We start from the raw sequence: 58,539 nt of genomic DNA, 5'->3' as shown, positions 1-58,539 counted from the left end.
AACGGGTGGGAGAGAGCCCAGGACCCTCGACACCCCCAGCACTGGGGGGCCTGCCCCCAGCCCAGCCCTCCCTTCCAAGACCCTCCCTCCTGCATCTCTTCAGGCGCTTGCCACGCACCCGAGCTGCTCCTGGCAGGGCAGCTGAAGGCAGCAAGGTGCAGTGGTTAGCAGCAGGGCTCTGGGGACCTGTCATAGGGGGTCTCTTGACTTACCACCTTGGGCAGGTTTTCTCTCTCAAAACGGAGGTGGCTCCCGCCTGTAATCCCAGCACTTTGGGAGGGCGAGGCGGGAGGATCACTTGATCCTAGGAGTTTGAGACCAGCCTGGGCAACATAGGGAGGCCCCATCTAAATTTTTAAAACTTAGCCAGGCTTGGTGGCACATGCCTGTAGTTCCAGCTATTGGGGAGGCTGAGGTGGGAGGGTCGCTTGAGTCCGGGAGGTCGAGGCTGCGATGAGCCATGATCGCGTCACTGTACTTCAGCAGTGGTGAAAGAGCAAGACCCTGTCTCAAAAACAAAACAAAACGGAGGTGAAAATTCCCAACTCACTGTTATAAAACCCATGTCACAGAGCATGCCTCAAAAAATGTGCATTTCCAGACCCTTGGGGACACCCCAATCTTCAAACCGTTGGGTGGGAGTGGGAGCCTCACCCAGCATTTTCCTCTCAGCTTTAGACCAATGTAACACTCTTTGAAGAGCTTCCCTTTGCATTTTGGTGGAGTCAGTAGTTGTGGCAGAGGTTTGTTTTCCTTTTTCTGGCTTTGTAATAAAAATAAACTGGGAGGCACAGATACCAGCTCCTCTTCAGGATAGAAAGCTGCTGAGACTTCCTGATGTTACTTCATCCTTTGCAAGCAGGAACTGTCTCTCCAGGATCTGTCCAGTGGTCATCCTCCAATAACAACAGCTACCCTTTGTCAAACACTCCATGCAGGGCACTGTGTAGACACTTGACAGCCATGACCTCATTTAACACAACCTAAGGAGGTGGCGATCTATTCCCATTTTAATCCAAGAGGGAACTGAGGCTCAGAGAGGTTGAGTGACTTATCCAAAGTCACACAGCTAGTAAATGGCAGACTTGGGATGAACTCCCTTGTCTCTCTGACTTCTTATAGCAACAGAACATCCAAGCGTAGGATTTTAGGCAACCCGCCTATAACTGCAGGCACCTGGGCAGACAGGTAGTCTCGCTCTTGAATTGCTATTGCACTTGAGTTGTTTTCTTGAGATCTGTCCCCAAGGGTGAGATACGTGTGCACCCAGGGCACAGGAATACATCATCTTGTCAGGTTTCCTCCGGACTACTGAGCTGATTCTTATGCCCAGAGTTGTTCCTACAGATCAGCCTTGGGCCTCATCATTTTAACTGATTTTTGCTAAATTCGTTGATAAGAGTTAGGGTCTTCTTGGCTGTGACACAATATTTGCATATCATTAAGGACTATAGTCCCTCTCCCTCTCCCTCTCCCTCTCCCTCTCCCTCTCCCTCTCCCCACGGTCTCCCTCTCCTGCTCTTTCCACGGTCTCCCTCTGATGCCGAACCGAAGCTGGACGGTACTGCTGCCATCTCAGCTCACTACAACCTCCCTGCCTGATTCTCCTGCCTCAGCCTGCCGAGTGCCTGCGATTGCAGGCGCGCGCCGCCACGCCTGACTGGTTTTCGTATTTTTTTGGTGGAGACGGGGTTTCGCTGTGTTGGCCGGGCTGGTCTCCAGGTCCTAACCGCGAGTGATTGGCCAGCCTCGGCCTCCCGAGGTGCCGGGATTGCAGACGGAGTCTCGTTCACTCGGTGCTCAATGGTGCCCAGGCTGGAGTGCAGTGGCGTGATCTCGGCCTGCTACAACCACCTCCCAGCCGCCTGCCTTGGCCTCCCAAAGTGCCGAGATTGCAGCCTCTGCCCGGCTGCCGCCCCGTCTGGGAAGTGAGGAGCGTCTCCGCCTGGCCGCCCATCGTCCGGGATGTGAGGAGCCCCTCTGCCTGGCTGCCCATCGTCCGGGATGTGAGGAGCCCCTCTGCCTGGCTGCCCAGTCTGGAAAGTGAGGAGCGTCTCTGCCCGGCCGCCATCCCATCTAGGAAACGAGGAGCGTCTCTGCCCGGCCGCCCATCGTCTGAGATGTGGGGAGCACCTCTGCCCTGCCGCCCCGTCCGGGATGTGAGGAGCGTCTCTGCCCGGCCGCCCAGTCTGAGAAGTGAGGAGACCCTCTGCCTGGCAACCGCCCCATCTGAGAAGTGAGGAGCCCCTCCGCCCGGCAGCCGCCCCGCCCGAGAAGTGAGGAGCCCCTCCGCCCAGCAGCCACCCCGTCTGGGAAGTGATGAGCGTCTCCGCCCGGCAGCCACCTCGTCCGGGAGGGAGTTGGGGGGGTCAGCCCCCCGCCTGGCCAGCCGCCCCGTCCGGGAGGGAGGTGGGGGGGCCAGCCCCCCGCCCGGCCAGCCGCCCCGTCCGGAAGGGAGGTGGGGGGGGTCAGCCCCCCGCCTGGCCGGCCACCCGGTCCGAGAGGTGAGGGGCGCCTCTGCCCGGCCGCCCCTACTGGGAAGTGAGGAGCCCCTCAGCCCAGCTAGCCGCCCCGTCCGGGAGGGAGGTGGGGGGGTCAGCCCACCGCCCAGCCTGCCGCCCTGTCCGGGAGGGAGGTGGGGGGTCAGCCCCCCACCTGGCCAGCCGCCCCGTCCGGGAGGGAGGTGGGGGGGTCAGCCCCCCGCCGGCCAGCCGCCCCGTCCGGGAGGGAGGTGGGGGTTCAGCCCCCCACCTGGCCAGCCGCCCCATCCCGGAGGTGAGGGGCGCCTCTGCCCGGCCGCCCCTACTGGGAAGTGAGGAGCCCCTCTGCCCGGCCACCACCCCGTCTGGGAGGTGTACCCAACAGCTCATTGAGAACGGGCCATGATGACAATGGCGGTTTTGTGGAATGGAAAGGGGGGAAAGGTGGGGAAAAGACTGAGAAATCGGATGGTTGCCGTGTCTGTGTAGAAAGAGGTAGACATGGGAGACTTTTCATTTTGTTCTGTACTAAGAAAAAATTCTTCTGCCTTGGGATCCTGTTGATCTGTGACCCTACCCCCAACCCTGTGCTCTCTGAAACATGTGCTGTATCCACCCAGGGTTGAATGGATTAAGGGCGGTGCAAGATGTGCTTTGTTAAACAGATGCTTGAAGGCAGCATGCTCGTTAAGAGCCATCACCACTCCCTAATCTCAAGTACCCAGGGACACAAACACTGCGGAAGGCCGCAGGGTCCTCTGCCTAGGAAAACCAGAGAACTTTGTTCACTTGTTTATCTGCTGACCTTCCCTCCGCTATTGTCCTGTAACCCTGCCAAATCCCCCTCTGCGAGAAACACCCAAGAATGATCAATAAAAAATAAAAAAATAATAAAAATAAAAAAAATTGCTGAACAAAAACAAACAAAAAAAAAGGACTATAAAGACTAAAATAGTTCCTGAGTTTTTGACCCTCCTCTGCCAAGTGTCTCAAATTTGTTGGCCATCTGTCTGTCCATTGGATGCTGGGTATTTCCCTCATAGTTTATATTTACTCTCCCACCTAACTGGGTCACCAAACTCATCATTTATATATTTTTCCAGCCCCTTGCTTTTTTTGTTCTTGTTGTTTAGCTGATTGTCATGGTCTCTACTAATTTTAGTTAAAAAACTGTCACTCCTCCACAGTTGAGGTGCATATGTGTTTCTGTTTTCCCATAATCTTTGTGGCAGTTTTAAATGATTTAACTCGTTAGCCCCCTTGAAATCAAGAAGTCTAGGGAGTGATGTACAAGTCTCATTTTAATTTATTCCACAGTTACCCATTTTCCCCAGCAGCATTTATGAAATGATCCAATTCACATTTTGTTGAAGTTTGGGGTTGCCCTTCAATCCACAGTTAAGAAGGAGTTTTCTGGCCAGGTGGGGTGGCTCATGCCGGTAATCCCAAACACTTTGGGAGGTTGAGACAGGAGGATCACTTGAGTCGAGGAGTTTGAGACCAGCCTGGGCCATATAGTGAAACCTCACCTCTACAAAAAAGAAGAAAAAAAAAAAAGCTGAGTGTGGTGCCACGTGCCTGTGGTCTCGGCTACTTGGGAGGCTGAGGTGGAGGATCGCGTGAGCCCTGGAGGTCAAGGCTGCAGTGAGCCGTGATCACCACACTGCACTCCCGCCTGGGCATCAGTGTAAGACCCTCTCTTAAAAAAAAAAAAAAAGTTGCGGGGCTTCCCATCGTGGGGGTCAGCCTATGTGAAGGTGATGGCTGATAGCTTACCAATACTTGTGTTCTGCCTTTTCTTCTTCCACAGTACATGGCTAAAACACATCTCCAGCCTCCTCGCCATGTCATGTGTTAATTGAGGTAGCCTGTGAAGTGCTTGGCATGTGTGAGTCTGCCGTAAAAGTTAATTCCCTTCCCATTCTTTCCTCTTCTCCCCCTCCTTGGACAGATACGGCCAGAATCTCTGCTTCTCATTGATTCCAGATTCCTGAGCACTTGGAGAGCCAAGATAGCCAGGTTATAACTGGTCTCAGCTTCTCCTTCTGGCCTCCACAAGGGACCCTTTCTGCCAGAAGTCCGGCTGCAGGACTTGGCTCTGGTCCACCTGGCAATCCTCAGAGTTTGGCAAAACCTGTTGACCGTTGGCATCTGTTAGTCTTTATACACACACATAACTCATGTGTCTCCCTTAAACAAAATATGTGAATTATTTGGGGTTTCCTCATTCTTCCTCCTCTAACGAGGACCCACTAGTGTGTCCCTTCCACATGCCTCACTACCTGAACAGTACCGTCGAAGGGGGAGCCTGTCTCTCCAAACAGTCCCAAGATGTCCACTGACTTCCAGATCATTCCAGTAGGTCAGGGTTCCTTCTACCTGGCTGCCTCTGCAGAGGAGGGTGAACATTCCTCATGGGTCAGGGAGAGCACTTCCTTGGAGAACCCTCAGACACTCACTGCCTTTGCAATGGGGACCAGGTAGTTGGTTTACCCCTTGGAGCTTCTCTTCTTCACCTGTTAGATGATGGTGAGGCTGAGGGGTGTGATCTGAAGAGCTTCTTTTCCGTGATCAAGACCGGGCAGTAGAGAATCCTGTGGCTAAGCAATGAGGCAAATCCAGGTCTAAACCCCAGCTCAGCCACACAAGACCTCTGTGACCTGAGATGGGGCAAGACATTTGACCCTACTGAGCCTTGGCCTCCTTGTCTGTATAGCAACGGGGATGGTACCTACCTCAGTGGGCAAATAAGATAATAATTTAATGTTTTCAGAATGGCATACTCAATAAATATTTTTGATCAGCAAGAAAGCAAGGGAAGGCCAGGTGCAGTGGCTCACGCCTGCAATCCCAGCACTTTGGGAGGCTGAGGTGGGAGGATTGCTTGAGCACAAGAGCTCAAGACCAGCCTGGGCAACATGGCAAGACCCCTTCTCTACAAAAATTAGGCATCGTGGTGTGTGCCTACAGTCTTAGCTACTCTGGGATGCTGAGATGGGAGGTGGGAAGATCACCTGAGCCTGGGAGATTGAGGCTACAGTAAGCTCTGATGGCACCACCGCATTCCAGCTTGGGCGACAGAGTAAGACCCTGTCTCAAAAAAAAAAAAAAAAAAAAAGAAAGGAAGAAAGGAAAGGAAAAAGGAAAGGAGGAAGGGAAGGAAGGAAAGGGAGGAAAGAAAGGGAGAAAGGATGGTCTCAAGAGCCGCCACCCATTTCCATGAGGCCACTCCTCACTTCCTGCAGAGATGACTTGCTCTCTACTCTCCGCCTGCCTCCCCTGTTCAGCTTCCATGCAGGTCCTGCCTCTCTCTGACCTGAGCCCTGCTGACACCCGCTGGGCCCAGGTGCTGCCTCTGGAGTTCTTCCCCTCTGTAATTTTCTTCTTGGTCTGTGCCCTCCTGGTTTCCTGCTGGTTCTCCAGCACTTTTAACTGACTCTCCTGGCACTCTGCACTTCTTTGTAGTAATCACAATAGCAATTAATTACCTGTATAATTATGTGTTTAATAGCTGTGTCTCCTACCACTAGCCTGTAAACTCCATGAGGATGAGAACTTGTCTGACTTCTTCCCTGCTATTTCTTCAGTGCTTGATACTTAATAAATATTTTTTGGATTAACAGAAAATGAGAGGCTACCTGTTTTTCTTCTAAGTCTATATTCCCTGAGGGCAAGGACTGCTTTATTGTTCCATTTTCCCTGTACCTTACAGAGAACCTGGTGCTGAATGGGCAACAATGTTTGCTGAATTGTGAATGAATGAAGAGACTGAAGCCCCATTTCTCTTCCCCTTTTACCTGTGTCATGCCTTAAGACTGGTTCTCCCCTCACTGTAAGTGCTTTCTTGGTCCTAACCAGCCCCTACCTGGAAGCTTCCCTTGACCCATAAGGATAACAGGTGAGAAGAGAGAGAAATGCCTTCCACATTTGTAGGGAATCCTCATTAGAAAAATAGGATTTTCAGGCCGGGTGCAGTGGCTCACGCCTGTAATCCCAGCACTTTGGGAAGCCAAGAGGGGCGGATCACGAGGTCAGGAGATCGAGACCATCCGGCTAACACGGTGAAACTCCGTGTCTACTAAAAATACAAAAATTAGCCAGGTGTGGTGGCATGTGCCTGTAGTTCCAGCTACTCAGGAGGCTGAGGCAGGAGAATCGTTTGAACCCGGGAGATGGAGGTTGCAGTTAGCCAAGATGGTGCCATTGCACTCCAACCTGGGTGACAGAGTGAGACTCCGTCTCAAAAAAAAAAAAAAAAAATAAGATTTTCAAGAAATCTGCACGGACCTCTCCACCCCAGTTCCTGCAGAGGAAACACCTACCTGGTCAAAAAGCGTGCCTTCAACAGGACGCACTTTTTCAACACAGTGCAATTGCCTCTCAGTTTTCATCAGAGCCATCAATTGCAAAGTTTCATAACCACACTCACAGTACTGTGGTAGGCAGTGTTGTGTGCTGGTTAACAGAATGGAGGGGCCTTTAAAGTTGCCTTGAGTGCATCACTTAATCTTTTTTACTTTTTCTTACTCATCTGAGAACAGGGACTAATGTCACTGAATTTCTGTTCTGGAATCAGAGGACAACTTACAATCAATGCATATATTTAATATGGTTGTGTGTTTTTTGCCCCAAAGGCAGTCATTACATCCAGAGTATAGCTCAGAATCAATGGCATTCTTGAAAGCTATGTCTCAGGGTGGACTGATGTAACTCACATTGCATTTTCTCACAGGCAGTCAGAAAAGTGAAGACATCTTCAAAGATCTAGCCTGGTTTAAAGAGGTGACTTTGTGCTATAAGTGTTAGAAACCAGGCAGAAACCTGCTGAGCACACCCTGGATTTCAGTGAAGGGAGCCAACCGCACGTGAAGAGCATTCACGCCGCCACATGTGTTTAATCTAAAGCCAACATCCTGTCCATCAAACATGAGACCAGAAACATTGCTCGCCTTCGCTCAGAAGTCAGAGGGCTTTGCAGGATGACTTTGATGACCAAGGCTTTTTAAATAGATACCTGGGAAGATGGAACCTTTTCCCTCTAAGTAAATTTCCCTAGAGCAAATAGTTCCACTGACCTTAGACATGACTTCAGGGCTTTCTTCAGAGTTGAGAGCTATTTAAAAATAAAAGTTATGGAATCTGATTGCTCGAAGACCTCACTAAAGATTTCAAATGTGAGGATCTGGAGAGTAGGAGGGGAGGGAGTCTCTCTTTAATCTCTTTCCTTTTTTTTTTTTTTTTTCTTCTGCTAGTCCTTTATTCCCTTCCTCCTTACAAGAGAATCAGAATGGAGAGGAGCCCTTTGGGGATAAAAATCCCAGGGGGCTATGAGATCATTGTCCCAAGCACTGTGGAGGAGGGAGAGTCTGTCTTTGCTTTTTTTCTTTTAATAAACTTTAATGAGGTATGATGAGTCTTGACCAATGTACACATTTGTTCACTGTCACCATGACCTTGCTTTTTTTTTTTTTCTTTTTTTTTTTTGAGACAGAGTCTCACTCTGTTGCCCAGGCTGGAGTGCAGTGGTGCGATCTCGGTTCACTGCAACCTCCGCCTCCCAGATTCAAGCGATTCTCATGCCTCAGCCTCCTGAATAGCTGGGATTACAGGCATGCGCTACCATGCCTGGTAAATTTTTGTATTTTTAGTAGAGACGGGATTTTATCATGTTGGCCAGGATGGTCTCGAACTCCTGACCTCAGGTGATCTCCTCGCCTTGGCCTCCCAAAGTGCTGGGATTGCAGGTGTGAGCCACCACACCTGGCTGACCTTGCTTTTTTGACTTTTGTCTTTCTTCCTGGCTGAGCATGAACAGAGTGCTCAGCATCTGTTTTAACTCTGCTTCCTAGAGTCCCCATGCATCCTTGCCTTGCTTGTTCAGGCTGTGAAATAGTCAATGAAGGAGTCCCAATCAGGTGAGATCACCATGATGCGCGCAGACCCAGCTGCACAAGGGAGGCCCACGGTGCCAGGGAGAGCCTGTCATGAAAACTACTGTTGCATACTTATTCATTCAACAAATATGTATTGAACTCTTACTAAGTGCCAAGCATTGCTCTAGAAGGAATGTGAATATAGAAGTAGACACGGGAGGCCGGTGCGGTGGCTCACGCCTGTAAATCCTAGCACTTTGGGAGGCCAAGGCAGGCGGATCACCTGAGGTCAGGAGTTGGAGACCAGCCTAGCCAACATGGTGAAACCCCGTCTCTACTAAAAATGCAAAAATTACCCAGACATGGTAGTGCACGCCTGTAATCTCAGCAACTCGGGAGGCTGAGGCAGGAGAATTGCTTGAACATGAGAGGCGGAGGTTGCAGTGAGCAGAGATTGTGCCATTGCACTCCAGACTGGGCAACAGAGCAAGACTCCGTCTCACCTAAAAAAAGAAAATAAAAAAAGAACTAGATAGGGGAAAAAGTCCATACTCTTAAGCTTACATGCTATCTCATGCTTTCATGGGAAGGAGAGGCATAGAGTAACCATGTGTAATATGCTAGATGGTGAGAAGGGGTGTGGGAAAAATAAACTGGGAAAGGGGAACAGGAGAAGAAATACATTACCAACGAGGGTGTTTTAATACTAGTTGGAATTCTTACTTTTCTTCTAGTCTTGCCTTACTCTATGAAACAAGAGGAGGCTCACGGATGTCAGGGGAGCAGGGACCCCTGGTACCATTACCTGCCTTCCTGACCATCTTCCTCTCTGCTGATGTTGACCCGGGGTTTACTTGAGCCCTGTTTACTTGTCCTGCTCTGATCAGTCCTCTTCTGCTGGCTCCTCTGGGATCTGCTCCTCCTCAGCTCCTGGGTCCCCTTTGTCTCCTGGTTCCAGCTCTGTAGTCCTGCTCCCCATCCCTGGCCCAGAGCTTCACTGGCCTTGTTTTCACATTCAGTGCTTCCGCTGTTACTGGGCAGTTGACTTCTTTCACTGCATTTCCAAGATTGGGCACACATGGTAAAAACCATGAGCCTTTGGGCAAGTTAATCAGACTCTCTGAACCTCAGGTTTCTCCTCTGTAAAATGGGCATCGTCACAGTACCTGTCCTAGCTCGTTGTTAGAAGAATCCCAGGAGATAGCAGAGGTAAAGTGGTCTGCAGAACATTGCACTTAGTTGGTGGTGGGTCAATAGGAGCTGTTGGCATGTGAGGGGCAGAGCAGATGGTAGCAATGCAGGGGGCAGTGAGGGAGCAGCACGGTGTGGAGGTGCACCCTGGCTTTGTTTCCCCCTGCCCTCCTTCAAGCCTCCCCCTCCCTCACTCCACCCCTGACTTGCTGTCATTCTGGGCTCCCCTTTCATCATGGAGCTTAGCTCTGTGGAATCTTTGCCTCTGGCCACTTAAAGAGAAAACTCTTCAACCGATCTGCTCCCTCCCTCCCTTCCACCTCATAGCCTGAAGAGCTGTCTCTGTTCAAAGGGGAGGATGTCTTCCTTGTCAATCAAGACTCCGGAAGACTGAGGTGTCTTGGCTGTTCCTTTATTTCTAATTCCCTGGCTTGCAAGATACCGTTTTTCTCCCTGAGAGTAAGTAGCTTTTAGAACTTCCAGAAACCTTGGTGTTCACTGCCAAACTAGTCAGTAGGTTAAATTCATCCAGATGACTTTTCTTTGCACAGAGAGAATCTCAGTATCTCTGCTTCAATCCCTCCTCCTGGCTGGAACCAAAGCAGGTTTTTAATTTCCAAGCCCAGAAGCCTGGCTTAGCTGACAAAAATATACTAAAAGACTTTCCCTATAACCTGCCTCCAGTACTCATAGGACATTCAGATAAGTGGGTAACCTGCACCCATTCTGTTCAACAGAACTTTCAGACCTGAAGTCTAGTTAGGGGTGGCTCAACTTCTGGTCAAGCAATAAATTAAGGACACAGTTTCCATTGTTAAAACTCACTGAACAAAGAAGATGCTTTTCTGAGCTTCTGTTTCCTCATCTATAGAATGGAGATACTTGTTTGATCCCACAGGGTTGTTGGGAGCAGTCCTAGGAGATAATGATTGTATAGTGCTTTACAAAGTGCCTAGTATGTGATAGACATGCAATAGATAGTAGTTCTTACATCCAGGTTGGGGTTTGTTGAGATGAGGTCTTATTTTCCTGCAGCTTCTCTATCACGCCCAACTTACCTGGGAACTATCACACTGAGCCTGGACATCTGCTGACTGTCAGGCATAAGCAGCTTAACAACAGGGACCTTGTCTTGCTCTCTTGTGGTTCTTAGAAGTTACCAGCATCTCCTATTGTCACGGGCATCCTGCGATTGGAGGACAGGGACTGTCTTATTTCCCACTGTGGTCCCTGAGCATAGCACCAAGCTGGGCACAGGCAAGTGCTCAATAAATGTTTTAAAATAAGGAACAAAGGAAGGACAAAAAGAGGTCAGGCTCCTGCTAGAATGAGATGGCTTGGAACCAGGGAACACAGATTCGTAGCACCCTCCGGATTAGGCAGCATTCCAGCCACCCTGCCTGTAGGCAGACCATCTCCCACCATGCCAGCCTTCCTGGGTCCTTATGCCAACATCCTCTCAAAACTGCTGCTCACCCTGCCTTTCCATACAGTTGACAAACAGGCAGAGTCCACTTGTAAGAGATGACCAACAGCGAAGCCCCAGGAGAGCTGGGTGTAACTGACCTCGTTCCCTCTCTCAGTGGGAGAATCACCTGCAACAACCTCTCCTCCATCATCGCTCTTGTACCAACAATATGTTCCAGAAACCCACTTGTGGGACAGCGATTCTTTTTATTATTTATTTATTTATTTATTTATTTATTTATTTATTTATTTATTTATTTATTTATTGAGACAGAGTCTCGCTCTGTCGCCCAGGCTGGAGTGCAGTGGCGCGAACTCAGCTCACTGCAAGCTCCGCCTCCGGGGTTCACACCATTCTCCTGCCTCAGCCTCCTGAGTAGCTGGGACTACAGGCGCCCGCCACCACGCCTGGCTAATTTTTTGTAGTTTTAGTAGAGACCCAGTTTCACCAGGAAGGTCTTGATCTCCTGACCTCGTGATTCACCCGCCTCGGCCTCCCAAAGTGCTGGGATTACAGGCGTGAGCCACTGCGCCCGGCCTGGACAGCGATTCTTTTCAGTGAAACGGATGCAGCATTTCTTCATGTTTGCTGATATCTTAGCTTTTGGATTCCTCTTCCCATTAAACTTCTTCAGCAGAGGCCGGACGCAGTGGCTCACGCCTGTAATCCCAGCAGTTTGGGAGGACGAGGCGGGCAGATCATGAGGTCAGGAGATTGAGACCATCCTGGCTAATACGGTGAAACCCTGTCTCTACTAAAAATACAAAAAAAAAAAAAAAAAAAAAAAAATTAGCCGGGTGTTGTGGCAGGTGCCTGTAGTCCCAGCTACTCTCCGCCCTCCTTGGCCTCCCAAAGTGCTGGGATTACGGGCGTAAACCACCACATCTGGCCACAAAAAAATTTTTTATGTTATTTTGTAGAGACTGGGTCTCCCTATGTTGTTCAGGTTGGTCTCAAACTCTTGGGCTCAAGCAATCCTCCCACCTCAGCCTGCCCAAATGCTGGGATTACAGACGTGACCCACCGCACCCGGCCACTACGATCCCATTTATACTGAGTTCAAAGACAGGTGAAACTACTCTATAGTGCTACTAGTCAGGACAGGTTACCCTTGGAAAGAAGAATGAGGGAAATTTTGAGCTCCATGTTTTTTGATCTAGATACTTGGTGACATGGGCACATTCATTTTGTGAAAATTCATTGAGTTGTACATTTATGATTTGTGCTTTTATGCTTGATCATACTTCAGTTACTAAAAAAAAAAGTGCATGTGGCCAGCAGGAAATCCTGAGGTCCATGACTGAATCACACAATGATAATGCAAGCTTTTGTGTAAATTTCTTTAAGTTTAAACTAATAGCGCGATGGAAAGAATGGTGCATTCAGCCCAGTTCTCCTGTGTCCATAGGGGTCATTAAACTCTACCAAGAGAAAACCTTCCTTTTCTAGTGAATAAAGGTGGGGGGCGGGGGGGCGGTGGGAATGCTTATCCAGGGTCTCTCCCTTGGATCACTGTCTGTGCAAGTTCCGTATCATTACCCCCGATGGAGGCCAGGGGTCAGTAGCTGCTGGAAAGTGCAGCTGTTACAGGCGAAAATCTGTAAGAGCATGTAACAATTTTGCCTGGAGCAGATAAGGGTCATATTTGGGGAGGGGCTGCCAACCACAAAGGAGGCTGCCCTTCCACCCGGCAGAATCCCCCCACCCCCCAACTCTGATCACAGGACAAGCTGCCTCCCAGGCATTCGGTAGAATAACAAGTTGACTTTCATCCTGCCCAAGGTAGAGGGAGGCAATTTGGGGTCCAGACTTCTGAAAGGGAGGTTTGTGACCCTGATAAGATGACTGAAAGAACAAGAGACTGTGTTTTTAAAGTCAGCCAAGCTAGTCATTTTTCTAAGTTCCAAAAGAAAATCCAGCCTGAATGACCATGGGCCTCCATTTGCAGAGAGGGTGCAGAGACCAGGAGGTGCAGAAACAGCTCAGCTAGGGGTAGAGTAGAGGGTGGCTGACGTACGGCCCGGTCAGACCACTCTGGCTTGTGAACAGTGACCAGTTCCTGATCCCAGGCACCACACGCCAGCTGTGACAGATGCTCGCAGGCCAGGCTGGTGGAGGAGCTGCAGGAGCTTCTTTGTGGCTCAGCACATTTCAGTCCCGAAGAGGGGAGAAACTTGAATGTGACCAAGCTGACCTGTGACACTCAGTAATTTCTTTTCTTTTCTTTTCTTTTTTTTTTTTTTTTGAGACAGAGTCTCGCTCTTTCACCCAGGCTGGAGTGCAGTGGCGCGATCTCGGCTCACTGCAAGCTCTGCCTCCTGGGTTCACGCCATTCTCCTGCCTCAGCCTCCCTAGAAGCTGGGACTACAGGCGCCTGCCACCACACCCATCTAATTTTTTTCTATTTTTAGTAGAGACGGGGTTTCACCGTGTTAGCCAGGATGGTCTCGATCTCCTGACCTCATGATCCGCCCACCTGGGCCTCCCAAAGTGCTAAGATTACAGGTGTGAGCCACCGCGCCCAGCCAACACCCAGTAATTTCTGAAGCAGGTCCTGCCTGGCTTGGTAGTGGCTGGTAATGAAACATCTGTATTTACTGGATGATTGAATTTACAAGAGGCAACATAACCAGTAAGGGTGCAGTTTCGTACATTTGTAGCCCTCACCAGAACAGGAATTGGGTATCTCTGGATCTCAGGGAGTATTTTGGTCTCCCCAGTCTCTCACCCTGCTAGTGCCACTCCCAAGCCTGTCTCAAGACTGTAGGAGACCGTTGTGACCTCAACTGAACAATCACCTGTTGGGGGCCAGGCCCTAGGCTGTAAGGAACACAGAAGCAAGCTGATCTCACAGCCCTCTGGTCCTCACAGAACTAGAAATGTGCTCTAAATGATGCCTGTGTGCAGTACACGACCTAAACTTTATGGGGTTCTAAGGAAAGACAGATGATGCTGGGCTAGAAAAGTGGAAGTTTCTTAGAGAAGTTGGCATTAGAAATAGCCTTGCCTAGGCTGAGCACAGTGGCTCATGCCTGTAATCCCAGCACTTTGGGAGGCCAAGGCAGGTGGCATGCTAGAGGCCAGGAGTTCAAGACCAGCCTGGCCAACATGGCAAAACCCCATCTGTACTAAAACTACAAAAAAATTAGCCGGGTGTGGTGGCACATGCCTGTAGTTCCAGTTACTCAGGAGGAGACACAAGAATCACTTGAACCTAGGAGGTGGAGGTTGCAGTGAGCAGAGATGGTGCCACTGCACTCCAGCCTGGGAGACAGAGCAAGACCCTGTCAAAAAATAAAAAATAGGCCGGGCGCGGTGGCTCACACCTGTAATCCCAACACTCTGGGAGGCCGAGGTGGCTGGATCACCTGAGGTCAGGAGTTCAAGAACAGCCTGGCCAACATGGTGAAATCCTGTCTCTACTAAAAATACGAAAAATTAACCAGGTGTTGTGGCACATGCCTGTAGTCCCAGCTACTCGGGAGGCTGAGGCAGGAGAATCTTGTGAATCTGGATGGCGGAGGTTGCAGTGAGCTGAGATCATGCCACTGCACTCCAGCCTGGGTGACAGAGCAAGACTCCATCTCAAAAAAAAAAAAAAAAAAGCTTTGCTTAATAGGTAGGATTCTAGCAGGAGGAGAGAGGACAAAGGGGGCATCCCAAAGGGTACAGCATTAGCAACGCCCACATCCGGATACAGGGGAATGTTCAAGGAATACGAGATTTAGCTGGAGAGTAGAGTAAGTAGGATGCAGAAGTGGGGAAGGAAACAAACCAGAAAGAAAGTCCAAGCCTACGGTCTGGACTAGGCATAGGTCTACAGTAGGTATGCTTTGGCAGGAACTGGGAAATCCATGGAGGTTTCTGAGCAGCCTGGCAGCATGAGGTTTTCGAAAAGTGAGGCAGATAGGAATATGTAGGATGACGTGCAACGGGGAGGCCAAGCTGGAGCAATCATCCAGGTGAGAGACAATGAGGATGGGCGGGGACAGCCACCTTCCCGGTATGAAGGACTGGACCTCTGAAGCATGTGTGTGGGATGGGGTTCTTGACATTCCCTGCCAGCTGCCGTTCCCTGCGTGAGCCTCATGGAAAGGAGGGCACGAGCATGGCTCATCCTGAGGACACCGGTGGAGCAATGCTTGATTATATGAAAGGAATTGCTCATTGGAGTCTGGCTGGCACACATGACTGGAAGGTTGCGTGACCACTGCCAGAGGCAAGTCCCATGGAAGAAAACCAGGTTTAGGAGCCTCTGCAATCCTTGTTCTCAGATGGCCCTACTTAGGCTAACAACAGCCCCCCATTAGGCTACTAGGAGTTGGGTTTGCCTCATTTCATCACTGACTTTGAACTTGACCTACCTGGGCTCCTGGTGGCTCCTCCCTCCAGGCACCTGTTCCACACCCAGGAGACCATATTGGTAAGCCTATTATTAGTCACTCAGCCCACGTAGGGAATGCAGCACACACACCACGTCCTAGATCCTATCATTCAGGCTAATCTTCCTGGCAGCTCTGATGAGCTCCTATGAAATCAAGTCCACCAGTCCTCAGCCTGGAATCTGTAGCCCTTCGTGACCTTGTGCAGCAATGCGGTGTCATCATTGTGAGCTGGGGTGCTAGCGTCAGACGACCTAGTTCAGAATTCCAGCTCCATCACTTAACCTGCCTCAGCCTCAGTTTCCCCTGTCAAGCTGGGTTGTAGTATGGACCTAATGAGATTACACATCTGGAAGGTAGCACACAGCCTGGCATAAGTGAATGCTCGGAAGTTGATATCCATTACTATGGTAACAATATGGCCCTCAACCTACCTTTCCTACTGTATTTCCACAGCTACCTCCACACTTTCCCACCTCTGTACCTTTCTTCATACTTTGGTGTTGGCAGTGGATGGCCTCTTCTTCACTCCAATCCACATTTCCCAAGGTCAGAATTCCAGCCATTCTTCCTGCATCTTTCCTAGGTATTCTGTTCCTACATGAGAGTCCGTGGTACTTCTCATTAGCATTGGAGAAGGACCACTCTTATCTGTCTTTAGAATGTGAACTCCAGGATAGCAGGGATTTAAAAAATCTATTTTATTTACTGCTGTATCTCCAGTGCTTAGAACAGCACACAGCATTAGGCTCTTATGGTTTTTTGAAAGCATGACTCTGCCTACTAGATGGATACTGCTGTTTGAGGGTCTGATTTATTCTACAGCTTCCATGCTGCCCTTGTGAAGTCGACGTGCTGAACTATGGCAGGAAACATAAGAAAAAGGTTCTGCTCAAATAGGGGAATGGGAAAAGCCTAGAAGGCAGAAATAGAAATCTTTGATGGAGAAGTTTTGCCCCTTTTCAAAGTCAGGTGATAAGTTATGAGTTAACTGAAAGCACCCAGCAAAGGAGATGTGATTGAAGATAGCTACACAGCTATTACAAGAAGTGGCCTTAACTTTGGTCTTGTCCTACAGATCAATTAAGTTCAGTAGCTTGGACCATATTCACAGTTAAGAGTGTCCCAGTTAGGCCGGGCACGGTGGCTCATGCCTGTAATCCCAGCACTTTGGGAGGCCGAGGTGGGTGGATCACGAGGTCAGGGTTTCGAGAACAGCCTGGCCAACATGGTAAAACCCTGTCTATACTAAAAATACAAAAATTAGCCAGGGATGTTGGCACATGCCTGTAATCCCAGCTGCTAGGGAGGCTGAGGCAGAAGAATTGCTCGAACCCGGGAGGCAGAGGTTGCACTGAGCTGAGATCGTGCCACTGCACTCCAGCCTGGGCAACAGAGCGAGACTCCGTCTCAAAAAAAAAAAAAAAAAAAGTGTCCTAGTTACCAAGCACAGTTAGCTTTGTTTGAGAATTGTTCTCTGTAAGTTGATGGTTAAATTTTATTTATAGGTCTGGATTCATAAGGTTTAGCCAATTATGAGACACAGACAGCAAGGGACCTATCTACTTTGTGTACTGGAGTGATTTTCACAACCCATGAAGACAGGGAAATCACCATTGTAGACCCAGCCCAGAGTCAAAGCTGATGGTCAATAAATATTTGGTAAATAAAGGAGTGAATGACTAAGCCAAAGAACAGACTCTGGAAGGATATAAAGCTACTTTTGAGGTCCCCCATATATTTGCACTACTACTTATCAATTTTCTTTTTTTTTTTTTTTGAGATGGAGTTTCACTCTCATTGCCCAGGCTGGAGTGCAATGGCGCCATCTCGGCTCACTGCAGTCTCCGCCTCCTGGGTTCAAGCGATTCTCCTGCCTCAGCCTCCCAAGTAGCTGGGATTACAGGCATGTGCCACCATGCCCAGCTAATTTTTTGTATTTTTAGTAGAGACGGAGTTTCTCCAAGTTGGTCAGGCTGGTCTCGAACTCCCGACCTCAGGTGATCCGCCCGCCTCGGCCTCCCAAAGTGCTGGGATTAAGGCATCAATTGTATATTTTTTTGAAGAATAAATGTAAATGCATTAAGCATTACTGAATTCATAATAGTTTTGTGATTTTGAATTTTTCTTGATCAACTATTATGTGGTGGAGGGGATGCTCTGCAAAATTTTCTAATGTCCAAAACAGGCCGGGCACAGTGGCTCAAGCCCGTAATCCCAGCACTTTGGGAGGCTGAGGCGGGTGGATTTCCTGAGCTGAGGAGTTTGAAACCAGCCTGGGCAACATGGCGAAACCCATCTCTACTGAAAATACAAAAAAAAAAAACCCAAAAAACCAGTTATGGTGATGCGCACCTGTAATCCCAGCTACTCGGGAGGCTGAGACACGAGAATTGCTTGAACCCAGGAGGCAGAGGTTGCAGTGAGCCGAGATCATGCCACTGCACTCCAGCCCGGGCGACACAGTGAGACTCTGTCTTGTTCATTCATTCATTAATAAATAAATAAATATCCATCCTTCCACAGTACTTGAAAAGATTGGAAACAGTTGTCCTAAGATGCTTCTGAAGCCCCTGCCAGCAGAACTGCATGGCACCTCCTTGGCAGAGCTCCCTGTGTGAGTCACAGACTTCATTCCTGCCCTTTCTAACTTTGGGTGGTCTGAACAGGCTCACACCATACTCTTCAGAGCTGACTCACACGAAACAGTTTTTTATTACATATAACCTCCTAAGTTATCTAGCCCACATTCTGTGTTTCCTGACTGCAACGTGCTACTGTTACTTGGAGCTCAGATTGGTGAAATCACAATTTGAAAGTTGTCCAAAAGCAACTTTCGGTCCTTAATCAATTGCCACAAATTTCAGTATTAGATGAAGCACCCAATAACATGTAACCATCTGCTTTAGATTGTGCCAAAACCTCACTGAAAATATGCCCTTCTAGAACAAGCTTCCCAGCAGAAATTAACAACAAAATTAGTCACTTTTTATAACTATAGTTCTGGTATATTTAATCGAGAATGTGTCAATTCCATTTATTCTACCTCCAAAGCTAGTTGCCAACTGTCATTCTCTTGACACACACTGACTCTACCAGAAACCCTTTTCTGATCAATCCCACTGCCACCTTCTGCCTGACTTACATAAACCAGTGTCCAGTATTTCAGCTAAGTGTCTGCTGAGATATAAAATCTTTCATTTGGGTTAGAAAAGAAGACCCATACTTATCTCAAAATTCTCAGGTAACAGGCAATTTTGGCAACACTTAGGTGACATTCAGTTGGAAGAGGGCACTTCGTAACATTGTTGTGTGCCTGTACTTCCTAAGATCTTGGAAGCAAAAAGTTCATGGCTGTAACTGGTAAAGACTCAACAGTGAATCTGCATTCATTAAAAAAAAAAAAACCAGCAGTATTGATTGAGTGTGGAACAGGACTGTGCCAGGAACGGGCAGACAATGAAGTCATAGTTCCTGTTTCGGAGGAGCCTGCTGTCTAGCAGGGGACATGTGGGTGTGTGTGGCGGGGAGGGGAGTGAAGATGGATGGTATATACAAAATTACCAAGTGACAAGTGCCACAGCAGAGCCAAGTTCAAAATGAAATGGGGCCAGGCGTGCTGGTTCACCCCTGTAATCCCAGCACTTTGGGAGGTCGAGGTGGGTGGATCACTTGAGGTCAGGACTTCTAAGACCAGCCTGGCCAACATGGTGAGACCCTGTCTCCACTAAAAATACAAAAATTAACCAGGCGTAGTGGGAGGCATCTGTAGTCCCAGCTACTCGGGAGGCTGAGGTAGCAGAATCGCTGGAATGCAGGTGGTGGAGGTAGCAGTGAGTCAAGATCATGCCACTGCACTCCAGCCTGGGGGGACAGAGGGAGACTCTCCATCTCAAAAAAATTTGAAATGGGATCACTGAGTGCTAAGCAGCTGGGTGGGATGCTCAGGGAAGGTGTCTTGGCAATGATTTTTGCAGAGCCTAGAACAATAGAAAGGAGCTCACCCAGGAGGGGAAAAGTCAGAGGGGAGTGAATAGAAAAGAGGAGGAGGGAATATTCAAGGCAGAATCATCATGGAAGAGCCAAGAGAAGCCTTAGGAGAGTAGCCAGGTCCCAAGTGGGGAGCAGAGGAACAGAACCAACAAGAGGGCTGGTGTCAGATCTGGATGGGCCTTGGAGGCCAAGCTGAGGAGCTGAGATCCTGTCAGGCGGACCTCACGTGGGAGATGATGGCATCAGATCTGCTTAGGAGGAGGCCTTGGAGCAGTCAAGGGCAGAAGACTACGTGTGGAGTTGAGGCTGCTGTGAGGGAGTGGCTGTCCCAGAGCAAATGGGAACAGGGTAGGCCAGCTTGGGGCCCAAAAACGTGGAGATAAGCAGGTTCTGCTGGTGTTGAGACCCACAGTCTCTTGGAGATAAACACTAGGGCAATGGTCAGGGGCCCAGATAAACCCCTGGCCTTTAGAACCCCTCTCTAGGGCGCCAGCAGGCAGAGTGGGGTTTCCTCTGACATTCTGGGCCCTTGGGCCGGCAGTCACAAGATAGCAACAGGGCACGCGTAGCTAGCTCAGTGGGGCCCAGGACACCGGCTGCCTGGGTTTCTTACATCTGTGAAAGTTAGTGTTCTCCTGTTAGATAGGGACTGCAATGTCACCTACCTGGCAGGGTTGGTGTCAGGGTGAAGGCTTAATCCATGGAAAGCGTTTAGAACGCCGCAGAACACGGTGGGCCCCGGGGAAATGTAAATGCCAGCAAGGAGTGAGCCCTTTGGTCACTGTGGCACGTGAACTTAAAACTGCTGTGGTCGGGAGAGGATGGGGAGGGGTCAATGCTCCTTTTACCCTCCCATTCCGTGGAGTAGGCCTTGGTGATAGCTTTTCTACTAGTTTGAAAATCACTGGACTTTGTATTCCTGGGGTTAATTTCTACATGTATTTCCTAAACCTGAGGGTTCAAGTAGGGTTAGCTGCTGGTACCAGTCCTAGAGCACAGTCTGGGGGTGGAGTCTCTATTTCTCCTCAGAGACCCCAGTGCAAGAGCCTGAGGGGGATCCGGCGAGTCACCCACCACCTAAAGGCATCAGTAGGACAGCCTGGCCTACTTAGGTCCTTGCTCCGCAGCATCAGAAGCTGGCCTTGGTGCCCTGAGAGGGACAACTGTCTGCATCTCACTCCAGACATAGACATCTCTGCTGGCCCAGGAGGAAGGCCTTACAGAGGGGTTTCCCTGAAGAAGAAAAACATCTCACCAACAGAATAGGAAGCTGTCATCCTTTTCCGCTACATGAGGCCTGGAAGGAAATTCTCCTTCATGGTTCTGTTATAAAGGAGTTAATCCAAGTTGCGTTCTTAACACATGTTAAGCATGTAGTGGATCTTCACTTAGAGCTGTTATTTTTACTCCATAATCCCAATTTTTCTTATATCTATTAAAGTCGGCATAGTGTTTAGTGAGTTGAGTGGGTGTTCAGAGTCCAATAAATATATAGAACTGCAGTAAAAAAAAAATTCTCTCCAAGAAAAATTCGCTTATATTCTTCATATTATGAATAGACAAAAGAGATTCACACAATATGACACGCTCTATGTGAAGCAAAAATGAGTCCTTTCTAGTTTGGCTGAAGGTCACTTTGCTGTCATGTTTAAGCCTAGAATTTCTAGCTAAGCCAGATCCTGAAGGAATTCCAGCAGCATTTACAGCGTTGTCATCCCTCTATCCTGAGTGGAACGCTGTGCAGTTGAGGATCTTTCCCGAGAATCCTAATAAGTGAGATTTTATCACAGCATTGCTAACCCCAAATTAACACACCCCCAGACTGTGCTCTAGGACTGGTACCAGCAGCTAACCCTACTTGAACCCTCAGGTTTAGGAAATACATGTAGAAATTAACCCCAGGAATACAAAGTCCAGTGATTTTCAAACTAGTAGAAAAGCTATCATCAAGGCCTACTCCAAGGAATGGGAGGGTAAAAGGAGCATTGACCCCTCCCCATCCGCTCCCGACTACAGCAGTTTTAAGTTCACGTGCCACAGTGACCAAAGGGCTCACTCCTTGCTGGCATTTACATTTCCCCGGGGCCACTGTGTTCTGCGGCGTTCTAAACGCTTTCCATGGATTAAGCCTTCACCCTGACACCAACCCTGCCAGGTAGGTGACATTGCCGTCCCTATCTAATTAACGGTGGCAGTTCTAGAGGCAAGCCTTTAGCTTCCATTAACAAAGGTTAGCTGTTGCACTAAGCAGACCAGAATACTCTGGGGAGCAACATAGTATCTTATTAAGTTATAAATACATTTAATGGCTTTTGTATTGGTTTCTTATTTTGGAATGAGGGAAAAAAACAGATCTCATAATCACTGTAGTCTAAGTGAAAAGCCACTTTTAAAAAATAATATGTATTTACCTACAATATTGCTTATGAATTATCCTTTTTTATAGAGCCCACAAAGTCCCTCAAAGGACAATGGTAACTCTTCCTGTAATTGCATCAAGCTACTTGCAATGCTAAACTTTGGCTTATTTGGAAGAAATTAAAAGTGGTACAATATTTTAAAATCAAAAAAAAAAATTTTTTTTTTTGAGACGGAGTATCTGTCGCCCAGGCTGGAGTGCAGTGGTGCAATCTCAGCTCACTGCAACCCCTACCTCCTGGGTGAAGTGATTCTCCTGCCTCAGCCTCCCGAGTAGCTGGGATTACAGGCATGTGCCAACACACTCGGCTAATTTTGTATTTTTAGTAGAGATGGGGTTTCACCATGTTGGCCAGGCTGGTCTCGAACTCCTGACCTCAGGTGATCTGCCCACCTCAGCCTCCCAAAGTGCTGGGATTATAAGCGTGAGCCAATGCACCCAGCAAATTGTTTGGTTTTGATTCAAACAAGTCAAACCAGTACAGAAAAAGTCCCCAAGACTCCTCTCCCCACCACTACTTCACTTTGTTTCCCTGTTAAAGGAAAAAAATGTTATTCGCACCCATCTTCACTCACTGAACTTTAAACATAGAACATTTTCTTAAAAAGAACCTAAGAGTTGGAACCAAGGGTACAGCGTTCTTATCCTTTACTTATCTGCACTGAGAAAGTACATATTTTACAGCATTTACGGAATAACAGACTGTTACAGCAAGTTCAAGCTTACCTCATTTCCAATGACCTGCTAACTGGTCCACTGACTGGGCCAATTCTAGAGCCCTGCACCCTCCAAGATGCCCAGGGATGGGGACTGTCTCAAGGAACGCTTCGGTGGTTTGGTGGGAAGTAGCAGTCCCTGAGCTGAGTGTGACGGAATCAAAATAACCGCACAGGTGTTAAATGCTCCATGTGGGTGACACCCCTCACATCCCACCCCCTTCTGTTCCCAAACACAAAGGAACCACTCCATCTTCTTTCTCCTCACAAGAACTGCAGCGCTGCTCTCCTTCAACCCCACCGGCCTCCACCCCGGGGAGAAGCATGTGCAGTGGGGACACCTACTTCCCAGGTGTGCAAGGCTGGTTAACCAGGGCCTCGGTGGGGTCCTCTGCAGGGCTGAAAGTGGGGGTCAGAGAGGTCACCATGCTGCAGGGGCTGAGCTACTTGTCCTTGGTCAGGATGGACAAGCCCTGCCTCAAATAAAGGCTAGAAGTGTTTTTTCTGGATGACTTCTTCCCCATACAGAGAATGGTTAAGCTAGCTGAGGCAATCTGTAGTTGGCTTCAAAATCAGCAATGGGGAGGGGGAAGAACCTCACAACAAACAGTGGTAACAGAAGGTTTGTGTGGGAAGGTGGTTGAGTTTGGTCTAAAACAAGCAGTGTCTCTGGTAATGAGCTGTTGTTAGGAAATACCCGGCGCTTGCAGCCTTTGAAAGAACACCGCTGCTGCTTCTCGAGGGCAGGGTTGTAGGGGTAGGAGAGGGCAAAGTGACGTGAAGCAAAGACCCAACGAACACTAAAGTGCATGGAGGCATGAGAGAGCAGTGGAGAAACCCACCGCCAAGCGTGCCAGCCGTGGACCATGCAGAGAAGCCCAGCTCCGCTCTGGGTGCTGGACGACCTTTGGTACCTTACTTACCTTTTCTGAATCACAGTTGGCTCACTGGTAAAATGAGGACACCTAAGCTATCAGCCAGGGTCCTGGCAGGAGACAGATGGTACACTCAGATGGAGTGACCAAGAAGAGTTTCATAAAGGGACTATTTACAAAGGGTGTGGGCAGGGTTAAGAGACTCCAATGAGGACAGTGATGTACCCGAGGCCTGGCAAAAGCAGGGAGTCAGGACTGAGACCGGCTTGAGGGGACAAGGGGAGGGTGTGGCTACTAAACCCCAGAAGTTGCCTGACAGGACCTGTGGGCCTTGGCAGAGGAGCCCAGCCACCGCCAACCCACAGCTGGCGGGAAGGAGCCAGGGGAATGAATTCCCTGACTTCTCTGTTCTCTGTTCTGCCAGGCTCCACCCAGAGTGTCTCTGGATCCTGACTGGAAGCCAGGACGGGTCCACAGTGGCCAGCTTCCTGGAGAGAAGTGCATAGCAGGAAGGGGACCCAGGGGTCACAGAGAGCCTCTAGCACACCCCAAGTACCCGATGGGGCCAGTGGGGTCTAAAATATTACTATAAATGCCTGCCTGGCAGTCACTCACTGCCCATTGGATCAGATTATTTGGCATTTACTTACCAAAACGCCACCATATAACTGTATTCTCAGATGGCAAAACCCAGAGTCAAACAAGATGTGGTCATCTACTCATAGTGAAAAACAAAACTTTTACAAAGTTGACAGATAACATTTATTAAAACATGTCATACAAAAGGGCATGATCTCTTCTATAAGAAGAAAATATTAAACATTAACATTCAATTAAGTAAAACCATGCTGTACACTGAAGACAGCAATGTATAAAGACAAAACTATTCAACTTTTGCAACATAGGCATAACATTTCACAAAATATCAATAAGATATGCACCTAATGATAATCTGTTTATCATCAAATGGTTTTGTGGCCTAAGAGTCACCTGACTTGCATAAATAAAGTACTTTTCTGGATGAAACATTGGGAACCTCACAAAAGGAAAGAAGGCAGCAGCAACTAACATGACACAGGCTTCAAGCAAAAATTAAAAAAAAAAAAAAAGTCACATTTGCAAAATGTGTTCCAGCATCTTCCCATAGGGCACTATCAGTAGAGATTTGAAATAAGAAACTTGTACCTTTAAATATGTAAGTAGCAAAGAAAAACAAACAAACCCTGGTTTCACTGAACAAAAGTTAGTCACCCACTAAAGCAACCTAAATCACAAAACTGGTGGCACGGGAGGGATTGGGGATAACACAGTGCTGGTTTCCAGCACCCCTAAATTATCAGAGACCTTCCGAAAGCAAAAACCTGGACTCGTTGTGATGGCGCCCTCTCCACGCCCACCCAGGAGGCCGCAGCACATCCCCTTCCCCAGGGAAAAGCACAGCTTTGCAGCTTCTGCTCCGTCTCAAATTCACTTCCACAGCAGCTTGGGGGGTGTGTGAGCCTCTCAAGGAGGGAGCCCTGGAGGCTAAGCAGCTTTCCCCAGTGGTTAGAAGCCAGCCTTAGGGGCGGGTTAGTTCAGCAAATGCCCACTAGAATGGAGGGGATCCCTTTGGGCAAGCTTTTAAAGTAGTGGCCAAAAGGGAGCAGAGGAAGATGAGACCTAGAAATCGGAATCAACAGGCTGGGGCCCTGGAGCGCCTGCAGGCAACCTACAGCCCTGCAGGGTAAATTACCGCAGTCCTTCCTTAGTTAACGGTGACATGCACTTCACCACGTGGATTACTGTAACGTGTGTATCTAAAGGTAAAAGCATGGCATAAGTATGAATTTTTTTTTTTTTTTTGAGACAGAGTCTCGATCTGTCGCGCAGGCTGGAGTGTGGTGGTGCAATTGCGGCTCACTGCAACCTCCGCCTCCCAGGTTCAAGTGATTCTCCTGCCTCCGCCTCCTGAGTAGCTGGGATTACAGGTGTGCGCCACCACGCCCGGCTTATTTTTGTATTTTTAGTAGAGATGGGGTTTCACTATGTTGGTCAGGCTGGTCACGAACTCCTGACCTCAGGTGATCCACCCATCTCGGCCTCCCAAAGTGCTGGGATTACAGGCGTGAGCCACCATGCCTGGCCCCAAGTATGAATATTAAATACCACTGGTGGTGCCTTGAAGCCCTTTCCCATGGGGATTGAAGAAAAACCACAGTTAAGACTCAAAGTAGGGGCCAGGCGCGGTGGCTCACGCCTGTAATCCCAGCACTTTGGGAGGCCGAGGTGGGCAGATCACGAGGTCAGGAGATCGAGACCACGGTGAAACCCCATCTCTACTAAAAATACAAAAAATTAGCCGGGCACAGTGGCGGGCGCCTGTAGTCCCAGCTACTCGGGAGGCTGAGGCAGGAGAATGGCGTGAACCCGGGAGGCGGAGCTTGCAGTGAGCCGAGATTGCACCACTGCACTCCAGCCTGGGCGACAGAGCGAGACTCCGTCTCAAAAAAAAAAAAAAAAAAAAAGACTCAAAGTAGGGGACAAATAGCTTGGTTGTAGGCCATTGACGTGATCCCTGAAAGATTGTTTGAACAATGTTACCCACAACCATCCAAACTCATTAGGAAGGATAAAGATTTTCTAAAGCTATATTGAGGTGAAGAGAAGAGACTATTCCTCCAACTCAACGTGGGGATGAAAAAAAGGTAAAAACCAGAGTTTACAAAAATTCACTTTTAATATTCAAATGAAAGCAACCCCCTTCTCCTGCCTCTCTGAACATGGCCAGCATTTCAGACACCCCACCACCTCCCAGACTCTGGCTGCCTGATAAAAAAATCCCAATTTTTGCCAAAACCTCAAATACCACAAAAAACTTAAAAGAACAGATGTGAGCAACTTATTTAAGTTCTACATTTAGTAGCTGATGGACACATAAGGCTTTCAAGAAGACACTCTTTCTCTTCACAACATATTAAATAAGTCCTAGCACAACTGACTGCTTCCAAAACTACCACCCAAGCGTGCCACCACTCTTGGCTGAACAGAAACTCTTCCTCATGACAAGGGCACTATGCTGATTTCAGCAGAATGAAGGACCACGACTCTCCCGGAATATCTGTATTTTTACCTCTCAGACTTCTCCCGCCATGTCCTAATGATCATGTAAATAGTCTTCAATGAGAAACAGGACATCAAACCTTCCAAACAGGCAGAAAATGCTCTGCTAATACCATGGGAGAGGGTGATCAGTTTTTGGCAGAACAAAATGGCATCACCACCTTAGTACTGAAATTAGTAGGAGTAATAGAACAATTTCTCCTCAAATATAATGGCTAGGATCATACCTAAAACCCACTGGCCTCTACCATGAGTGAAAGAAAAGGAGACAATAGGCTTGATTGTACAGTCCCCTCAGTATACGTGTGTCAGGTACACAGAGAAAAGACTGCTAACCAGTAACGTTTCAATACTAAGAGAAGCTATTAATGTGGCAAACAACCAAGAGGTAATATCTAGTTTCTAGGTTTAAAAAAGAACAATATATATATATATTTATAATAAAGTTTTAAATACAAAGTGCTTTTTATATATCGAGAATGATACAGTGTTGTGAATAAATCCCTGTTTGTAATCTTGCTTACAAGAGTTAACTGGTAAATAAGTATTTTCTTTCCTCTTTCCAGACAATGTTCAACAAGTAAACACCCTGGTGTTAGGAGCTTGAGAATCAGAGGCCATTGCCAGCAATGTCTATTACATTACAGCAAAGCCAAGCTTTTCAAATAAAATTTCACCCCAAATCCAAGAAAAATTATTTTTATTTTAAGAAAAAAAAGTTTCTATTTAGAAGTAAATAACCCAGTACGATTGTGGAAAAGATGACATGGTAGTAGCACCCTGTCCTACCCTGGTGATAACCTCAGGTATGTTACACAGCTTAAAAGCATGTGTAGTATTACCTTTCTTTTTAACCTAAATCATCTAACTGATGGGCAGAAAAGGTCTCAGAATAGTTGCTTTTCTTGTTTTTTTTAATTTTTTTTTCTGGTCGGCGTAGCTTTGTGGACTTTTAAGTTTAAGCAGCTTTATCTATAATGTGGGAGCATGATTCGGTAGACTACCTTGCTAAACTTAGGACTCCTTTTACAAACACATTCCAGCGCTCATAAAGAACTGGTAAGTATTAGCTCAGTGTACCCTCTAAAGAGTATCTCCCCCACCTTGAAAGAGTGTATTCTCAAGATTCTTCTTGGGCAGTTTTATCCCCCTTAAGTATAACCACTCATAGAATCCTGCCTATCTGCCCTCTCATTCTGGTAGGTGGAGTGTCACCTTAGCACTCTATGAACTACTCAAGTTCACAGGGAACTCTCAGCCACAACTTGTGGCTCCTTCTCACTAAGTGTGGTCATGGACCACTCTCTTTGTAAAGCACCATAATCTAAGACAGAGCAGGGGCTGTGGCAGCCCGTGGTACCGTGGTCAGTCACAGCAGCTTGGTGTCTACCAGCCACAGAGAAGACCCCACTGTATGGAGGCTACAATTAACCAAACAGGATTTGGGAAAGCAAACCAATGAGAAATACCTATCTCTGGCACCCTAGAGAATTACAATTAGATACAATTGTCCAAACTCAATGTTAGAACTAAAATACAAAACACTGCCTTATCAAGAGTCTGAAACACCTTGTGACAGTAGTGGCATCTTACAGAAACTGACAAGGGCACTATGTCAGCCTTGTACCATAAATTATCTGTTTCATATTTAGAAAGTCACTCTCTTAGCATCTCCATAGTTTTAGTTAAAATATCCTTTAGAAAGACTAAAACCAGACAACAGAGCTCTGTTAACCAATTTCTCATCCTAGGAATCACATTATTTGTAGCTTTTATATAAGTAGCACTTCCCTCAGTGAAATAGCTACCAAAACAAATCCACATTACCTAAGTATCTATAGCAAGAGCAAAATAAAATTTCAGCATGACCTTGTAATAATGAGTGATCCAAAGCTGCTGCCACCCAAAACGGAACTGGTGGGTGGAGTCCAGTTCCAAGTGCAGGTGTCTCTGTCCACCTGTTTCAATCACAACCAGTCAGAAGGTTTCCCTTGCCAGCTGGGCAGTGGGTTAACTCAGCCCATTACCCATTCCAGGCCAGGACTGGAACACACAAATTTGAGGAATTAGATTTTTTTAATTGGCCTACTTAGAGCTGGTCTTTCAGAAATATCTTCCTTTTTTTTTTTTAAGCTTCTCTCATAATAGCAAGTAGCACGCATCATCTGTGCCCAGATTTGCATTAATTACCATAGTTTATTTTTGTGCATGCCACTCAAGGGCCAGATCCTATTTTTAGTTAGCCTCAGTTGTATTCTGCTCAGCCTTTGCAGCTTCGTAGGACTTAGTACAAGAAGTCACATGCCGGTGGAAACTGTCCCTCCACATAAACCTCTTTGCACAGATATTACACTCATACGGCTTTATGCCTGTGTGAATTTTCATGTGGCCCACGAGATGGTGCTTCATTTTGAATTTCTTACCGCAGACCCCACAGCCGTAAGGCCGAAGACCGAGGTGCATGCTCATGTGCCGATCTCTCTGACTCTTGTGAGTGAAACTTTTCCCACACTGACAAGGATACAGCTTGTCGGTGGCTGAGAATCCTAAGTGGGAAGCTTCTTCTTTAATCCCTGTTACCATTTCAATATTCTCACTGTAGCCTGCTGCGAGGGCAGCCTCCTGTCTGTGCCCAATTAGATTCCCATCTGACCTCTCTCCGGAAAACTCTTCCATGGAAGAGCCATAGAAATCCACCTGCTCATCATAATTGCTTTCATCAGCCTGTTCATCAAACTCAGCTTCCACTTTCTTCTCCCCGATGTGGAAGTCCTCCTCCACTCCCGAAGGCTGCACTGTGTGCTCTGTCTGCACGGTGTTGATGGACTCTGTGACCTGGTGCTCGTCGTAGGTCGCGTGCACATCCATGCCCTCGCAAGCCTGTTCTAAGCGCTCGGGCTTCACGTGGATCCAGCGTTTGTGAGCCATGATGCTGGGCTTGCTGTACATGGGCCGGGTGTAGTGGAACTCGGCGCTGTCGCTGGCGCCCTCCTCCCCATCCTGGCTTGCCATTTCCGTGCTCAGGCGGTCATGCTCTGTGGACGAGTTGCTGGGCAGGTATTCGTGCTCGGTGAGCTGGGATGACAGCTCGTCTTTGGTGCTCTCCTCTTCATTTTCACCATCTCTCAGTTCTTGGGCTTTGGGAAAATCAGTATGACCCCCAGAGCCCAGCTCAAAGCTCTCTACCAGGCCATTATAACTACTGCTGCTTGGTGACTGGTGGTCACTGCCATGATTTAGCTTCTGACAAAGGACTGTAGGGTTTCCCTCTAAAACTTCAGTGCATTTGTCTACCACATGCCACATCTGGAGGAAGCTTGCCGCTGTCAAGTAACTAACAATTTCTGGAGCGGGCATTACTAGACGTCCTGTGTAACTAGATAGGAGAATGTTCTCAAACACTCTTGGGTTCATCACATCAGGCAAAACAATTCTCCTGCTGTTTTTCAGGAGTACCTGGTCACAAAAGTAGGGTGAACTGGCAGCAAGAACGGCTTTGTGTGCCCGGAAAATGTGGCCTTGGACAACAATGGAGACGTCACATAATTGTCCTTGCTGGCGCTGCTGGTTCAGTTTCTGTAGAATGGTGCTGGAAAAATCAGGAAATTCTACCCGAAAAGAGTTTGTTCCAGGCTCCATTTCATCACAAATCTTGTTCGGTGCTACAAGAGAAAGAAAAATTAGTACAAATTCCAGCCCAAAGATAAACTTATTTTATCCCCTCCTCCATTGTTAACACAAGTTCCAAAGTTCCACAAAGTCCTCTAGCCTATGGGCCCCACTGGGTAAGGGATTCAATCCCTAGAGCAAAGCTTGCAGGTGCGAGTTTGCCAAAGGCAGGACTCACCACCGCTCCTTGTGGAACTCCTGATTTTGGCTCTGTGTCTGTGGGTAAGAGAACTGAATCCACAGGGACAAGATTTGTAAGCTATACAAATCTCCCAAGTAAAACCAAGTACTGTAAATATTTACAGTTAAAACAAACAAGATATCCATTCAAATAATATAATTTTTTTTAAACGAGATGGGGTCTTGCTCTGTTGCCCAGGCTGGAGTGCAGTGGCACAATCATAGTTCACTGCAGCCTTGAACTCTTGGGTAATCAAGCTATCATCCTGCCTCAGCCTCCTGAGTAGCTGGGACTGTATGTACATGCCACCATGCCCAGCTAGTTTTTTTTTTTTTTGAGATAGAGTTTTGCTCTTGTTGCCCAGGCTGGAGTGCAATGGTGTGATCTCGGCTCACTGCCACCTCCACCTTCTGGTTTCGAGCGATTCTCCTGCCTCGGCCTCCCAAGTAGCTGGGATTATAGGTGCCTGCCACTACACCTGGTTTTTTTTTTTTTGTATTTTTAGTAGAGATGGGGTTTCACTATGTTGGCCAGGCTGGTCTCGAACTCCTGACCTCATGATCCACCCACCTCGGCCTCCCAAAGTGCTGGGATTACAGGTGTGAGCCACCACGCCAGCTGCCCAGCTAGTTTTTTTAAAAAATTAATTTTTTTTGTAGAGACAGGGGTCTCACTTTTTGCCCAGGTTCGTCTTGAATTCCTGGCTTCAAGTGATCCACCAGCCTCAGCCTCCTAAAGTGTTGGGATTATAGGCATGAACCACCGTTCCTGGCAGAATTTTTTTTTTAAAGAGATGAGGTCTCACTCTTTTACCCAGGCTGGAGTGTAGTGGCACCATCATAGCTACTGTAGTCTCAAACTCCTGGGCTCAGGTGATCCTCTCACCTCAGCCTCTTGTGTAGTTGGGTCTATGGGTATATACCACTATGTCCAGCTCAAAATGATAGAACTTTTAAGCCTCAGATTTAACTGATATTTGACAGGTTGTGGTGAGGGTGGGAGAACAGAATGGTGGGAACAAGGAAAAGCATATGCAAAGGCTCCGAGGCAGGAATGCATTTGGCAATTGCAAGGAACTGAAAGGAGACCATTAGACTAGAGTACAGTCAGGGAGTGAGAGGCCTGGGGGCTTGAGCAGTGAGGACGGGACAATTACACCTCTGGTCTTTCAGCACTAAAGGGGCACAGTCACTCAGGCCCTGAGCAATGCAGATTTCTCCAACTGCTGCCAGAATTTTAGCCCTTTAAGAGCTTCTGAGAATATGAAACTGAATGAAACTGCAAGGTGAGGTATGCTTCTTATCTGGTGATCTCCAAACTGTCTATAGACCAAGGAGGATAGTAAGTCCCTGCTACTGAACAGAGTCGATCAGAAGACAAAGTTATAACAAAGACTAAGGCATTGCCTGTGTTGCTACTGTAAATATATTCTGTGGGGTAAGTCAAGCATTAGAAACAATTCCTAACAATGGCACACAAGATGAGCTGTGCTAGAGATCCTGCCCATACTCTGTAATTCCCCCAAATTCTGTAATTAAAGCAAAAAAAAAAAAAACCACCCAAACGATTTATTACTGCATATGTCACCTTGCTCTGATACTACATCCAAACATTGCTAAATTACCAAGTGTTCTTTTGTTTTTTTGAGACAGGGTCTCACTCTTGTCACCCAGGCTGGAGTACAGTGGCGTGATCACAGCTCACTGCAGTCTCAAAACTCCTGGGCTCAGGTGATCCTCCCATCTCAGCCTCCTGAGTAGCTGGGACTTCAGGCATGCACTACTACCACATCCGGCTAATTTTTGTATTTTTTGCAGAGACAGGGTTTCTCCACGTTGTCCAGGCTGGTCTCGAATTCCTGAACTCAAGCGATCTGCCCGCCTGGCCTCCCAAAGTGCTGGAATGACAGGCGTGAGCCACTGCGCCCAGCCCCAAGTTTTCTAAGAGTATGATATAAAAGAGCCAGACAAACCAGACAAAGACTGAAAGTCATCTTCGAGGGATAGGGAGAGATGACAAGAGAAGACATGAAGGTTTCTTGAGTAATTATGATATGTTAGGGACTGGTACCTTTTTTTCCACTTAATCTTTATAATTACTCTGCAAATGTAGGGCTTGATCGTCTGAAGTTCAGATATTTTAAGTAACTTTCCCAAGGTTAAAAGCTAGTTTTTATTAAGTTGAGATGTGAATCCAGGTCTGGATGACTCTAAAGTCTATGTGATTTTTCTTATCACATCACTCTGCCTCCTCTAAGATGCCAAAAATGCCAGATTAGGCACTAATAATTTTAAAAGACTGTGTTTTTAGAGTGAAGTATTAATTTATTGTTTTATACATCTTAAAACATTTCATAGTAATTTAAAACAAAAATAGATCATGAAATAAATGATTCAGGTATTTGTAATTTCAAAAAGAAAAGTTGACTATATAAATGAGTAGACTAAAAGTATGTAAATTCTGGAAACTACATCTGGGTGAACAGATTCTCTGCTAGATCTCACCACTGTAGAATTTTGCTTTTAGCTATTTGAAAAAGGGGGTGTGGGATATAACACATGCACATGTAAAAAAAAATTATAGAAAGGTGTAAAAAAAAATCTCTCCCATCATTTATTCCTAGTCTCCCCCAAAGGAAATCACCATTAAACTCCTGTTTATATCTCTAGAAACTTCTCTGTGCATATATCAGAATAAATCATATACATCCTTTAAAAATCCCTACTCAACTGGGTTCATTACCTACATTTTATTCTACACTTAGCTTTTGTCACTTAATATATCTTGGAGATCTTCCCACATTAGCACAAAAAGAGCTAACTCATTCTGTTTAATGGCCACATAGCTTTCTATTATATGGATGTATCGTAATGTAAGCAGTTCTCCTCTTACAGAATTTCAGTTGGCAGGGGTTGTAAAATCACAAGCAATGCTACAATAGATATTTTTGCATAACTATCTTGCATACCTTTGGAAATATTTATAGCTTAATTTCTACCAGTGGAATTGCTGGGTTAAGGGGCTGTGCATTTGACATAGCCTTGAACTCTTGGGTCATCAAGCAATCTTTCTGCCTCAGCCTCTCAAGCAGCTGGGTCTATAGGCATGCCACCATGCCTGGCTAATGTTTTTAAAAAATTTTCTGATACATATTACCAAACTACTTGCCAGAAAGCCTGCACCAAGTCACACCCTCACCAACAATCAATGACAGTGTCTACTTAGCACACTCTTACAAGAGTGGATATCATTTAACAAGAAAAATAAAGTCTGCCTATCTCCTAAGTGACATGATTCATTCCTGTTCTGATCTGCATTTCCTTAATTATGAATGAGGCTGGCACTCTGTACTTAGTTTACTGGTCATTTGTGGTTTTTTCTTATAAAATCAGTCACATCCTTGATTCAAATAAATTGGGCAATTAATCTTATTGATCTGTGGGGCTTTTTGTAAATTCAGGAAGTTAACTTTATCCTATGTTGCGATCATTTTTTCAGTTAGCTGATTTTATAGACTTTTTTGCCAAGATGAAATTTACATAAAATAAGTACTCTTTGCTTTTACTCTTTGCTCCAGGGTTTGTGTCAGATATAGGAGGGCATTCACACCTCCAAAATAATAATAATAATAATAATTATTATTATTATTATTATTTAGAGATGGGGCTCTCACTGTGTTGCCCAGGCTGGTCTGAAACTCCTGGGCTCAAGCAATCCTCCCGCCTTGGCCTCCCAGAGTGCTGGGACTACAGGTGTAAGCCATTGCACCTGGCCCAAAGTTATTTTTGAAAATAAAAATGAAGGCTGGGAGTGGTGGCTCACACCTGTAGTCCCAGCACTTTGGGAGGCCGAGGCGGGTGGATCGCGAAGTCAGGAGATCGAGACCATCCTGGCTAACACGGTGAAACCCCATCTCTACTAAAACTACAAAAACTTAGCCAGGCGCGGTGGTGGGTGCCTGTAGTCCCAGTTACTTGGGAGGCTGAGGCAGGAGAATGGAGTGAACCCGGAAGGCGGAGCTTGCAGTGAGCCGAGATCGCGCCACTGCACTCCAGCCTGGGCGACAGAGCAAGACTCCATCTCAAAAAATAAATAAATAAATAAATAAAAAATAAAACCTTTAATACATGGGTGTTTATTTTGGCATGAAGAGTAAGGTTGGGACCCAGCCTTTTTTCCTCCAAAATGGCTAGCCTGTTTTTCTAACACTATTTGTCAAATAACCTATGCTTGCTTTATAAAGTGCAAGTATCTGTTGTGGAATTCTTTTTTTTTCTGAGACGGAGTTTCACTCTTGTTGCCCAGGCTGGAGTGCAATGGTGCAATCTCAGCTCACCACAACCTCTGCCTCCTGGGTTCAAGCGATTGATTCTCCTGCCTCAGCCTCCCAAGTAGCTGAGATTACAGGCATGTGCCACCATGCCCGGCTAATTTTGTATTTTTTTGTTTAGTGTAGATGGGGTTTCACCATGTTGGTCAGGCTGATCTCCAACTCCTGACCTCAGGTGATCCGCCCGCCTCAGTCTCCCAAAGCGCTGGGATTACAGGCGTGAGCCACCTCGCCCGGCCTCTGTTGTGGAATTCTAAATGACGAGAATACATTTAAAATCAGTTCTAAAAAAATAAACGCCACAAGGGAGGTTATGGAAAATGGTGGAGTCAGAAGCTCCATGGGTTGGTTCCTCCACCAATACAATCAGGAAGCTGAAAAAATGATCAAAATCACAATTTCAGGACTCTGGAAGCCGATCAGACACTCACAGCAACCAAGAGAGTGCTGGATGGAGGGAGGCTGCTGAAGCTCAGAAGAGATCAGTGTGCATAAATCCCCATTCCACAGCCCTGCCACACACAACCTGCAGGAAGGTGGCCTGTGTTCCCACAGCAGCTGGCTCATAGAAGAGGAGGGGGGTGGAGGAAGGACCTTGTCCTCCAAAAATGTGCGGTTGTGCATTTTGGCCAGTCTGGCAAACCCGCTCAGCTTTGTTTTGGCCCCCTCAGGCTGCAGTGGTTTCCCTGGTGGCACCTACCACAAGATTTAAAACACCTACACCTACATCTATACACGCACACACACAGATCCAGACATTTAAGGAAATCTACCTGGTCACAGGCTGGTTGCATGGATAAGAGAAAAAAAAACTTAAGCAACTACATGCAACAAGGAATACAGACTTTACAAAATAGGAAAAGTCATTGTACAAACAGATAACTAACCTCACAAGTCACAAAAGCAATCCCAGAGGAGGTGTAGAATCTGATTTCCAGAGTTACCACAATATCATACTCCAAATGTCCAGTTCTCAACAAGAAAGTAAAAGCACACAAAGAAAAAGAAATATACAGTACATTCACAGGAAAAAGAATTAGAAACTGTCCCTGCAGAAACACCAATACGAGAATCACAAGTCACAGAGGTTAAATCCACTGTTTTAAATATGCTCAAAGAACAAAAGAAAATAATGAATAAAGTAAAGAAAATCAGGACAACGATGTCAATAAGGAGACAGAAACTATGAAAAGGGGCCAGGAGGTCGGGCGTGGTGGCTCACGCCTGTAATCCCAGCACTTTGGGAAGCTGAGGTGTGAGAATCACGAGGTCAGGAGATCGAGACCCTCCTGGCTAACACGGTGAAACCCCATCTCTACTAAAAAATACAAAAAATTAGCCGGGCGTGGTGGCGGGCGCCTGTAGTCCCAGCTACTTGGGAGGCTGAGGTGGGAGAATGGCGTGAACCCGGGAGGTGGAGCTTGCAGTGAGCTGAGAATGTGCCACTGCACTCCAGCCTGGGAAACAATACGAGATTCTGTCTCAAAAAAAAAAAAAAAAAAAAAAAAAAGGTCGGGGGGCCAGGAGTGGTGGCGCACACCTGTAATCTCAGCACTTTGGAAGGTCAAGGTGGGTGGATCACTTGAGGTCAGGAGTTCGAGACCAGCCTGGCCAACATAGTGAAACCCCATCTCTACAAAAAATATAAAAATTGGCTGGGCATGGGCCGGGCGTGGTGGCTCATGCCTGTAATCCCAGAACTTTGGGAGGCCGAGATGGGTGGATCACCTGAGGTCAGGAATTGCAAACCAGTCTTCAACATGGTGAAACCCCATCTCTACTAAAAATACAAAAATAAGCTGGGCGTGGTGGTGGGCGCCTGTAATACCAGCTACTCGGGAGGCTGAGGCAAGAGAATTGCTTGAACCCGGGAGGTGGAGGTTGCAGTGAGCCAAGATCAATCCACTGCACTCCAGCCTGGGCAAAAAGAGCGAAACTTCATCTCAAAAAAAAAAAAAAATTGGCTGGGCATGGTGTCATGAGCCTGTAGTCCCAGCTACCCAGGAGGCTGAGGCATGAGAATCGCTTGAGCCCGGGAGGCGGGAGGTTGCAGTGAGCTGAGATGGCACCACTGCACTTCAGCCTGGGCGACAGAGTGATGCTCCATCTCAAAAAAAAAAAAAAAAAAATTATAAAAAGGAACCAAATGGAAAAAGCTGGAGCTGAAAAGTGCAACGATGCATTACGGGCTGAACTGCATTTCCCCTGCTGCCCCTCAGTTCACACATTGAAGCTGTAATGCCCTGTTCCTCAGAGTCTGGCTATATTTACAAGTAGAGCCTTTAGGAGGTAATTAACCTAAATGAGCCCATTTAGATGTGCCCTAACACAGTAGGATGGGTGTCCCTATAAGGTGAGATTTGGACACACACAGAGACACTAGGGATGCACAACCACGAAGAAAAGACTCTGTATGGGCCCAGTGAGAAGGAGGCTGTCTGCAAGCTGAGGAAGAAGGCCACAGAAGAACCCAAACCTGCTAACATCTTGATCACAGACTGCCCACTTCCAGAACTGTGAGAAAATACATTTCCATTGTTTAAGCCACCCAGCCTGTAGTATTTTGTTACGGTAGCTCTGGCAAACTAATACAAGCTGAAATTACTTGTTCATAAGAGGGGGTTCAATGGCATGCTTGAGCAGGCAGAAGGAAAAAAAATCAACAAACTCAAAGATAAGGTAAATAAAATCCAGTTGAGTAGCAGAAAGAAAGAAGAATGAAGAAAAATGGGCTGGGCATAGTCGCTCATGCCTGTAATCCCAGCACTCTGGGAGGCTGAGGTGGAAGGATCACTTGAGCCCAGGAGTTCGAGACCAGCCTGGGCAACATAGTGAGAACCTGTCTCTACCAAAAATACAATAGCCAGGCATGGTGGCATGCATCTATAGTCCCAGCTATACAAGAGGCTGAGATGGGAGGATCACTTGAGTACCGGAGGTTGAGGCTGCAGTGAGCCATATTCACATCACTATACTCCAGCCTAGGTGACAGAGTGAGACCCTGTCTCAAAAACAACCACCACCACAAAAGAAAAATGAACACAACCTGAGGTGCCTGTGGGACACCATCATACATATCATGGGAGTTCCAAAAGTAGAGGCACAGAAAAGGGCTGAAAAACAATTTGAAGAAATATATAATGGTCAAACACTTCTAAAAACTGATAAAAGATTTGAATCTACACATTCAAGAAGCTCAACAAACTCTAGGCAGGATAAAGACACATTATAGTCAAACTGTAGAAAGAGCCAAAGCCAAAGAGAATCTTGAAAGCTGCAAGAGAGAAGCTCCTAGTCACGTAAAAGAGATCCTCACTAAAATTAACAGCTAATTTTTCATCAGAAACCATAAGCAGAAACCATATGGAGGCCATAGGCAGTAGGACAATCTATTTAAAGCGCTTAAAAAAAGAAATCTGTCAATTAAGATCTGGCAAAAGTATCCTTTCAAGAATGAAGGAGAAACCAAGACATTCCCAGAGAAACAAAAGCTAAGGATGTTCACTACCTGTAGACTTGCTCTACAAGAAATGCTTAAGGGGTCCTTCAGGCTGAGATAAAAGAACACTAGACAATGAAAAGCCACATAAAAAAGCAAAGACCGCTGGTAAAGGTTAACTACTTAGGTAAATATATAAGTCACCACTGGTTGGGCTCAGTGGCTCATGCCTATAATCCCAGCACTTTGGAAGGCCAAGGCAGGTGGATCATTTGAGTCAGAAGTTGTGATCAGCCTGGTCAACACAGTGAAACCCCATTTCTACCAAAAAACCAAAAATTAGCCAGGCGTGGTTGTGCACACCTGTAATCCCAGTTACTCGGGAGGCTGAGGCAGCAGAATCGCTCAAACCCAGGAGGTTGAGGTTGCAGTGAGCGGAGATTGCACCACTGCACTCCAGCCTGGGCAACAGAGTGAGACTCTGTCTCAAAAAAAAAGCCATCATTGTTGTACTTTTGGTTTTTAATTCTTTTGTTTCTATATGATTTAAAAGGCTAATGAATGCATAAAACAATAATTATAAATTTATGTTAATACACATTATACAATATATAAAGATATAATCAGTGACAATGACAACATGAAGATGAAGAGACAGGAGATAACTTTGCTGTGACTGTACTAAACCTAAGTTGGTACTATTCAAGATAAGTTGTTAAAAGTTTAAAATGTTAATTGCAAACCCCAAAGTAACTACTAAGGAAATAACTAAAAACATACACAAAAAGAAGAGAATCAAAATGGTTTACTGCCAAACAAACTCAAAACCCCTAAATAATAAAAAGTAGGATGGGGGCAATAATGGAAGAATTGAGGAATAAAAAACATGTAAGACATATAGAAAACAAATAGCTAAATTGTAAAGTGAATCTTTCCTTGTCAGTAACTGGATTAAAAAACGACTCATCTACATGCAGTCTACAAGAGACTCACTTTAGTGTATGTGCTGCCGAGGTGAGCATGAGCATGAGACTCACTTTAGATATAATGACACAAAGAGGCTGAAAGCAAAACGATGAAAAAAGATATTCCAGGTAAGCGCAACAAAAAATGACCTGAGATGGCTATATTATTAGAAATGATCGATTTTAAGTCAAAAAAGGTTACAAGAGACAAAGAATTATATGTTGAGTAAAAAGGTTCAATCTATCAAGAAAATATAACAATTATAAACATATACACACCTAACAAGATAACTCTAAAATATATGAAGTAAAAGTGGATAAAATTGAAGGAAGAAATAGACAGTTCTATAATAATAGGTGGAGACTCCAATACCCCACTTTCAAGAATTGATAGAAAAAAGCAGACAGAAGATCTATAAGAAAATAGAAGACTTGAACAACATTATAAACCAGTTAAGCCTGCTATAAAGACATATACAGGCATACCTCAGAGATATTGTCGGTTCAGTTCAAGAACACCGCAATAAAGCAAACACCATAATAAAGTGAGCCACATAAATTTTGGTATCCCAGTGCATATAAAAGCAATGCTTACACCATACTGTAGTCTATTAAGTGTGCAATAGCATTATGTCTAAAAAAAAATGTACTCACCTTAATTTAAAAATACTTTATTGCTAAAAAATGCTAACAATCATCTGAGCCTTCAGCCAGTTGTAATCCCTTTGCTGGTAGAGGGTCTTACCTTGAGTGGATGGCTGCTGACTGATCAGGGTGGTGACTGCTGAACGGTAGGGTGGCTGTACCAATTTCTTTCTTTTTTGTTTCCCAAGATAGGGTCTCGCTCTGTTGCCCAGGATGCAATGCAGTGATGTGATCACGGCTCACTGCAACCTTGACCTCCTGGGCTCAAGCAATTCTCCTGCCTCAGCCTCCCAAGGAGCTGGACTACAGGCATGCATCACCATGTTCAGCTAATTTTTGTATTTTTTGTAGACCAGGGTCTCACCATGTTGCCCAGGATGGTCTTGAGCTCCTGGGCTCAAGCAATCCGCCTGCCTCAGCCTGCCAAAGTGCTGGAACTATAAGCATGAGCCACCGTGCCTGGCCTGCCAATTTCTTAAAATAGGACAACAGTGAAGTTTGCCACATCAATTGATTCTTTCACAAAAGATTTCTCTGTAGCATGCAATGCTGTTTGATAACATTTTGCCCACAGAACTTCTTTCACAACATTTGAGTCAATCTTTTTAAATCCTGCTGATGCTTTATCAATAAAGTTTATATTCTAAATCGGGGTGTCCAATTTTTTGGCTTCTCTGAGCCACAGTGGAAGAATTGGACTGCACATAAAACACACTAACACTAACCATAGCAGATGAGCTTTAAAAAAAAAAAAAAAAATCTCGGCCAGGCATGGTAGCTCATGCCTGTAATCCCAGCATTTTGGGAGGCCCAGGCGGGCGAGCACCTGAGGTCAGGAGTTCGAGACCAGCCTGGTCAACATGGTGAAACCCTGTCTCTACTAAAAATACAAAAATTAGCCGGGTGTGGTCGTGGGCGACTGTAATCGCTTGGGAGGCTGAGGCAGGAGAACTGCTTGAACCCAGGAGACGGAGGTTGCAGTGAGCCAAGATCGTGCCATTGCACTCCAGCCTGGGCGACAAGAGAAACTCTGTCTCAAAAAAAGAAAAAAAATCTCATGTTTTAGGAAAGGTTACGAATTTGTGTTGGGTCACATTCAGAGCCATCCTGGGCCACAGGTTAGAAAAGCCGTCCTGGGCCACAGGTTAGAAAAGCCGTCCTGGGCCACAGGTTAGAAAAGCTTACTCTAAATCCTTTGTTGTCAATAATGTTCACACCATCTTTACCAGAAGTAGAGTCCATTTCAAGAAACCATTTTCTTTGCTCATCCCTAAGAAGCAACTTCTCATCCACTCAAGTTTTATCATGCCTTTGCAATAATTCAGTCTCATCTTCAGGTTCCACTTCTAATTCTATTTCTCTTGCTATTTCCACTACATCTCCAATTAATTCCTTCACTTAAGTCTTGAGCCCCTCAAAGTCATCCATGAGGGTTGGAATCAACTTCTGTTAAGGCTGATATTTTGATTTCCTCCCACCAATCACGAATGTTCTTAATGGCATCTAGAATAGTGAATCCTTTCCAAAACATTTTTTTTGTGTTTCTTTTTTTTCTTTTTTTTTAAAGACAGAGTCTTGCTCTGTTGCCAGGCTGGAGTGCAGTGGTGCGATCCCAGCTCACTGCAACCTCTGCCTCCCGCCTTCAAGCAAGTCTCCTGCCTCAGCCTCCTAAGTAGCTGGGATTACAGGCATGTGACACCACGCCACCACACTAATTTATATATATATTTTTTAGTAGAGACAGGGTTTTACCATGTTGGCTAGGCTGGTTTCAAACTCCTGACCTCAAGTGATTCACCCACCTTGGCCTCCCAAAGTGCTGGGAGTTACAGGTGTGAGCTACCACACTGCCACCAAAACGTTTTCAATTTACTTTGCCCAGAGATCCATCAGAGTGTCAGAGGAATCACTATCAATAGCAGCTATAGTAGCTATAGCCTTACAAAATATCCTTTTTTTTTTTTTTGAGATGGGGGTCTCACTTTGTCACCCAGGCTGGAGTGCAGTGGTGCGACTGTGGCTCACTGCAGCCTCGACTCTCTGGCTCACGTGATCCTCCCACCTCTGCATCCTGGGTAGGTGGGACTACAAGTGCATGACACCATGCTTCACTAATTTTTTGCATTTTCAGTATAGATAGGGTTTTGTATGCTGCTCAGGTTGGTCTTGGACCCCTAGGCTTAAGCAATCTGCCTGCCTTGGCCTCCCAAAGTGCTAGGATTACAGGTGTGAGCTGCTGCACCTGGCTCAAAATGTATTTCTTAAATAGTAACACTTGAAAATTGAAATTACTCCTTGGTCCATGGGCTGCAGAATGGATGTTGTATTAACAGGCATGAAAACAATACTAATGTCCTTGTACATCTCCATCAGAGCTCTTGGGTGACCAAGTGCCTTCTCAATGAGCAGTAACGCCTTGTAAAAAATCTTTTTCTGAGCAGTAGGTCTCAACAGTGGGCTTAAAATATTCAGTAAAGCATTCTGTAAATGCTGTCTCCAAGCTTTCACTGTGCCATCTATGGAGCACAGGCAGAGTATACTTAGCATAATTCTTAAGGGCCCTAGGATTTTGGGAATGGTACCTGAGCAGTGGCCTCAACTTAAAGTTACCAGCTGCATTAGCCCCTAACGAGAGAGTCATAGCTTGTCTTTTGAAGCCAGGCATTGTCTTCTCCTCTCTAGCTATGGAAGTCATAGAAGGCATCTCCTTCCAATAGAAGGCTTTTTCATCTATATTGAAAATCTGTGGTTTAGTGCAGCCATCTTTACCAATTATCTTAGCTAGATTTTCTAGATAGCTTGCTATAGTTTCTACATTAGCACTTGCTGCTTCAGCTTGCACTTTTACATTATGGAGACACCTTTTTCCTTCGACCTCACAAACCAACCTCTGCTAGCTTCAAACTTTTCTTCTGCAGTTTCCTCACCTCTCTCACAGCGTTCAGAGAAATGAAGAGAGTTAGGGTCTTCTTCTGACGGCTTTGGCTTAAAGGAATGTTGTGGTTGGTATGATCTTCCATCCAGACCGCTAAAACTTTCTCCATATCAGCACTAAGGCTGCCACTTTCTTATCATTCATGTGTTCATTACAGTAGCACTTTCAATTTCCTTCAAGAACGTTTCCTTTGCATTCACAATTTGGCTGTTTAGAGCAAGAAGTCTAACTTTTGGCTTATGTTTGCTTTTGATATGCCTTCCTCACTAAGCTTAGTCATTTCTAGCTTTTGATTTCAGTAAGAAGCATATGACTCCTCCTTTCACTTAAACACCAGGCCATTGTAGGTTTATTAATTGGCCTAAATTCAAGTGGTTGTGTATCAGGTAATAGGGAGGCCTGAACAGAGGGGGAAAGATGGGGGAATGGTGGGTCAGTGGAGTAGTCAGAACACACATTTATTGACTAAGTTTGCTGTCCCTTATGGGTGTGGTTTGTGGTGCCTCAAAACAATTACAATAGTATCATCAAAAAATTACTGATCAAAGATCACCATAACAGATATAATAATAATGAAAAGGTTTGAAATATTGCAAGAACTGCCAAAATATGACACAGAAACAGAAAGTAAACATGTGCAACAGGAAAAATGATGCTGATAGACTTCCTTAATGCAGGGTTGCCACAGACTATTTGTAAAAAAAAAAAAAAAAAATGCAATATCCATGAAGCACAAAATGAGGTATGCCTGTATAGGACATGTCAGCCACCAAGTGCACACAGGACATTCTCCAGGACAGATCATGTGTTAGACCATAAACGAGTCTTAATACACTTAACAAGACTGAGTCTTTTTAAAAATACAAAGTATTTTTCTAACCACAATGAAATGAATGTAGTAATCAATAAGAGAGAAAACTGAAAAACTAATAAATATGTGGAAATTAAACAATACCCTTAAAGACCTATAACTATCAAGGACATTGACTCAATAAAGAAAAGATCCTAACCTAATGGTTTCACTGGTAAATTCTAACAAACATTTAAAGAAGAACCGACACCAATCCTTCTCAAACTTTTCTAAAACACTGAAGGGGAGGGACCACTTCCTAACTCATTCTATTAGGTCAGGAGTACCCTCTGATATGAAAGCCAGACAAAAACACTATACAAAAACTATAGACCAATACCCCTTATGAACACTGGAGTAAGTATCAACAAAATACTACCAAACCAAATTAAGCGGCATATTAAAAGAATTATACACCACCAGCAAGTGGGATTTGTTCCCGGAATGCAAGGATAGTTCAACATATGAAATCAATCAATGTAACACAGCACATTAACAGAATGAAGAGGAAAAAAACACATAAAACACGTATCATCTCAACTGATACAGAAAAAGCATCTGACAAAATTCAGCACCCTTTCACGACAAAAACACTCAAGAAGCTAGGCGTGGTGGCTCATGCCTGTAACCCTAGCACTTTGGGAGGCCGAGGTGGGCGAATTGCTAGGGCTCAGAAGTTTGAGACCAGTCTGGGCAGTATGGTAAAACCTTGTCTCTACACAACGGCCATGTGTGGTGGCTCTCATCTGCAATCCCAGCTACTTGGGAGGATCACTTGAGGCCAGAGTTTGAGTCCAGCCTGGACGACACAGCAAGACCTTGTTTCTAAATATATATATATATATTTTTTTTTAATTAGCCAGGAATAGTGGTGCACAGCTGTAGTCCCAGCTACTTGGGAGACTGAGGCAAGAGGATCATTTGAGCCCAAGAGTTTTAGGCTAAAGTGAGCTGTGATCCCACCACTGTAGTCCAGCCTGGGTGACAGAGGGAGATTCTGTCCAAAAAGGAAAAAAAAAGAAAAAGAAAAAGAAAAAAACTACAAAACACTGCTGAAATAAATTAAAGGCACAAATAAATAGAATCCCATGTTGTTTATGGATTGGAAGACATAATATTGTTAAGATAACAATACTACCCAAAGCAATACACAGATTCAAACCAAGCTCTATCAAAAATCCTTGCCCTTAACTTTGGTTGAATATGGCATTTCTCCATATTCTCTGACCTGCAACACGCTAAACTTCTACAGGTTTTTCTATTACAAACTCACAGGCAATTGTGACCTATACTGAGAGTATAGTTGTTGTTTCAGTTATTTAGGTGATGTCATAGAAGTAATTAATTAGCTCACTAAAAAACCTCATGGGGCCAGGCGCAGTGGCTCACGCCTGCAATCCCAGCACTTTGGGAGGCCGAGGCGGGTGGATCACGTGGTCAGGAGATCGAGACCATCCTGACTAACACAGTGAAACCCCATCTCTATTAAAAATACAAAATAATTAGCCGGGCGTGGTGGCAGGCGCCTGTAGTCCCAGCTGCTCGGGAGGCTGAGGCAGGAGAATGGTGTGAACCTGGGAGGCGGAGCTTGCAGGGAGCCGCGATCACGCCACTGCACTCCAGCCTGGGTGACAGAGCGAGACTCCATCTCAAAAAAAAAAACAAAAAAAAAAAAAACAAAAAAAACTTCATGGAACATTATATTCAAGGTATTATGGGGGACTTCAAAGATAATCAAGAAATGTCACAGTCCAGTCGGGCATGGTGGCTCATGCCTGTAATCCCAGCACTTTGGGAGGCTGAGGTGGGCAGATCACTGAGCCCAGGAATTCAAGACCAGCCTGGGCAACATAGCAAGACCCCATCTCTACAAATATACAAAAATTAGCCAGGCATGGTGGCATGCACCTGACATCCTAGCTACTCAGGAGGCTGAAGAGGGGAAATCTCTTGAGCAGGGGAGGTCGAGGCTGCAGTGAGCTGTGACCGCCACCACTGCACTCCAGCCTGGGTGACAGAGAAAGACTCTGTCTCAAAAAAAAAAAAAAAAAAAAAAAGATACAGTGGAAATGGGGCCAAGTTGAAGGGAAACACTGGCCTGAAACTCCACTTCCTATTCCAGGCAATTCTGACAGGATCAGTAACACTCTTTCACTTGGGAGTCCCAGAGCTAAAAGTCAAGGACAGACAGGTCCTGCAGACTGGCGAAACTCAGAGGTGGGTGGTATTAGGATACCAAAGGTTGCACATTGCCTTGGCAGAAGGAAAAAATATTAACATAAGGGGGTGGGACTCCGTAGCCCCAGGAAGGAGGTAAAGGCATAGCCATCATTTGCCAGTTGGGCCAAAGACAACAGAGGGTCCTAGTATCCCAATTTCACCAACTGCAAAGAAAGTACACAGAGCTCAAGCTCCCCTGAGAGTGCCTAAGGCCTACCCCTCCAGCCCCACTCAACTAATCCCAGATGTCAATGTGGTTCAGCCCTGCATCTAGCTTAAGAACTAAGAGCTGATTCTAATAATATTCGGGTATACAACAAGGGACCCAAAAGCAAATTTCAGACCTGAATAGAATGTTTCCCTCTCAAGAATTAAACAAAATAAAACCAACACAGGTCTGTGGATATATTCCAGAATATCAAAAAGAAAAAATAGCAAGAAATAGACAGAGTACATTTTAAACAATTTTTAAAATGTTTTTCACAAATTTCATGAAAACACAGTCTCTGAATAAAGTATAAGGAAGATGAGACAAAACAGTAGAATGATATGAAAAAAAGGCAGACTGAATTAACGATAAGGTATCAGGAAACTAATATAGAGCAGAAATTTACACAAGCAATAAGAAGCAGAATTACTACAGTAAAAAAATGGAATCGATAATGTGGAAGGCACTTTGGGGACCTTCTACTAAAATACAAGAAAGTGAAAACAGCGAGAGAGAAGATGATAAAGCAGGAGAACAGAGAAGAGAGATCAATGTACAGCCCGTTAATGTCCTTGAGAGAAAGAACCAGAGAACGTGAAATAATAAAAAATAAATTTAATTGAAGAATACTGCCCTGAATGGAAAACCTTGAGTATTCAGAAAAGCCTTACCTCAGTAGTGGGGACAAATTAATTCCAGACAAAATGCAGTTCTGGTCCTGCCAAACAAAGCTTAAAAACAAGCCTCAGAAGGATCAAACTGTTTCCAACTTCATTATGTTCCAGAATGAAACTTGAGAACATTTACATAATACAAAAATATCCAGCACCGAACAAGGTAAAACTCATATCTGACATCAAATTTAAAAATCACCAGGCATGCCAAGAACTAGGAAAATATAACCCAGGATACTGAGGTGGGGGTGGGAATCAATCAACAGAAACAGATCCAGAAATGACAGAAGATTTATACAACTGGTAAACAATTCTATATTCTATATTTTCAAGAAAGTAGAGGAAAGATTAAGCATGTTAGGTACAGACAGGGAAACTACTGAAAAAACAAAAAAAGAGAGAGAGAGACCCAAATAAAACATCTAGAAATTTAAAAAACAAACATACTTTGGGATGAGAATAACAACAGAATTGACACTGCAGAATATTAGTGAGCTTGAAAACATGGCAACAAAAACTTACCCAAAATAAAACATACAGAGGAAAAAAAAAGGCAAATAAAAAGGGAATAGAGTATCAGCGAGCTGTGAGACAACTTCCAGATACCTAATGTAGACATGATTGTTGTGGGGAAGGCAAAAAGTTTTATGTGATAAGCTATCAGACACATGAAAACTATATATATATATATATATATATACACACACATATATATAGTTTTATATATTGAAAACTACATATATATAGTTTTCAATATATAAAACTATATAGTTTTCAATATATAAAACTATATATAGTTTTCAATATATAAAACTATATATAGTTTTCAATATATAAAACTATATATATAGTTTTCAATATATAAAACTTATATATTGAAAACTATATATATATATAAACAATACACACACACACATTTATACATATGTGAAAACAACAGCCAAAACTTTTTCAAATTTGATGAAAACTATGAACTCACAGACCTAAGCAGCTCAACAAACTCCAAGCACAAGAAACATGAAAAAAACTACAGCAAGGCACATCATAATCAAATCACTTAAAATCAGTGGAGAAAATCTTAAAAGCAGCCAGACAAAAAAAAGGCCCCTTGTGTACAGAGAACCTCACAAGCAATGCAAGCCAGGAGACAGGAGACCATTTTAAAATACTGAAATGAAGGTGGGGGAGGGGCGGAAAGGCCTGTCAACTTAGAATTCTATACCCATGAAAATATCTTCAAAGTGAAGGCAAAATACTTTTTCTTTCTTTCTTTTTTTTTTTAGACAGAGTCTTGCTCTGTTGCCCAGGCTGGAGTGCAGTGGTGCAATCTCAGCTCACTACAAGCTCCGCCTCCTGGGTTCACACCATTCTCCTGCCTCAGCCTCCCAAGTAGCTGGGACTACGGGCATCCACCACCATGCCCGGCTATTTTTTTGTATTTTTAGTAGAGACAGTTTTCACTGTGTTAGCCAGGATGGTCTCAATCTCCTGACCTCGTGATCTGCCCACCTCGGCCTCCCAAAGTGTTGGGATTACAGGCGTAAGCCACCACGCCCGGCCCAAAATTCTTTTTCAGACATAGAAAAGTTGAAAGAACTTATCACCAAAAAGGTCAAAAGTTAAAAAAAAAAAAAAAAAGTCACATGAAAACAAAAGTCAAGCAACACAATACTAATATCAAAGTAAATTTCAATGTAAATTTACTTTGTAAATTTCATCTGTAAAAATCAGATAGGATGAAAGTTTATTGTTAACTGATGAAACCTATAATTCACAATGAAGTTTACTCTGTGAACTTTTATCTGTGAACTTTTATGTGTCAGAGTACAATGTTAGAAAATGCCTAGGCAACAGTAACAACCGTAATTGTAGCAGGAAATGTAAGTATCCCTCTTTAATTCTTAATAAATCAAGTAGGCAAAGGACAAGAATCTATAGGTTTAGACAGCTATCAATAAAGCTAATTTAATGCAATACCTATATACTCTACAAATAATACTCCTTTTCTAATGTCTGTAGGACATTTACAAAAATGATAATATACGTGGCTACAGAGAACATCAATAAATTCTCCAAAGCGGAAATGCACAGGGCACATTTGATTACATGTGACTATACAATGGATTACACAATGTGATAAAACTAGAAATGTAAAAAGTAGAGGCGGAGAAGAGGACAAGGCAATAGGGTAGGAGAAAATTCATAATTTTATACAAAACTCTGGTATCAAAATTGGCCAACAACAAAAAAAATCCTACAAGCCAATCTCATTTATTAACATAGAAAGAAAAATTATAAATCACATGGCATTCTGGTTTGTATACTTTAATCTCTTGCGGGTTTGGTACATCGTAAGTATGATATGTTGAAGACACTGAGTTATTGGTCCAATCACACTAACGGCAAGATCCTAGATTATGGTGAAATTACCATGAGAAAGCCATTTCATATCTCCCTCGGCTCTCTTCCACTCAAGACTAACCCTGGTGACACACACATCATTACTTGTGCTTCCTTCTATGAGTGACAATGAGTGATGGGAGATAAATCTAGAAAAAGCCGAATGAGACGTCTGCATTGGGGCAGCACTGAAAACTTCAAAGTGACGTGCTGTGAGGCATGGTTAAGGAAGGTTGATCTGCTGACGGACTAAAGCAGGAGAAAGTCTGAAGTAGAAGCTAATTATAGGATTTCAACAAGTGTAGTCTAGGTAGTAATAAAAGTTAACAGTGGGGCCAGGCACGGTGGCTCACGTCTTTTATCCCAGCATTTTGGGAGGCTGAGGCACGTGGATCACTCGAAGTCAGGAGTTCCAGACCAGCCTGGCCAACATGGTGAAACCCTGTCTCTACTAAAAATACAAAGTTAGCCGGGCATGGTGGCACACACCTGTTATCCCAGCTACTCGGGAGGCTGAGACAGCAGAACTGCTTGAACCTGGGAGGCGGAGGTTGCAGTGAGCCGACATCATGCCACTGCACTCCAGCCTGGGCAACAAGAGCAAAACTACATCTCAAAAAAAAAAAAAAAAAAAAGTAACAGTGGGTATGGAAAAGGGGTGGCATTGATGAGACTGACAGAACTGGTCAGCAGGAAGATACAGCAGTAGTACAAGGTACAAATGATACCATCAAGAAAGTGAACACACAACCCACAGAATGGGAGAAATTATTTGCAGATCATGTAACTAATGAGTGACTTGCATCCAGAATACCTCAAGAACTCTTACGACTCAATAATAAAAAGATAACCCAACTAAAAAACAGATAAAGGATCTGAAGAGACATTTCTCCAAAGAAGATATACAAATAACCTATAAGCATATGAAAACCACTCAACATCATTAGTAATTAGAAAAATGCAAATCAAAACTACAAAACATCCCTTTTCACTCACTAAAATGGCTGTGAAAAGTAAGACAGACAATAACAGGTGTCGGTGAGGATGTGTAGGGATTAGAACCCCCATACATTGCTGGTAGGCATGTAAAATGGTACAGCTACTGCAGAAAGCAGTGTGACAGCACCTCAGGAAGTTAAACATAGAGTTACCACGTAATCCAACAATTCTCCTAGGTACATACCCAAGAAAAATGAAAACATATAATGTCCACACTAAAACTCGTACATGAATGTTCATAACTGCATTATTCTTAAAAGCCAAAAAGTGAAAACCTTCATAAGCTCCATCAACTTATGACTGGATAAACAAACAGGATATATCCTTAGAATAGGATGTTTGGCAATAAAAAAGAACGAAATACTGATAGATGTGACAACACGGCTGGCACTTGAAAACGTTATGCTAAATGAAAGAGGTCGGACACAAAAGGCCATATCTTGTATGACTCCATTTATATGAAATGTCCAGAATAGACAAATCCATAGAGACAGAAAGTAGATTCGTGGCTATGGGTAGAAGAAATGGGGAGCAACTGCTAACTGGGTTTCTTTGAGGGGAGACAAAAGTTCTAAAATTAGATTGTGGTGATGGGTATACAAATCTGTGAATATACTAAAAAAAAACCTCTTTATTACTTATGAATTATGTCTCTGTAAAGCTGTTTAAAAAAGAGTAATGTGGCCGGGTGCGGTGGCTCACGCCTGTAATCCCAGCACTTCGGGAGGCCGAGGTGGGTGGATCACAAGGTCGGGAGTTCGAGACCAGCCTGACTAATATGGTGAAACCCCATCTCTACTAAAAACACAAAAATTAGCTGGGTGTGGTGGTGGGTGCCTGTAGTCCCAGCTACTCGGGAGGCTGAGGCAGAAGAATCACTTGAACCCAGGAGGTGGAGGTTGCAGTGAGTCGAGATTACCCCACTGCACTCCAGCCTGGGCGACAGAGTGAGACTCCATCCCAAAAAAATAGAAATAAATAAAATTAAGAGTAATGCAAGGAAAACTGATGTACCAATGCCGACTTTGAATTTCATGACTGAGTGACTAGGAATAGGAAATAACAGCAACTACTATTTATGACATACATATACAAATATATAAACTGCTTAATACAGACACTGTACAAAGTCTATGCAAAGCACTTTATACGTTCTGTCTCACTTAATCTTCACAGCAACCCACTCAATAGGTATTTTTTACTTCCATTGTACAGAATTGGAGATAGACAAAAAGGCTAAGCAACTTAAGGTCATATAACTGGTAAGCAGTAAAACTGAGATTTAAATCCAAAGTACTTGTTCAGGCCCACTATAGCTTAAGAGGTGGAAAGAAAAGGTGAATATAATTTTTTCTTCTTTTTTTTTTTTTTGAGATGGAGTCTCTGTCGCCCAGGCTGGAGGGCAGTGGTGCCACTTCAGCTCACTGCAACCTCCGCCTCCCAGGTTCAAGCGACTCTTCTGCCTCAGCCTCCTGAGTAGCTGAGACCACAGGTGCGTGACACTACGCCCAGCTAATTTTTGTGTTTTTAGTAGAGATGGGGTTTCACCATGTTGGCCAGGTTGGTCTCGAACTCCTGACCCTCATGTGATCTGCCCACCTTGGCCTCCCAAAGTGCTGGGATTACAGGCATGAGCCATCGTGCCTGGCTGTGAATATCACTATAGTTTCAGAGTATGGAAAGTAAACGTGAATATCATTTTCACAAATAATCTATATAGTTTTATTATATACAATGCATTCACAAACTTTAGCACGCTGACCATCCTTAGACTTAAGATGGCCCAAGCCAGGCATGGTGGCTCACTCCTGTAATCCCAGTACTTTGGGAGGCCGAGGCGGGCGGATTGCCAGTCAAAAGATGGAGACCATCCTGGCCAACATGGTGAAACCCCTTCTCTACTAAAAATACAAAAAAAAATTAGCTGTGCGTGGTGGCCCACGCCTGTAGTCCCAGCTACCTGGGAGGCTGAGGCAGGAGAATCACTTGAACCTGGGAGGCAGAGGTCGCAGTGAGCCAAGATCTCGCCACGCGCTCCAGCCTGTGTGACAGAGCGAGACCCCATCTCAAAAAAAAAAAAAGACGGCTGGGCACAGTGGCTCATGCCTGTAATCCCAGCACTTTGGGAGCACGAGGTGGTGGATCACCTGTGGTCAGGAGTTTGAGACTGGCCTGGCCAACAAGGCGAAACCCTGTCTCTACTAAAAATACAAAATTAGCTGGGCATGCTGACAGACGCCTGTAATCCCAGCTACTCGGGAGGCTGAGGAAGGAAAATCTCTTGAACCTGAGAGGCAGAGGTTGCAGTGAGCGGAGATTCTGCCACTGCACTCCAGCCTGGGCAACAAGAGTGAGACTCCATCTCAAAAACAAACAAACAAACAAACAAACGAACAAACAAACAAAAACCTTAATAAGATACCAGCAGTTAGTGGGCCGGGCGCGGTGGCGCACGTCTGTAATCCCAGCACTTTGGGAGGCTGAGGCCCGTGGATCACAAGGTCAGGAGTTCAAGACCAGTCTGGCCAAGATGGTGAAACCCCATCTCTACTAAAAATACAAAAAAATTAGCCGGGAGTGGTGGCCGGCACCTGTAATCCCAGCTACTCTGAAGGCTGAGGCAGAGAACTGCTTGAGCCTGGGAGGTGGAGCTTGCAGTGAGCTGAGATCCTGCCACTGCACTCCAGCCTGGGCGACAAAGCGAGACTCTGTCTCAAAAAAAAAAAAAAAAGATACCAGCAGTTTTATGCCACTTTGCACATGTATTTTATTTTTTTAATCCAATAGCAACAGTTCTAAAACAAACACACTGATGCCAGCCTGTTCCACTATGCTTCTTAAAAGCTATTTGGCTTTTTTTTAACGCAGATGAAGGGCAACATACTGAAGAAATCCTGAACTAGATGACCTTCAAGATTCCTTCCAACTTTGATGAGTTTAATAACAGCCACTATTTATTATTTGGCTGAGGAACTCTAAGTCAAATTTTATACGTGATTTAAACACCGATTAAACATCCTAAAAACACAGATGACAGCAATATAATAGGGAAGCAAACCCACCAGCTACTTATTGTGAAGTCCTTCAGAGATTTCTTTAATCAGAGCATATGGTAACTTGCATGCTTACTATAGAAAGCATATTTAAACATAGTAAATGTTGCTTCAGTAAATTTAAAGCCTGGCACAAATGTACAAAAACACCAATACCCTATGCCTACTCTTTACATTAGTGAAATGCTTTAGAGTTCACAAAGCACACTATGTAAACCTGCATTGTGCAACACTCCCGTATCATTGCATCCTTTTGAAATATGAGTAAACTGAAGCTCAAATTAAAAGACCTGCCGGTGGTTACACATCTCAGAAATGGCATGTCAGCATTCAAACAGCAGTATAACTCCAAATCTAACATTTTTCTAAGTTAAGAAAAAAAATTCACTTGGCAGAAAAATTTATCTGACATTAAATGTTCTATCAGTGCAAAGCATGGCATTGATGGGCCTTAGAAGGTGTAACATCTCTTCAGAAGAGAAGAAAGAATCTTCTGGTCTAGAGGAATTAAAAATCTTAACAAAATACATTATTATTTTTGCTAAAAGAGAAATGATTACAGTAAGTAACTTTAAAAATGGTATCGTGAGCAAGTTGATAGCTTACCTAATGCAAAGCTGTATTCCTGGGATAGAGTTCCTTATGCCATGGCCATCAAAAAGCAACATGAATAGAATGAGGAAGAAGAACCCATTTCAGTTTTGCTTCAAATTAAAATCACATTGACTTCTGGAAGGAAGAGTAACAGTGAAAATGTAAAAGAGATGCTATGTACACGTGTATTTGCTAATAAACACTAGAGATGTACATTAGCGGCAGAAAGAAAAGTAATCAAGACTGGCATTTTTGGTTATATTAAATTCCATTCTGCAACTTCGTAGCTCCTGCTTTTGTATTTTTTAAAAAAACAAACTTATTTTGTAATAATTTTAAATTTTCAAAAAAACTGAAAAGATAGTGCATAATTCCCATATACCTCTCATCCATTACTGTGGCATATTCATTAAAACTAGACAACATGGTCAACGACTATGTAATTTTGCAGAATTAACATATCCTTTGGAACAGTGCTATTGGTCTCCTGACCATTGTCAATCAGTATTCTTCCATGTTTTTCCTAATTAGAACACTTTGGCCAAATCACTTAGTAAAAACTATTTTAAGATGTTTTTTAAAAAAACAAGCCACCTGCTTTATGAAGTTTGATTCATGACTCCCTTCAATTTTAAGCCACGGCTGAATGTTTTCCTTAAAAACTTCTAGGACAAACATTCTATTACAGCAAACTCTCTGAGATTCAAAAGAGAAGGTAACGTTCTAGAAACTAACCCCCCATTTATCGATCATCCTTCCATCGAATTTCAATAAAGCCAAGGAAATGTTTTTAACTGTACCCTCATGTGCATTAGAATTCAGGATAAGAAGCTGAAATCAAGAAAGCAGAAGGCAGAAACAGTACTCATTTCAAGAAATTAACAACATATCGACAAATTTTAAAAAATATTTTTTCCTCAATATGTTACAAATAAGACAAAAGCCCCTATTCTAACTGCAAATATAAATAGAGTGAAAAGGAAAACTTCAGGCCCAGCGCAGTGGCTCACACTTGTTAATCCCAGCACTTTGGGAGGCCAAGGCAGGTGGATCATTTGAAGTCAGGAGTTTGAGACCAGTCTGGCCAACATGGTGAAACTCTGTCTCTACTAAAAATACAAAAATTAGCTGTGTGTGGTGGCAGGCGCCTGTAATCCCAGCTACTCGGGAGGTTGAAGCAAGAGAATCGCTTGAACCCAGGAGGCGGAGGTTGCAGTGAGCCGAGATTGCACCACTGCACTCTAGCCTGGGTGACAGGGCGAGACTCCATCTCAAAAAAACAAAACAAAACAAAAACAAAAAAAAGAAAAAAAAAAGTTCATGAAAATGATACTCTTCAATTAATTTTCAGACATGCATTTTTTCACATTTTAAAATTCCTGAAATCAGAATGTGATCACCAGGTGGCAGTTTTAATAGCTGTAACTGCCTGAGACAATGATAGAGAACTGCTGAGGTCCTCATCAATGTTCTTGATGACACAAAGGATGACACTCTAGAAAAAATAGGGACACACTCTGAATTGAAAAGTGCACAGAAGAGTAGAACTTGGAATGTTAAGTTTAATGAACACTTTAACCAATGTGTTCTTATTTTTCCTTTGTATATATGCATTAGAATAGGCATTGATACCATGTTTCAGTGTCTAAGTCTAAAAGTGTTTTCAATAATAAAAAGTCTAAACGATAGGAGCGTATTAAGCCATAGTTTAATTAGCAGGGTTTCTCTCCCTTCCTTGGTGGTACATGAAATAACAGCATCTAGGATTCAATTAAATAAAGTAGTAATTCAGTTGCGATATCTTATTAGAAAGCTTGATAAACTACCTTAAAGGCAAATAGACAGCTTAAATAAGAGATTTTAAAAAACAAAAAAACCACAAAGGCATCCCCCATAACAAAATTCAAGAAATAACACATAATTTTGCATTATAATAAAAGGGCTATTTTTCAACCTTATGAGTTTTCTTCCTGTGAAAAGCATAATTATCAAGTATCCTACTTATGAGCAGATTCTTGCACTGATTCCAAGAAAGGCAGAGGGAGGAGAGCCAGGGCAGAACGTAAGTAGAAAGCCTGAGAAAGATTTTAACCAAATTCATTTAACTAAACTTTTCGAAGAACCTCAGCTGTATCCACTGCTGTAAAGAGCGTAGGAATCAATAAACCCAGGTTCAACTGTGTTCCTAACAACTACAGAATGAATTTTGAAAAATTACATGTAAAAGGAGCTTATTGGTTTCAGGAGTCTCCAATGAATACTGTTTTTGTTTTTTGTATTGTATAAAACATACATAAAACTTTAAGACTTAACAATTTTAAGTATTTTTAAGAGTCCAATTCAGTGAAGTACATTCACAATGTTGTGCAATCATCACAACCCACTTCCAGATCTTATTCATCATCCCCCAAAACCCTGTTCTGTAACATTAAGCAATAACTCCTCTCCCCGGCCCCTGGTAAACTATTCTACTTTCCGTCTTTTAATTGGTTTATTCTAGGTACTTCATTTAAGTGCTCTCAAACAACATTTGTCCTTTTGTGTGTGGTTTATTTCTCCCGTGGTGCTTTTGTAAAGCAAATAATAAATTCCCAATTATTAGGTTTCTTATAATTTAACTGAAAATGCTGACACAATCTCTGAACTAAGCATGCAGTTATCCCAGAAACCCTGCTACTGTTCCAGTAGCCCCATAGACCTCAGTCTGATCCTTTCTTAGCCTGTAGACAGGCCTGTTAAACAGCTGTAACTCAAAGAGCAGGCTCCAGAGATCCCTGGAGACCATCCTGTGGTGAGTGGATAGAGCAAAGGGATTTGGGAAGCTGTGCAGGCCTGAGAAACCACAGGCGAGAAAAAGAGAGGACTCATCAAGCTGCTCTGGCCCTAAAATGGGCCTCCTGTCTCCCTGACAGGCTCTCCTGCACTCTGACACTTATGTTGGGCGACACCTGTCAGAGTTGAGGCCAAACTGCGGTCGAGTCACTGAGAGTGTCACCAGTGCAGGGAGCTTCACGGGGTCATGAGTCACCTTCCATGGCTCAGAGGTCTGGGCAGCCCTGCCCCACCCAGACAAACTCAGGAAAGAGAGACAAGAGGCAAAAACAAAGTTGGCAGAAAGAGAGACACATGGCCAAAAAGCCAGACTGACAGGCCCTGAATTAGAGTAAGGGCTGAGTGGCAGAGACAGGGTGAACAGACACAAAAGCAAGGTGGAGACAGATATAAAACAGGATCCAGATACCCCGACAAAGACAAAGTGGAGAGAAATATCAGGTTGACAAGGACCTAGCTGAAAGACAAAAAGGGCAGGTTACAACAGGTGACAGAGACAGCAACAGGGGTTGCTGAATGTTTTACTTAAACAGAAGATCAGCGAAGTCCAGGCGCAGTCTTTTCTCCCAGCTCGGCTCGTCAGGCCTCAGGCATTGGTGGCTCGAACCCGAGGCCGTCAAGCCGCGCCCACCCTACGCCCCGAAAGGCCAGCGGACGGACGGGGGCGGGATCTCTAAGCGCTGTGGCCGGCGGAGCTCCGCCGCCGCGAGGGTGACCTTGGGCGAGAAGCTGCCCCAAAGGCCTTGGTATCGCGGTCTGCGCGCCGTGTGGGCAGAAGACTGCGGGATTCGGAGCTGGAGCGCCGGGACCCCAACCTCCCGCGCGGGGCTTTGGTATGCCGGTCCACGGAATGGGCCTGGCGGGGCCAGCGGCGCGAGCGTCGGGGCCTGCAGAGGAGCCCTTAACTCCCCCACCGACTTCTCCTCCCCTACCCTTGCCGCCCGTGGTCCTGGCCACGCAGTACCTGCCAAGGGCTCAGCGCTCACATCCCCCGCCCAAGATATCCTCTCTGCCGTCGGCGCAGGCCCGTTCTAGCCTCCGCTGCCGCAACAGATTCAGCCTGTGCCTTCAGCCCCCGGAAACGCTTCCCGGTCCCGCCCCCCGAAACTGACAGTGCTTCCGGGGGTGCGTCATTGAGAAAGCGTAGTGCGCATGCGGGACTTACAGTCTGAGCTGGGCGTCAGGAGAGAGCGCGGAGGTAGCGGGCGCCTGCGCAGTACAGTCTGGAGCGGGTCAATTTTAGGGACTGACTACGCTGTTGAGAATAGGGGAGCAGATACCGAGTTCTAAACCTTCTTGAAACCTTGGCATAGGCCAGGCGCGGTAGCCCACGTCTGTAATCCCTGCACTTTGGGAGGCCGAGAGGGGATGATCGCTTGAGGCTAGTTCGAGACCATCCTGGCCAACATGGTGAAACCCTGTCTCTACAAAACATACAAAAATTAGCTGAGCGTGGTTGCGCGCGCCTGTAATCCCAGCTACTTGGGAAGCTGAGACAGGAGAATTGCCTGAACCCGTGAGGCAGAGGTTGCAGTGACCCGAGATCACGCCGCTGCACTCCAGCCTGAGCACAGAGCAAGACTCAAACAACAACAACAAAACAAACAAAAACACCTTGACCTTCTCCGTCTCTTCTCTAAACAAACGAACGAAAACCTTGACCTCAGTATGCCTGGCGGAGATTATCTCCAAATCCGTTTCTGCCTTCACAGCACCCATCCCGCTTTTTGGCATGTAGTAGATGCTCAGTAAATGGTCAATGAAAGGACCAGTGCCTTTCCATGGGCTGCATTGTGCTGGGCACTGGGGTCACACAGATGGTGGGACAGAAACGATCTCTCTAGCCTCCAATTCTCCCACTCCCTCCCAAAACCCTCCATACCTCTTCTCGCCCCTTTCTTCCCCACTGCCCCACCATGTTAGTGTAGAAGAGAGATAGGTCTTTAGCAGTGGGACTCTTACCTTTGGACCCGTTTACAGACCAAGTGCCCTCTTTGTAGAAGAACTAATTTATACCTGAAATCCAGGCAGCTGAAGAGATGTGGTCAT

General features: G+C 45.1%; 1 protein-coding gene across 2 annotated transcripts; it reads right to left on the bottom strand.

The window, feature by feature from the left end:
* Positions 1-24,135: 24,135 nt before the first annotated feature.
* On the bottom strand, positions 24,136-57,683 carry ZBTB43 (zinc finger and BTB domain containing 43). 2 transcript variants are annotated; one of them, XM_004048618.5, is made up of 3 exons: positions 57,455-57,646; positions 53,671-53,793; positions 24,136-30,158 (listed from the first exon to the last, which is right to left on the bottom strand). In XM_004048618.5, exon 3 carries the CDS (start codon positions 30,133-30,135, stop codon positions 28,732-28,734), a length of 1,404 nt encoding a protein of 467 aa, XP_004048666.1. In that variant the 5' UTR covers positions 30,136-30,158; positions 53,671-53,793; positions 57,455-57,646; the 3' UTR covers positions 24,136-28,731. The 2 variants fall into 2 exon arrangements, with proteins under 2 accessions (XP_004048666.1, XP_018889719.1); XM_019034174.4 differs by lacking the exon at positions 53,671-53,793 and having other exon boundaries at positions 57,455-57,683.
* Positions 57,684-58,539: the final 856 nt, after the last annotated feature.

Source organism: Gorilla gorilla, chromosome 13, assembly GCF_029281585.2.
Source record: "Gorilla gorilla gorilla isolate KB3781 chromosome 13, NHGRI_mGorGor1-v2.1_pri, whole genome shotgun sequence".
Classification (NCBI taxonomy): Eukaryota; Metazoa; Chordata; class Mammalia; order Primates; family Hominidae; genus Gorilla; species Gorilla gorilla.
The sequence above is the reverse complement of the archived record's forward strand: the minus strand, read 5'-3'. Positions and strand labels throughout refer to the sequence as shown.

What these genes read in the sequence shown, in the direction of transcription:
- ZBTB43 (XM_019034174.4), bottom strand. Translation starts at nt 30,135, where the DNA reads ATGGAGCCTGGAACAAACTCTTTTCGGGTAGAATTTCCTGATTTTTCC.